At 45.0% G+C, this 57,825-nt stretch overlaps 1 protein-coding gene and 1 long non-coding RNA gene across 3 annotated transcripts; one reads left to right on the top strand and one right to left on the bottom strand.

Moving 5' to 3' along the window:
- Nucleotides 1–12,150: 12,150 nt before the first annotated feature.
- Nucleotides 12,151–33,581, bottom strand: SkpA (S-phase kinase associated protein 1 SKP1-related A). Of its 2 annotated transcripts, XM_075690193.1 has the most exons (6): nucleotides 33,453–33,581; nucleotides 32,531–32,627; nucleotides 28,690–28,904; nucleotides 20,964–21,104; nucleotides 14,439–14,493; nucleotides 12,151–12,669 (listed from the first exon to the last, which is right to left on the bottom strand). In XM_075690193.1, the coding sequence occupies exons 2-6, from the start codon at nucleotides 32,625–32,627 to the stop codon at nucleotides 12,644–12,646; spliced, it is 534 nt and encodes a 177-aa protein (XP_075546308.1). In that variant the 5' UTR covers nucleotides 33,453–33,581; the 3' UTR covers nucleotides 12,151–12,643. The 2 variants fall into 2 exon arrangements, with proteins under 2 accessions (XP_075546308.1, XP_075546309.1); XM_075690194.1 differs by lacking the exon at nucleotides 14,439–14,493.
- A 593-nt stretch (nucleotides 33,582–34,174) lies between these two features.
- On the top strand, nucleotides 34,175–53,442 carry LOC142577923 (uncharacterized). The gene is made up of 3 exons (XR_012827104.1): nucleotides 34,175–34,498; nucleotides 46,085–46,329; nucleotides 53,367–53,442. It is a non-coding gene; the product is annotated as an uncharacterized LOC142577923 (long non-coding RNA).
- The last annotated feature ends 4,383 nt before the right edge of the window (nucleotides 53,443–57,825 follow it).

Below are 57,825 nucleotides of genomic sequence, written 5' to 3'. Positions count from 1 at the left end.
GAGATGCATACATAAGTAAATATTTTTTGAATATGAGCTATTTCTATCAACTGATAGCAAGCTCATCGGTATGAGGCCTGAACTTTGTCACAACTAAGATTCTCTCTCAGCAGCTGGGAAGTCAATCTCAACTGTCCTGACAATGACATACTCTCAGCCCGTACAAAACATCTCAGTGTAGGGTTTCACTGCTTGAAATAGCTTATTTTGGTTTGAATGAGGGACACTTGCATCTCGTCATCAGCCAACGCTTTGTTTTTTGAGCTCAAGCTCCTTCAAAGAGGTGGCGGCACACTTCATTTCCCGTTAATTCCTCAGGACGTCGGTCCTTCCTGTTCTCATCCTCCTTCTGCCACACGTTCATCCCATGGATCGCTTGACGCATCCTCTTGGTCAGTTGTACAGTCAACGTCCGATTTTTCGGATTCCCTAGGGGACGCAAAAACATCCGAAAAATCGGGCAGTCCGAAAAAAATGAATGCATGTCTCTAACTGCCTATAAGGGCAAAAATTGGCACAGGCACGTCCGCAAAAGTTCTTAAGGCCTGCCAGTACACTTAAGAGGCATATCAGTGCTCGTACTGTGACAGGAGATGGGGGTGCACGCGCCTATATTTAAGGAATACATACTGTGTCCCGTGACAATTGCCCCTTCCCACGCTTGTTAAGCTTCACCGCCTAACACTGCTGTAATGAGGTGAAGGTAACTTTCTAACTTTCGGAGATTGGCATTACGAAACACGCCGTGTGTGCTCTGCGAGCTTCGAAGCCAATGGCGAAGATTACAAACGTGGTGTTGGTGCCATTACTGACAGCGGCGAATTCTTTCTATGAAAAACACGGCACCGCACGGCAAGAAGCTTAACAGCGAGCGTAGAAGCAGCTAGGCCTAACGTTGCCGTGGTGGTGGCTACGGCTGCCGGCGGATCTGCGTGCGATAGTGCCAGTTCGAGGCGGCGAGATAATCAAAATGGCGGCGGTGGCGGCTTTGATTAATGCCATTTCAGACCTGCAGTCAGGGCAATATACATTTACTATATGGAGTACGTGGTGGTGCCGCAAATCCGTACAAATTATCGGGCATGTCCGTAAAAGCGTGTGGAAAATCGGTCGTTAACTACTCTGGCTACATCTTGCCGATGACACGGCGTCAATGACGATTCATTGCGATTCCTCTGTTACTGGAGCCAGCATTAACACGACTTACGTTCCCTTTCAATAAAGTTACAGCCAGTTTTCCCTGGCAGAAGCACAAATTCCCTGAGTTTTCCCTGAGTTTTTCCAGACTGTTCAAATTCCCTGAGAATTCCCGGTTTTCCCGGTTTTCCCGGTTGGTAGACACCCTGTTAAGATATGTGTAAAGCGCAACAGACCTCTCAGTAATAAATATAGCACTTGATATCGAGCCGCTTTTTTATTTAAATATAAATGTGGACATCCGCGTATTATGACATTTTCCCCATTTGGGCAGCTAAGCATGTGCTACGGATGCTTCAGCTTGTATGAAACGAATTTTTTTACCAACAACATAATGCCAGTGAGTGAATATAAGCCATATGGCCGTGAGCTCCGCTTTCTAAGCCATACGGCTGAGAAGAGCACTTTCTGATCCAGATGGTCGACAACACCACTTTCTGGTTTAGATGCCTTAGAGTACCACTTTCTAGAACTTCACTTTCAAAGCCATAAGGATGAGAACAGCACATTCTAATCCAGATATCGGGGAACGTCACTTTCTGGTCCAGATGGCGTAGAACATTACCTTCTAAGCCATATGGCCGAGAACTCCGCGTTCTAAGCCATATCGCTGAGAACAGCACTTTTAATTCAGATGGCCGAGAATTCCACATTCTGGTTCAGATATTCTAGAACACCACTTTCTAAGCCATATGGCTGAGAACAACACTTTCAAATCCAGATGGCGAAGAACGTCACTTTCTGGTTCAGATGGCCAAGAATACCATTTTCTCAGCCATATGGCCGAGAACTCAGCTTTCTAAGCCATATGGCTGAGAACAGCACTTTCTAATTCAGGCGGCAGAGAATCCCACATTCTGGTTCAGATGGTCTAGAACACCACTTTCTAATTCAGATGGCCTAGAGCACCATATTCTAAGCCATACGGCCGAGAACTCCGCGTTCTAAGCCATATGGCTGAGTACAGCACTTTCTAAATCAGACGGCCGATAATACCACATTCTGGTTCAGATGGCCTAGAACCCCACTTTCTGAGCCATACGGCTGAGAACAGCACCTTCTAATCCAGATGGCGAAGAACGTCGCTTTCTGGTTCAGATAGCCTAGAACACCACTTTTTCAGCCATATGGCCGAGAACTTCGCTTTCTAAACCATATGGCTGAGAACAGCACTTTCTAATTCAGACGGCCGAGAATACCACATTCTGGTTCAGATTGTCTAGAACACCACTTTCTAATTCAGATGGCCTAGAGCACCATATTCTAAGCCATACGGCCGAGAACTCCGCGTTCTAAGCCATATGGCTGAGAACAGCACTTTTAATTATGACGGCCGACAATACCACATTCTGGTTCAGATGGCCTAGAACCCAACTTTCTGAGCCATACGGCTGAGAACAGCACCTTCTAATCTAGATGGCAGAGAACGTCACTTTCTGCAAGTTAGAAGCTGGGCGTTGAAACGATGGCCGGGGCAAAATGTTAACGACGACCTATCATACCGTGTGTCGAAGCTAGTATTACTCAAGCTGTTTAACGAAAAAAAAAAAAGGTTAAGATATCTGTAAAGCGCACAGACCTCTCAGTAGTAAAATATAGCGCTTGATATTGAGCCGCTGCTTAGTTTAAAAGAAAATGTGGACGTCCGCGTATTATGATGTTTTCCTCATTTGGGCAGCTGAGTATATACGCCGGATGCTTCAGCTTGTATGAAACGAATTTTTTGACCAAAAGAAATAATGCCAGTGAGCGCACCTCTATATTTCGTTATCTAGTAATAAACACCTATTCATAAGACCTGTAATTCTAAGGTCGACTTATAGTTATCTCTAAATCGTAGACATGTTAATGGGATAGCGCATGATCTTCAAAAGTTCCTTTGAATTTCTTATATATATATATATATATATATATATATATATATATATACTGTATACACTGCTTGTGAAATTCTTGGGCAACTGCACTGAGTATGCGCCACAGGAAATATGCCGCTGGAATTATCCATTCTTGGCTAACCATCCAGAATGGGTATGTGTCACGGTGACAAAATGGAATGATCATCATCATCAGCAGCAGCAGCAGCAGCAGCCTGGTTACGCCCACTGCAGGGCAAAGGCCTCTCCCATACTTCTCCACCCCAGTCATGTAGTAATTGTGGCCATGTTGTCCCTGCAAACTTCTTAATCTCATCCGCCCACCTAACTTTCTGCCGCCCCCTGCTACGCTTCCCTTCCCTTGGAATCCAGTCCGTAACCCTTAATGGAACACAATGGAATATAGAAGCCTATAGAAATTACGTAATCGTTGTGTGCGCATACACGTCTAATTAGCACTCTTTTGTCGACGACTACCATACATCGCCTTCGTCCTCGTCACATCGTTGAGTCGACGTCCCACAGTGCGCACACACGAGCTGCTGTTGGCATTTCGGCTTATAGGCTTGTGAACGGCGGAGGGCCATAAGCATGAACACTTCATGATAATAAACTTGTGACCCGAGTGGTTTGTAAACCTAAACATTGCGTGAATTACGCGACGCGTTAGGCGGAAATAAAGACAATTAGATGAATCACATTCAATCTTAAAGAATTTACTTAACTATGCGTAACGTATTGAACTCATGAATACAATAAGAAAAGGGAAAGGACGACGTTTCGGGGACCATGCGGGTTCCTTGCTCACAATGATAGCAAGCGCAATGGCTCTTGTTTATAAGTATGTGTGTGAGAGAGAGAGAAACAACTTTATTTGCCACTGCAGGGTAGGAAGGTAGGGCAGGTAGGCCTAGTGTGGCTCCCAGGTGGGGGCGACGTCTTGGGCCCACGAGACGAGTGAGAGTTGCGCTTTCTTGTCTACTCTTGTCAGCAGCTGGTTCCAACCCTCCTCGGAGGGAGCTGGTAGCAATGATTGTGGGGGACGGTTACCCTCTCATCCCCAGAGAATGTGTGCTCGAGTGGCGAACATTCCATGGTCGCACTTAGTACAGATGGGATCGTAATCCCCTCCAGTGATTAAATAAAGCCTAGAATGACTGAGAATTGAATCGGCCTGCAGTCTGCGAAGCATGGTGGCTTGCGCTCGTTCGAGGTCGGGGTGGGGAGGCGGGTACACGCGTCTCGTCTCCTTGTAGAAGTTGGTAATGTCAGCATAGGATTTGGGGGCCTCTGCGAGCGCAGAGATGTGAGATGTCGCATGTGTGAGATGTCGCAGTGCGCGTGCGTATAAGATTTACCACATGTCCTGTTTATTGATTGGCGCGTCGCCCAAATATGCAATGATTCTGATAGTAATCGCAAATGTAATAGCTTCTGCGTGGTGATGACGGATGCCGACTCCTAGTTAATGGAATGGCCTGTCTTCTCATGGTGCTCAGATAATGCGTTGGAAACAGAGTTGCGTTTGGCGACGTCGTAGTGACGGTGCCTTCGCCGCCTTTTGTAGTTCCCAGATTCGCCAATATAGGCAGCATCACATTCCTTGCACGGGGCTTTATACAGGACACCAGAATAGCCCGATCTTTCCAAGGGATCATGTACGCGCACCATTTGTCCACGTAACTTGCTGGAAGGAACATGTGCCACCGAAACGTCATAATCATTGGACACTCAGGCCTCACTCACGCCACTTGCTAAGGAATGGCAGTGCGATTGCTTTTTCTATGGCACCACAATAGGGTGGTCGGGCGCTGAGGCACGAGCGTTTTGCTCCTTTAGCAGTTGGGGTCGGTAGCCAATACTGGTCAGGTCCTTCTGTACCGAGATCAACTCTGCTTCGTGCATCGTAGGGCTCGAGCAAAGACGGAAAGCGCGGTCTAACACTGATGAGGCAACCGTGCATTTGTGGCCCTTGGTGTGCACGGAAAGAAAATGGAGGTATTTTCTCCATGCGTGTGGGCTTGCGATAAACCATTGTGGCAAAGCCTGTGGCGGTTCGTTCGACGAGAGCATTACTGACTGCGATGTGGACCGCTCTCTTCGTGTTCCACTGCCAACAGGATGATCGGCTTGAATGAATTCAGATGGCCTAAGAAGCTTGTATTGTCACTGCGGCGAATTATACAGAAACATTTGTCAACATATCGCACAAACAATGTGGGGACAGGGTTGAACGACCACGACGCTGAAACTTCGATAGCTTACAAGGCGAGGCTGGCGCACACGACGGAGACGGAAGCCCCCACGGCGGTTCCAAAGACTATAGCTTGTAGAAATGCTTGTTGTAGACGAAGTACGTGTTTCTTGGGCAAAGCTCTAAGAGAAGACACATGTCATCTATGTCAATAGGCGTACGAAAGGGTAGAGTGTAGTTCTGTTCCAGGGCTTCCTTGAAACATGCAACTGCAAAGTCGAAAGCAACGCACGTAAACGTATGTTTCACGTTGAAGGAGGCCATGCAAGCATGGCGTCGTCCTTGTCGGCGGCGCACTGCTTTAGTCTCTCGACTAAATGCCTCGAGTCCCTCACAAATGTAGAGGTTCTTCCAACTAGCGCAGCACGTTGTGTAGGTAACCGGAGAGCCGGTGAAGAGGTGAGCGGGTGAAATCTACGGTCGGTCTGAAAGGTACGTCTGGTTCATGCACCTTCGGTAAACCGTGTACATATATATTGCTGGAGTAGAGCCACTATCGCATTAAAAGCCGTTTATAAATGTACACTGGCCAGTAGCTTCTGCAGTTCGCATTCGACTTTGCAGGTCGGGTCCCCATCTATTCTGGTGTACGTACTCATCCAGAAGCAGACCCTGAATTTTTGAGGCGCACTCCGTATACGGTGGAGGATTACGTCTGCGTTGCCTTCATTGGCTGAGAGAATAACAATTCTTTCGTTGTCTTTCAACCGTTCTGTGGCCTGTTTTTTCCGGCAACGTCAGCGGGCTTGCCTTGGCAAGCCGACAGATCGGATAGGACTCCAATAGACCGAACACTTTCTTCGTCTCGTTTGTTGAGGTCGACCAAGCGCTCGGCTTGTTCGACGACACAGGTGATCTTTGCTGCGTTGAGCAACGCGACCGTGTTGAAGGTGAGACCTCTCTTCAGTAGGCGTTGTTCAGCAGGATCCAGCTTCTACGTGGAAAGGTTGTAGACACCTGTGGTTGCACGCACACATCTTGTAGGTACATCGGCTGGCCTTGCTAGAAGTAAGGCGAACTTCTTTTCTCCAGACTCATGTCTTTTCTTTTGTGTTCCCGCGGCGACGCTATTAGCTTGCAATAAAATTTTGAAGTAGCCCGTTGGCAGTGTATTCTGAAGATCACGCCCCGAGGAGAATACCCCATTTTTCAGTCGCTTGATTGTGGTTTTGTATTCCGTGACGCGAGCCTGAATTAGACGCCGTTCGGCTTGGACAATGACTTGTCTTCTAAACGGAGTGTGCACCAAGATTGGCTGCCGCAGTGATTTTGGTATCACACCATGGGCTTGGCAGCAGAAGTTGAAGTGAAGTCTGGAAGGAGGTGAGTCTAGTCTTTTGGTTGACGAAATTTCGAATTTCTGTGATGATGGAAGAGCCGTGCTTCTTGCTGAGATTTACATAATCAATAGTTCGACGGAAACCCGTCTGGCGAGGAAGTAACATACTGAATTTAAAACAAACGTTAGCCAAGAGTATAATACGAGGGGTGTTACGATCGGCCAGCAGGTGTAGTGACCTTATAGCCTCTCCTGCCCCACTGCGACGAATCGTTTCGTGAAGCTAACAGTGCGTCCCCCTCGGACATACCTGCAGCGCCAGCAAGGCGAGACACGTTTGGCGGATTGAGTATTGTTTGTTGGTTCACTGTCGCCGTCATGGAATAATGGGAGGAAGAAACTCCTGTAAAAGGGTGTTCTACGGCGTTCCCTCAAGGACTCCGGTAACCGTCACCGTTGCTTGACAGACGCTTCCGCTAACTGCTGGGTCAGTCATCCCAGGAACGAAGATGTGCCAGCTTGAGTCAAGCGTCACAATTCCCTTCTACGAAGCTCCCCTCCTTGCCGTGTGTTCTGTGAACAAAGGTGCGGGAGTGATTGTGTGAACCCTCGCCCTCAACGCGGGTCCTTCGACGACTTTGGACGCACTGACTGGACGAAGGTGGGGTAGCAGTTTTTCCTGGCCTAGGGATCTAGGGAGGACAGAGCGAACTTTCTCGGCTCCTCAGGTGCTTAAATTCAGTCGTGCTAGACTGATGAGACGTAACATTCTTCACTCTTCATGTAGATATGGTAAATAAACCCAGTACTCCTTGTTCTCGATGAGAACATGTTCCTCCCTTCAACAACGTCCTTAGCATGGATGAGTCGGACGATGGCATGGGCCAGCTACCCCTTTTGACATGCCCGACCGCAACTCTTAAAGGGGGTAACCAAAAGTAACCGGAATTATATAAAAAAAAAACTACGTATTTATTTATGTTTTACAAAACGACCTTATCCCCTCGAAGGCACTCGCCAATACACTTAATACATATGTCCAAACTGCGATTCCATTCTTCGAAACATTTTTCAAACTCGTCTGTTTTGATGGCTTAGTAGCTCCTCTCTCGTTTTTTTCTCTCCCCTTTTGTACGTCGTGAAATCGCAGTCGTTTAATGTCATTCTTGATCGGAGGAAAAAAACAAAAGACGCACGGAGCGAAGTCCGGTGAGTAAGGGGCACGGGCACCTCACCTCGCTCCGTGTGAGCGTGCGTGTGTGTGTGTGCGTGTGTGTGTGTGTGTGCGTGCGCGCGCGCGTGCGTGCGTGCGAGCGTGCGTGCGTGCGTGCGTGCGTGCAACACTGCGCGACTGCACGACGCTGGAAGCCGGCGGCGGCTGTGTTTTGCCGACTAGGGTAACTGGACGTGCGCCCGAACGTCACGCTGCGATTTCGCCGGCGCGGTGTGACGTGACCCAGGAGTGGTCTATACTAGAGTTACGGAGTGGGCGCCAAGGGCAGTGAATCGCAGTCGAAGTCGGCAGAAAACTAGATGGGCTGATGAAATTAGGAAATTTGCCGGCGCAATTTGCAATCAGCTAGTACAAGACAGGGGTAATTGGAGATCGCAGGAAGGGGCCTTGGTCCTGCAGTGGAAATAAAGATAGGCTGATGATGATGATTAATATTTAATACGTTAATTTTTTATTGGCTTCATTACTGCATGGCGCTAGAGCACATTTGTACAAGTCTGGTCTGCAAAACCGCTGTCATGTACGCGGATCCTCGGGCACTTTCAAGTGGTTTGCAACCGCTTTTCGCTTGAGGGACCCCGCAACTGCCGTGGGAAATGAATTCATCGAAATTCGCAGCCTGAGCTTACCGTCAGTGTTTCACTCGAAGCCATGCGAGGCTCGACGTGAAGCTCGCTTCAGTCCTGCCCGGTGTTACCCAAATGCAACAAAGCTAAGAAGCTCACAAAATATGTATTTTTCGTTCCTGGTGAACGAAAAACGACCAATATATAAACGTTTCCTTCGGGTATTCTCCTGTCTGGATATAAACGTTTCCTTCGGGTATTCTCATGTCTGGCTCCTTTAGGACAGTTAACAAGCAATCAGCATATTGCTCCGAAAATGCAGTTCATTTCTCATCACAAGTGGTCAGAAAACTGTAGGTGCATTCAACGATCAGCCAGGCGCGCTTCGTGCGCAATCAGTCGAAGAATGGGCAGAGGTGGTCTTACGTCTGGTTTATTTTTCAAGAGGGTGCGCTTTCGTTTTTTTTCTTTGGTCAGTTAAACCATCTGCGCCATACAGTTTCCTACAATTATTAGAAAAAGTCTGGCGCTGCCATCGTTCATCCACAATGGGAATGATGGGTAGTTCATGGATTACTCTGACCTTGCTTGTGGCTTCAGACGATCTTGGGGCTTCGTTTATTGCGCTTTACTATGGCCTAAATTTCACAGCAATATATACTTTCTTTAATGCAGAGGGTAACAAGACTCTGCAAGCGCGCATAACCGTTGCTAATTGCAGCGGTTCCACTTGTCCTCGAGCCCGTGGCGTGATGGTTTCAATATCGCGCTTTTGCGCTTGAGGTCTTGTGTTCGATTCCTCCCATCGGACAACTTTAAGGATGTTTATTGAATTACTTGTAACGCAGTACTTTCTTAAGAATGATCCCTTTGCAAACTAATGATGTCATTTAGAGCCAGAAGGACGAAGTTTAGGCAAATCGATGTACTACTCATCGTTCTCGTGCTGGCTGAACTGCTCCCCTTGCAGCTCCCGTAGACACTAGCGCCACAGTTCCTCCCAGCGATTGTATGAAAGTGACCTGCGCACCATTGCAAACTTTTTTGACGAGTCTTTCTTCGCACGAAAGGAAGGACGAAAGACAGACATGACTGCATTATTTGCTGTAGACAACATGGCGGAATTTAACAATGCCCAAATAGTACCCCTCTATTGGCATGCCCGCCTAAGTAGATGAGGAGTAGAAGGTCGCCCGCGACGAGACTTAGTAACCCAGAAAAAAGCGCACAAGCGAAATACAGGGGCCGAATCTTATAACGGTTCGGAAGACGCACCGTCCGCTTCGCCGCTTACGTCATTAGATGTGCCACTCACAAGCCGGCGGTGAAAGAAGGGGAGTACGCGACCAATAGATGAGAGGGTGCCACCTCTGAAGTGTACGTCGATATACGACGAGCTAATCGAGGAATCGCAGAATGTTTCTGCTTGCTAAATGAATGTAAATTATAAATTAAATATTATACGCCAAGTTTTGAAGTATCAACTTGTGGTGTCGGGCGTTTACGCAATGCAGAAGTAATTTATTAATGTCATTCTTTTTCATTCTCAGCCCACAGGCGGTATCGTAAGCGTAAATGAGTTGGCCACGGAGTTGGCAGAGCGCAGGGCTATGTCGTCTGCTAGCAGGAGCTCGCACGATGCATGCAACAGGAACGCACTACCAGCACTTCTCAAGTAGCTAGCACGACAAAACCGTGAACTGGTTCTTAGGGACACCTTTACTAGCCGACTATATCAATTTTCCTTCTTTTTTCGCCCTTCGTCATCGGCTCGGACATGACTCGCTCGCCGCCGCGCTGCCGCTATCCCTGCGATCTGCCCCACGGCGCGTCGCGTGATAGAAGCAGTGGAACTTAAATCGAACATTACGGTATACGGGCCCTGCATTGCCTGCGCGAAGTCAAATCGAAGAGTGTGGTGCTGACTGTGCGCGCTGTGCCGTGAAATTGAGAAACAAAGTATGGCACTCCCGAACTAGAGAAAAAAGGCACTCCTGACTATAGTTTTATCAGCCGAACTAAGGAAGCGCTGAACCAGCCTAGGTTGAACCCTTCTGACTGCTGAACGGCGATCTGCGAGCTATTCGCACTGGCGATGGCACTGGGAATTCGATCTCACCATGCAAATATCTCCTTGGCATTGACTTTGAAGCTGAAGTCACGGCAAAGCTGACCCAGCCCTTCAACCGGCCAACATAGTAATGCGAGAGCAACTTTGTGGACAATGCCGGCAGCAGAGATCTAGGCAATTCCGATTAATGCTTCGCGTCCGACTGAGCTCTGGGAGCTGCAGGCCGGTGCCGATGAACCGCAGCGCGCAATATCCCTTCCTCTGCGTGGAATGGCCACTCGTACGCTTGCACCCGAGTCTCCTCCATTTGATAGCGTAGCCTGCAAAAGGTATACTTAGAAAGCCAGAAATGGCGGTGCAACTCATTATCCGTCACTTCTTCGAAAGCGTATCGCATTTCCAGCCGTGGTCGACACCGAAAGAGCAACGCCAAGCAGACGACGAAGGCAAGCAATAGCCTCCGAAGCAACCAACGCACGCGCGCGCGGCCAGGGTCACAAGCCAACAGCCAAGCCACAGCAACGGAACCCAAAGCGGACTACCCCTTCTCCGGTTCCTACGACCGGTTCGCTTTGAAGATGATCGACAGATGCGTGACGTATTCGAAAATTGCGATACCGCCCCGCTGCCTCTGACGACCTATGACGTAATCAAAATTTTGGCCAATCAGGCGAGGCCAAAGGAACGGTTCCCCAAACGAACCGTTATAAGATTCGGCCCCAGGTCACTCTGACATGGGCTTTCATGGCATTTTCTAGGGCCTACTTATTAGTGGTACGGATTACTATTTTGTGTTCTAAAGGAACAAAATAATAAACATTGCAAGTTTCTGGAACCTTTACCGACCCAAAACGCCCAAATGCGAAAGCATACTTTGGTATCCCCCGACGCAACACAGACGTCTAAGTTTGGCGCGGAATTACAATACTGGTGCGTTCACCATTTGCTCAACTAATCATAAACATACTTTTAAGTGACCGCCTGCCGGGTTCTCAAACAATGCTTCTTTCAGTCTAAACAGATTCATTGTTTTGTCTTAAGTGCCCCTTTGAAATGTAGTCTACACCTACGCAATGCAAAGGGTTGTGCGGACCGTTACAGCACAAGACACGACTCTCCTGCTGCGCGTCATTTTAACACTGCAACGGGAAACCAAAATATATGTAGCTGGTGGGCGCCACCTGCCAGAAAACTAAATTTGCACATTCTGCATGTGGGAACAGTGGCGTGCTTGGGTTATTGCTGTAATATTAAAGCTGTGCAAGTACACTTCCAACGGCCTAACGCCACCACTGATGTGCCGTGAGCATCGCCCATGTGTTCCACAACAAGTGTACAATAGCTACGACGGCAACGTTGGAAGAGGAAAGTGTGCTGGAACTTTCACGTGACAAGTGGGCGAGTACTGCACATGGATTCTAGAGAACTGAAAACTATAAGCGCAGCTTCGCCATGCAGTGGATGTTGGTGCCAGGAACACATTAATCAGTAAAGCAGTGCAGCTGTAGAGGGTCACTCAATTTTCTTAACCGTGAACTCTCATCAGGAAATCACACGAAACGGGATCGCATAAACAAGAGTCTACTGTACACTTTAGCATGTTTTGGCACAGCAATACAGCTCAGTGCTTTTATCATTGCACAAGTCGATGGATAAACACAGCAGAATGACATACGGAGCGAATATATTTTATTCCAGCGTTCACAGAACACTCAAAAACGCGAGCATACAAGCAAGGTAAACCCCATAGAACACTGTCACATCACAGAACAAAGCGGGCTGCATACGCTGCTACGCTGGCATTTAGCAGCTAGGGAGGTAGCATCGTAGTATGGTAGTTGAGGGCTACTAGCTGCGAGGTGACGGCCAAAAACGGAACTAGCAGTCATCTATGGAGTAATGCTTGGTTGACATCTGAACTTTAATGAATAAAAACCACACAAAACAACCTCCAGAAAAGAGCTGTACACAGGTTGCCTTGAAACCCAAAATTTAACATTTTTTTTTCTCAAGACTTGTTCAGTAATTGCACAGTCTGTCTCAAAAGAAAAAATGTGGCAAAAACACTGAACTTGAAGGCATGGGTGGACAAGGGGAAGCTACAGTGCCAGATTTGTAAACAAAGCCTGCTCGGCTACCACTAACACAGAAGGTCTCACTTCTCTTCACACCACTCGTTCTCCTTGCGAACCTGAAACAGAACAGGGCAGACCTTAGACAACCAGCATGACTAACAACATTAAGGCGTGGTGCTGCCACTCATTTAACATCTAGCAGAAAGATCTAAATATACATTTACCAAAGAACAACATGGCATTCAAAGCTATGGATATTGCAGAAACCTAAATTATGCCCAAACATGACTTTGGAGGACCTTAAGACACTATCCACTCTGCAAGAAGTAGTGAGTAGGAAAGCAGTATCGAAGAATAATGAAAAATGGTGGCACCAATCAGTGAAATTCAAAATGCAAGAGAAACGTTATTCAAATCGCAGTGTCTTGGGGACAAACTAAGGTTGACCTTGCTCGATCCCTAAAACACTTTAGAGATTGAATGTTCATATACTGCAGCGTGGGATTAGTAAATAAAGGTCCGTGTAGTGCTCTATAAGCTGCAATGCCCTCTCCATAAAAAAAAAAAAAAAGAAATCAGTAGAGTTGCCCCTTCATCAAGTGACCTAACTTTGCCTTTACCTGAATTTGACAAGCGAAATGAAATTTTAAGACTAGAAAAACCTAGTTTTAGAGAGTAGCTGTGGAGCTGTCTCTAAAAACATTAGATGTGAAACACAAGTGCAGGCATTTAAAAAGCACCTCCGAAACAGATGCATGTGATATGAAAACGATGGGCAGAAGCCACGCATTACCCAGAACATTGAGCTAGAACACCTTATCGGCACGATTTCAAAGATTTGGTGAAGACCATGGCATGCCGAAAAAAAAAAGCCGAGACATGCTGGGACCTGTACCTAGCGTTAGCGGGCATGATGCAAAAGTAATCTGCTGACATGCTATTCACAGGCAGGGAATGATAAAACTGCAATTCCAAAGCTTGCCAAGATTGCAGTAAGGTGCAAGGCCACAGTCAGAGTCAGATTTCCTCGAGTAAAGTTACTTCTGGTTTGCAATGTTTCTCATACATCAATATTTGCACTTGTATGTCTAATGTTTACTAGTATTGTACTTAATTGTGCAACTGTTTTTTTTTACTCTGGAAACTGCCTCAAGGGGGTATTTTTCGTTTCCTTAAAAAATATTTGTCCACATGTTATGCCACTTTTATTATGAATATTTTGAAATGAAATTTTGTGCACTCTCAAAATGAACTAGGATAAAAAATTCGTGGGAAATTCTTCATATTACAGCTCCTTGTTATAAAATGGTTGGAATGGGGCATTTCTTCGTTTCTTTAGGTTTTTAGCGATAACTTGCTTAATATGCACGGCATTGCATAGATCACAAACAGCTACATAAATTTCATATAGAAGCTTTCCTCAATTCAGTATTTGAAGAGCAAAGGATCACTGTTGGTACAACATTGCAATATTACTTGTTTTACAAGTCTCCCAAATAAAGCGAATTATGTTTAGTACTTTAGATAATGAGACAAGTTAAATGAAACGTGCTTCAGAGAAAAGTACAACCACGGCCGCCGATTAAAAAAGAATTGTGGCCTTGTACTACTCCGAACTTACCGAAAGTGAAATTTCATTGCTGCTAGCCTTTAAGTATCATAGTCACTGCAAATGACAAGCCACTAAGAAGCGAAGATGCAGAGTGCGAAACCACACAGCACTCTGCTGTACTCTGCCACGCTTTTGCATTTTGCAAGATACAGCAACAATCCTAAACCTGCACTTGTGCTCTATCCGCTTTACGAGCTAATGCTGCACGAGAACACCATGTGCCAACATTTACAGAGAACACTAAAGGAAGGCACAAACAAAGAGCACACACACCGAGTAGTGTTGTGTGTGTATGCTCCTCTTCTGTCCCGTCATTTAGTGTCGTCCCCTGTAATAAAGAACAAACTGTGGGCAGACTGCATACACTGAAGGACAATACAAAATATGCCAGGCAACTGAGCTAGAGCAACTTCCACAGACCCAACCTGTGGTTACCCTACGAGGCTACCTGCTAAAATACCAGACCTTCATGATGCAGGCTTTCCCAACCTGGAAGAGGATGTTTGATTATTGTGAAGCCCAAAGATGGGACAAAGTAAAGCGAGGCAGACTGGACAAGCGCTATTAACAACTGAACATGACTATTTTGCTGCAGCAGGCAATGCGTGCACGTGCCCAAGACACTGAAAAAAAAAAAAGAAACAGTAGGCACAAAAGGAAAACATCTATCATGGCAAAAATTGCATGCAACATGTGCACAAACTCCTCACGAAATGCAATAAATGGGAAGCATGTGGAAACTAGACATGTGTACATCCATAATTCTAGAAGATCATGGCCAACTTCCAGTGGCACTGTTCTTGTTGCAATGTCTTACCAGTGTTTTGTGCAGCTGACTTAGGTGTTGCAAGTTACAGCCTCGCCATGAACGAGTCTTGGCAGCACTGTTTTGGTTTCATCACCCTCAACGGGGCACCCTCTCAGCCAGTGCTGAAAAGCTGGTGCTCGGCCCTGCTCTTATAGACTGGTACTGTTAATTATTTATTACTGCCCTCAACATTGCACTGTTACTTTAATACGACCGAATTTGACGGTACACCACTGGACTTGCGGCAATTTTTCCCAGTCTTCTGGTTGGAATTCCATAGATGCTCGAAGGATCAGGCTCACAAGCAGAAGTTTTACATAGATAAGCAGTTCTGGTGAGAGTCCTAGCTCTGGCTGGAGCCTCCACCAAGCACAGAGGCAGAGGCAATGCTTTGTACACAAGAGACCAACAGGTGAAGGGCTGTCCCTTAGTTGCCATGCGAAACCCAAAATTCAGCGAAGTGGCAACAGCAAGATTCAGTTGCTGTGCCCCAAAACAAGATGAAATCCACGCACTTCTGGAGAAAATGTCATAAGGATAAGTACAAACTACTGCAGCATGCCATAGCAGCTGCAGTAGTGCCTAAACCCATGCAGAGAGCTGCGATGTATTCATGTCGCTTCGACCAAATAAGTGAAGTTCAAAAGAGAATATTGCCAATGGCTCGCGATGGTAATTTAAATAAAGCATAGAACTGCAACCACCCACACTGCAAGTTTACGTGGCAGCAAAGACGTTGCTTGTTCACGCGAGATTGAGCCACGCAAATGTGGACAAAACACTTGAGCAGCTGCTGGATCATATTAGTCCTCAAACAATGCACGAATCCTTTGACGCTTTCACATTGAAGCTCATGCCGAATGCAATAGTACACAACTTAGTGCATGTGGTGCCACATAGAGCAGTTCTAAAACAAGTACCACTGTCGCAGCCTCAGAGATCAAACCAGGGCAGCGGTGCACAGCACTGCTTTGCACTGAAGCACGCTGGAGACTTGCCTTGAAAAGCACAGTTACCCTATCATGGTTGAAAGGGCTACTTTCCTCCTGGGTTCTGCAATTCACATGCAGCCCTCATTCAACTTGGCAGTCAAATCTTCAGTGCGGAGCAGGGGGGCGCACTGCTCTGCTCGTGTGCTCAGGCTTCCATTCTTCACAATTTCGCATGCGCTTTCCTTTCATGGTGACCGGGTTTGAAGTGTTGGTTATAGAAAAACTACTTTGTTGTAATGCACATCGATTTTGAAAATTTTTTTATATCTATACGCCATTCAGATAGGCTGGGTTGGAAAATCTTGAACGACATGAAATGTAGTCAAAAATCTATATCCGAGAGTGCTATAAGGGGGTTATAGACTGTACTACCCGAAACTACTGCGGTGCCAGAGTTCCCTTTACTAAATGCAGGAAACTAAACAGAATAACCCGTCTATCATTCTGCAGCTGGTGGCTTTGACGCCAGCGTGCGTCATCATCTGCGCATTGCACACAGTTCAAACAAAACTTGCTTACTGCAACCACCACAGTGATTGATTAAATCATTGAAGGAGACTACAATTTTGGAGGCACCTAGCCAACGTGCACCAAGACGAAGCAAAACTACTGTTTGCCGCATCCACTGTGGACAAAACCGTGGTCGCAAATGGCACGATTGCAGATGACAATTACGCAGTTCTGAAAGGCACGCGGCCAAAGCACGCACTGAAACCGATGCTGCAAGATGGAACCATGGTCGCTGTCAATACGATCATCGACAATGAAGACTTGTTTCCAGAGGCATGTGCCCAATGCACTGCCATGTGTAGCGATAAACATAGGAATAAGTACTATAAAAAATAGATGAAGCGCTCCAGCATAACCGTCTTTTTCACGCTGATGAATGGCGATGCAGACTCCGACAGTACAGTTGGATGCTAGCGCTGCTCCAAGGTTTGTCCAAATTAGTGTGCGGCCAAACATGTCTAAACGAACAAGAGTTTGATACCACTAGATACTGCATATGCCAGCTGGGAAGAGAACACGATTCTGAAGTGCCAGATTTTAGGTTTTACTGTAACGTACAAGGACAAAATGGCATACTATAGAGTAATTAGAACACCACCTGCACGACCACATGCAAATTCCTGCCACCGAAGCGCCTGGAGAGATACATTTGTGTCTTATGCTGGCACCTCCTCAAAACAAAAGCAGTGAAGCCTAGGCAATTCAGTAGCTACTAACCATGCCTGAACTACGGGACAAACCAAGCACTCCAGCCAAGTCGTAAATGGAGCTGCAACGGTTGTTTGGTGTGCCAAGGGTGGCCTCTTTTCCAGTGCGTCCCGTTGCGAGTTAATGCTGTTCGTACTTATCAAAACACATTTTGAGCTCTATGCAATGATCGGGCCTTGATATCTTAACACCAAGAACAGATGGAAAGAAAGTTGTTTTGCTATACGGAGCCTAATGTATGCAGCACAGCAAGCAATTTTTTTTCTCACTTTGGCCTTGAACAGAAGCGACTAGTTAATTATTGGAACTAATTGAGCTACTATAACTAATTGCATATTTGTAGTCATTTTTGTGCCACTTTCGAAGTTATTAATATTGATTTAAAAAATGAACACTTCAATAGCCATGTCTCCCTTAAAAAAAGAAAAATGACACTTCATACACTAATGAAAGCACCCGCACTTTTGTACTACAAGAAATTGTGCGAGTGCAGATAATGTACGTCTCAATTTAAATATCGAATCTTTTTTGTGGCAGAATGCCATCTGTTGAATGCAAAAGGAACCTTGTTGCTTAAGAGCGATGCAAGTGCAGTGATGTGCTAATAAAACGAACAACAAATTCTCCAGCATTTGATTGTTGCTTCAGTTTGAGTTCGCAGAGAACCAACTTCCTTGGGCACATGCTGCGATAAGCTGCGTGAAGATATGATCGGCCAGTATGCTAGCTGTACGGGCAGTTTGATTGTCGAGTACGTGTTGGAGCATAACTGCAGCTGGATGGCACTTCAGCAGCGATGCAGCGTGTGCACTACTGGCAAAAACCAGAGGACGAGCTTCACGTTACAAAAGAGGAAAGGTTTGCCACACATTTCCGAGGGCCAAAACAAGGCAAGTTGCTTGTGGAGAACGAAGTTCTGGAATATGTTAAGAGGTTCCGGAGTAAAGCCTCCACAGTGTCCCACGAGCAGATTCAGAACGACACGTGGGGCCACAAGCAGAAATGACGGCATTCCTGCTTGAAATTTTAAGGCCAGCAGCGGTTGAACAGGAATCGTATGCCGAAAGGGGCTGTAGCTTAGAAGGCATACAACGTTATGCCAACAATTGCCGGCAGGACTGCGAAATCAAGAGTTCCATGGGTTTGCCATTTGGATCCGGCAGGAAGAAGTTTTCCGATTGAAAACACCGAGACTGCTTTGAACGGCAAAGTGCCACGAAGCAGCATGGTGGAACTGAAAGGAGTGAAAAGTGTGCACGTGAAGACAACAAGCACTGAAAAACAACGGTGCACGGGGATGTGCAGACAGCTGACGGCAGCAAGCTGCTGCTGTGTCATTGTTTGAAGTGGAATAGACTTCCCAGGAACTCATCCCGCTGGCATCCAAGTCTGTGCTTGGGAGGGGGCCCGGATGTCAGTGGAGCTGATGGTTAACTAGCTGCAGACAGTTTGAGACTGCGTCCGGGGGCCCTTGTGCCACTGCTGCTTGTAGTGAAGAGTTTCTGCAGCCATCTGGAGGAGGACATCCAGTGTGAAATGAAAAAAATGCACACAGACATTGCCTTGGTCCCGTGTGGCCCGAGGACGGTGATGCAGCCCCTTGATGCGTCCGTCAGTAAACCTTTTAAGGACGTGTGGTGGCTGTACACCGAGTGGATGGCCGAGGGAAACCACAACCTTGCTCCAGCAGGCAAATATAGGAGGCCATTCACTGACATGCTCTGCGGATGGATTCGGGAGACATGTAGTTCAATTCCCAGCGATACGATCATCCACAGCTTCAAAAAGCTAAATTTCAAACAGCCTGGATGGCACAGGAGATTGACTGTAGGTCGCCAGCAACGATGAAGCAGCAAGCGACTAAAAAGGCAAACTTAGTAGCAAGTTTCCTATGCACATCTCATATCGAAATTCAACTTGTATATAAATCTGCCATAGCTTTTCCTCTCGCGTAAAGCAGCCTGCCTCCAAACTGAGGTGAACATTTCTGGAAAAAAAAAAAAAAGAAAGCTTCATTACAAGAGTAAAGACAGTGCTAAGAGTGGAAATTCTGAAAGGACAATACATCAGAGAAATTTACCTCTAACATGTATAGAGAAGACTTGCACAAGGCCAGTAGGTATGAAGAGGATATGAGCACAAAAGACCACAATCCTACTTTGTGCTAAACTTAATTTAGGAGACAAGCTGCAGGAAGGCTTGTAGCACAAGTCGTGGGCTTCACACAAGAAGGTATGTTAACCCTTTCAGAGTCTATCTTTTGCGCCATATGCGACCACCCAGGTTAGATTTATTGCAGATTTAAATTCAGGGGGACCTATTTAGATTAAAAAAAATTGCCACAATTGTTCTACGGTGACCGTAAACCAAGAATAATATTTTGCATTGGTACATATATGTACTGCTTATTCATGAATAACAGTAAAAACAAATGAAAAATTTGATGCATTGTTGCACACAATGTTGAAGGCTTAGAAAATGTGCACACGAGACTATCTAGCAAGTGTCAAATGTTACTACTCTTATGCCAATATTTACATTCACAGCGTAATGGAACTGCATAGGTGAGCGCACTGAACTGTATGGTTCTGTGCCTTTCAAAAAAGCAATGGGCGACGAACTTCTGCTAATCTTCATCTTATTGCCAACTAGAGGCGATAAAGAAAAGGAAACATGCATGGCGGCATCCTTTGCATGTGCACCCCTGTGAGCAAAACAAGCAAGTAACAGGCTGTTGCCCTTTGAGCAATAAGTAACGATAGCCATCACTTTTGCAAGCGCAAGAAGCCGAAACTGTCTGCAGAACAAAACCCAAACTGCTGCCCGCCCATGCATGAGGTGTAGTATAGATGCGCCGGAGCAAACCATGCAACGAAAACCGAGAGAGGGAGGCGCGAGAAAAAAAAATTCAGTGTATTCCCATACAATAGCACATGCTAGGAAAGAATGTTAGGAAATTGGGATGCTTTTTTAGACATACGGACTGCACCGTAAGTATAGGGCATGAACCACATAGGACTCGTTTGCGGTGCCGTATACATGTCATTGACTCTGAAAGGGTTAAGTCCTTAGTAGCAGTGCCAAAGAAACTGAATTGTGACTGGCTGTTGATGCAAACGAAATGAGCACTACAAGAGCTAGGTACCACCAGTACAGATGAGATTACAATTGAGAAATGCTGTACCAAGATTCAGAGGAAAGTTACGAACCTGAAGAACAAAGTGGGCAAATGTACATAGACGGGACCCGCGAGAGTCTGCATTAAAAACTTGCACGCATTGTGTCAATCTACTGGACAGCCTTGGTTTCTGGCGGCAATTTTAGCAATTAACCTTTTCATAAATCTGTGACACTGAAAATTGGCAAGAGGTTTCTGTAACATGGAACAGGGTAATGAGGTTTTTGCTGTCTGCTCCCTAATTGAAATTTCACATACCAGGCAAGATAGGCTACGCTGCACCACTGCACTGCATAGGTAAACACCTGGGCCCAATACAACATCTGTCGATCCAGAAACAATTGAGACAGAACCGAACGAAGTGGGGAAGTGCAGTAAACTATCAAGCAAGTTTTGCAATGCACAAATAGGTCTGAAGCACAGAAGCAGAACTTTAAGCCTGTGTTACATTCAGTATGCATCACAACTGTGGCATAACAAGGTTTAACTAACATACTGAAAATGCATGCAAGCTCGCCTAGACAACATGAACACACTTGATGCATGCAACCCTGAACAGCTTAGCCACGTCCATCGGGCAGAGCACACTTTAGGGATGTTACCTGTTCTTCCTCGCTGGGAGTGAAGTCGTTCTTGATGTTGAACTGTTTGCGAATCTCCTCAGGTGTCTTGCCCTTGATCATGTTGGCAACAGTCTTGCAGGTGACATCAAGCAAGCCCTTAATGTCCAAGTAGTTCGCAGCCTGAGAAGAAAGAAGCGAGAGATGCAAAACAAACACAAGGTGAACGGAAGTAAAACTTTGTTTCTACTTCAAAAAACAGCACTGGTCATGAAACTGCTCGGTGGTTGAAGAATGTTGTAGTGGAGCATTCTGGATTAATTACGGTCACCTGGGGCTCTTGGCCATGGCTCCAAATCGCGGCAGAGCAAGACTTTTGCACCTTGCCTACATCGAAATACTGCTGTGGAGGCCAATAAATAAAGGCACAATTTCCAGCTCTGCTTGAAAAGTAGAGCTCTTTGAAACTAGCCACGAAAAAGTCCCAAATTATTCAACATTAGCGAGCTCACGAAGAACCAAAGCAACAATATTATTTAACAAGTGGTCAGAAAAGCTGAATGCAATGCTGTGTGTAGAAGTGTACATGTGAAAGCCATTGTATTTCAGCTATTGTCATGCCATTGCAAAAGAAAGTACCTACTGTATTTACTCTATTCTACCACACTCATTTGCCGTGACTGAAGCCCTTTACAGTACCACAAACACACATTCTTTCATGCAAAAATAAAACTTGGGTCCATGAAAATCATGTACCCCGAATCCAGCAACCAAATGACCTACCTAACTTAAAGACTGGACTATAGGTCGATCACCCAACTAATGAATTCTAAAAATGAAAAAAAATTTTCAATGGCAAAAGTACCGAAAGACACCCTTACCTTGAAACAAATGCGACTCATGCACAATAGTGACAGTATTTAAACGCTGCTCGCATGTGGACCTGGCCAAGTTTTTAACAGTATCACGCAACCATCGACCCGCGTGCTTGTCAGCACCTTATTAATGGCGCCGAGTGGTGAAACAAACGAGATACGCGCATGTGTACACCTGTGCTTACTTTCGCTATTTCGCCGCTCCATGATGGTAAGGTGCGAACAAACACGTGGGTCAATCGTCGCGCAATACTGTTAAAAATTGGCCGGGTGTACAGTACACAGAAGGGCATGAAGTGTGCAAGCGCTACTCCAAATCAGAGCAATGCCTTTGATCAGAGTCGTCCGAACTAGAGTCTGACGACGAGTGCTTCTCGCCGCCCAGTCCAGAGGCGCGTGCAATCTCCACCGCTTTCAAACGGATGCATTCGGCAGTCACAGGCAGCAATCTTACATGCAGCTCCCGGATGAACTCCGCAACCTTTTCTTCCAGTGCTGCGGTCTGCCCACGAAATGACGTTTTCTGTTGGTTTGTTGCTTCTCCCTCCGCCAGTACCGAATGCGCTTTTCGGATACTCCAAATTCGTGCTGTGCCGCGAGGTTGTCGGGGACGTCAGCGCACTCAATCACCCTTTTCTTGAAGGCAACAATGAATTGCCGTTGGCTTCCGCTCATTTTGAAACAAAATGAAAAACCAGCCTTTAACCAATATAACTTTGTGACAATGTAAAAGCAAATTGGCGGTGCCACAATGTTGCCACGCCGCGCTGATGGTGGCTCTACTTCACCTGCCCATTGTTGGAAGACTTCCGTAGTTTTTCCGCCAATGTCCAGTATACAGGACGAGGGTAGACTTTTCGCAATGGTCTTTTGAAAAACAGTTCAGACTTTTATTCCGGTTTTTACGGTAAGTCTCTTCATCTAAGGCTAACACAGGAGTCCAATCAAGAAAAACTTCGTAGTTTTGCCTGAAGGGTGAAGCGATGAATGAGCTAGCAACATGCTACAATATTGCACGAATTGCAAGACTTGTAGCTGTAGTGGCGGCATGAACACAAGCTGACCAAGTAAAAACGAGCTGTTGTGCTAGAGGTCTCCTGTTTAAATCCTGCCGCCAGACAATTTAGGTTTATAGAAGTCAACGTCTCAACCATTACTTTCTTGCATACTGAATGTTTCAAACTTTTCTGGCCAATCTCAGAGGTAGCATGCAGTCACACGAATAAAATTACATCATTTTCAGGCTTGCATTCAAATATTACACGCGTGATAAAAGGCACGCACTGCATTTTGTTTCCCCGACATTTGCTTGTGGGCTGCCATGCTCAACATTCCCGAGGAATTCTTAATGCAAGACCTGGTATGAGCAACTTCAGCGACAGAATGGTATGGCAATATAACCCACACAGTCAAACCTACTTATATTGAAGCGCCACGAAAATTATATTGTTATAATCAATAAGTGGCATAACTGGGTTGCATGAAAAAAAAATACCAAGTAAGGGGAAGGCAGAGCTGTACAAGAAAACTATAATGGTTGGGAGACCAGCACCCCTCCCCACCACCTTCCTACATATGGCTTCAACTGCTTCCTGGGCGTTCCGATTGCATTTAACAGGCCGCAGCTGTCAGCATTACAATTGCAGTGCTATAACAAGTGCAAAGAATCGTGGGTGGCAAGTGATATGCGAGCTCCACAGAGGCGTTGCTTTGGTGGCCCCAAAGGGGCGTTTAAGAAATGCTAGAAGGTTGCCACAGCAGTCCGTCAGCTTCGCGAAAGCCAGATGAAACAACGGGGCGAGATCACCCGAAGCATCTCTCCACATTCTGCTCCCTGGCTTGCACAAGAAAACACTATGTGCGTCAGCCTTTCGTGCATTACGTGAAGCTTGCCGACACCCTTCTCCTAGGCGTCCAGGTGCTCTATGTAGTGCAGCAGAAGGTTCCTTGGGAAGATGAAGCCCTGGAGGGACTGAATCTGCCTGGCCTCCTGCGAGGCAGCTTGCCCTACTGCATCACTTGTCGCCATCGTTATCCAATGCAAGCACATTCGTGATGATTGCCTCATCTGTTAGAAGCACTTAGTTCCCAAACCTATAGCAGTGCTATGTATTTTCACTGGCAATGTCGTGCACTGCCGATGATCAGTGGGAGGTCAGCTATCTTCCCGTTTTGGCGTAGTCAAACGAGGCTGAGAAACCACATGGCCAGGAACAATTTTGACGTAACCAACAAAGAAACTAGCGATTAAGCTGCACAACTGCACTGAATGAGGAGACAGCGAGCAATCTGGGAGCAGTGCAGTTGGCACGGTCCATATGTGTTTCGGAGGGGCGGAAGGGCAACGGGAGAGAGGTGCATGGAGAAGGCTGGAAAATGAGCACATGGTGTGCAGCGGCTCCAATTTCTCGTTTTCTTTTCAAGGATGTCTCACTTTACTACCTTTTGGCACGGACAGCCAGCTTCATTATAATGAATAATGCGGCATTGGGGCATGGCAAGTACGTTATTTCACTATGAAAAATGCAAACGTTTCCGGTACAGCAGCTTCTTGTAACCAATATTGTGAAAACCACCATCGTTACGAGTGTACTGTATGAACTTATGAACTGTATGCATATCATATAGCATACATGCACTTGTATACGAAACCGCACAGCAATGCCAATGGCGAAAATTGGCTTGGGGTGTCCAAGCACGATGAAAAGAAATGCTCTATACCAACTTGGAGCAAAGGAATGTGAAAAGATCTGGGCCAATTTGTGGCTCCAAAGAGAAGGGTCCCTTCTGAGAACAGGTGCATGCAGGTGCCTTGTCAACAAGCGTGTACTTCGTGCAGCACACACTGTACAGTGTGTGCTGCTCTAGCTTGTCAGGAAAGCCCAGACATGTCGATAGTATATAGATATACATACACATACATATGCCAGCGACAAAGAAAGCAAGTGAGTGGGAGACATTACGGAGCTGCGACGCAAGCCCACACAGTGGTTCATTATACAGTGGTAGCAACTACAGACACGACAAATGCATTTGTTTCACCCCACAGAGCGACGCCACTGCGTGGGCCCCATTTCGCCTCGCATATGAGGCGGGGAGCGACTTCGAAGGCTAAGGATTCTGGAAAAAACTTCCACGATATATTGGAATGCATCCGACTGGATCTCCGATAAACTAAACCTGCACTCAGGAGTACTACAAGCAGCGGTGCTTAGCCCACTGTTTTTGGTTTATGCTAACAATATCAATTTATCAGTGCAACCACTTGAAGATTACACTTTTTTGCAGACAATTGTGTCGTTTATACCAGCATAAATCAACACTGATCAAGTCCGACTTATTCATTACATTCAAGCAGTGCATGGTGCGACAAATGGGGCTTGAAGATCAATAGTTCAGAAAGGGGCAAGCTTAACATTTAGGGAAAAAAAAAAAAAAAGTAGGAGATCCCAAGCCGACCTTGGCGTCTCTTAGTGGCACTTGCAACTCAACATTTGCGTTCTGTAGGTTAAGCAAGCGAATGTCTTCCTTTGCATGATATGCGGGCAAGGAGCAAAGGAGGGCAAGGAGGACGCACAGAGCCCGCCACCTGGCCTACCATATGCACCCTCTCCGGTGCCAAGGTCAGCATGTAACGAGCATGCACCCAGCTGTGGCTAGCGATCAAGCAGTTGAGCGCTGAGAAGCGAGAGAGGGAGCAATGTCACATCCACTCTGCTAGGCAACCGTTTGATTATTATCTGGTGAAATAGCCAGACACCTTGTGTGCAACATTTTTACTTCTGGTTTCTACTTCCAGGAATTTTGCCATAGTCTTGCTCATAGGGAGAGTGCTTTAGTGTGCGATAACCAGTGATTTCGACTTCCAGGTATTCCAGAAACATCAGCAACTGGAACTAACTTATACTCGGACATATCTATAATGAAACCCATAAATGTTTTGTATTACTTTTTCTATTTCTTTCCCGATACTGAATTTAGTCCCTGGTCATCTTGGGAGGTGAATTGGAAGTGCTGTGGAGAAACAAGAGACTTGATGCTTGTGTCGCTAAACGAGAGCCTTTAGAAGTTGCTTACACCATTAAAAATGCTTATGTAAAATTTGGGTGATGCACATGAGCTAGTTGGAAACCCCATATAGATAATGTTTGTAGTAAAGCACCAAAAAAAGCTTGCATTTTTAAAACGAACTACAGCATGCACCACCCACTAAACTTAACAGCATACAAAGCCCTCATCAGGCAAAAATATGAATATGCAGACCTAGTCCGGAGTCCTTAACAATATTTAATTACAAAAATAGAAAGGGCGCCTAACTTAGCTTTGAGGTTTATCTTCCACCTATTTGCGTTTCTCGAGCCCATCTGTCTTTTGCAATAGGGCAAAGATGAAAACTATTGTAGAATGGTGTCCAGATTAAAACTCATCTGACATCATTACCATAGCCCCGTTTACATGAATGCGACAGTGGCGCATCGCATTTCCAAGCGCATAGGGGAAAGGCGATGCGACGCTGTCTACATGTAGTGCCTTAACTCTCGCGAGAACATAGCGCCACATGGTGTTGTATAAGGGAAGTGCAACCGACTTCCGGTGTAACTGGTTTCCGGTAGTAGGCCGAGTGCACGTTGGTGGTTGAGTGCCGAGAAATAGACAGTTTTAGTTTAGCGTACGCAACTTATAGCGTACACTACACACTATAGTGTAGCGGACGCAAAGCCGCGCACGTGTTTTGCAGCTTTAGTTGGCCAGAGAGATTTTCGGATCTCGGAGGCCATATGCCGTCGTTGCGGCTATTTTTCGACTTTAGCGATAGGTAGCGCCGACATCGAATGTTTCCATCATTAGGCTTCGACTCGTTCGAAACGAGAAGCTATCTCTAAAACACCACGAGGGTATCCATAATATTCTGTCGTCGAAGCGGCCCGAGACTAAGCGAAAGCCGTTTACACAATTATTTGCTGCGAACGAAGTGCATTTTACAAAAGCAACGCCAAATTCAATTCGAAGCAGGCAGCCGGGACCGCCGCCATGTTGATGGAGAATTCCTTCCCATCATTCCTAATGCGACGATCCTGTGTTTACACGCTCCGCGAGAGTCGACTCACGCCCGTAAATCCAGCCTCGCCTGGCGCATTGATGCGATGTGCCTTCCTAGCGCACTACTGCTGTCTACATGAATGCGATGCGCTAGAAATGCAATGCGACGCTGTCGCATTCTTGTAAACGCGGCTCATGGTCACTTTGAAATACCATGAGGATGTCCCATAACCAAGCCGTCCTTGCACTTTGACTGCACACACACGATGAAAAGTTAGGCAACTATTTAGTTACCTTAACATGCCAATATCCCCCGGTTTCTTCATGCTATTCCATTATAGAATTACTACAAGTTGTAGTTGACACTAATACAATACAATCGTTCGTTCATAGGCCGTATTCTGTAGCGGTCCGCTTTGGAACCGGTTCGGTCTGGCTGTTACATCTGGATTACATCACTCGGAGAAAGAGTGGAACGGGGCGGCGTGAGGGGAACCAATCAACTAGCGATGGTCTGCCGGAAGATCATGTCATCATCTTGGTTTGTACTTGGACGGTATAGCACTTGAAGGATGTTGCTGGTTTTATAAAGAAACATTGGTTTCTATAGAACACCTGCAAATATAATTTTCAGTAATAAATGTGAGCTTGCGGCACAGACAGCTACTGGGAGTTGTAATTTTATTTGGGTTGTTTTATTTAGTCGCTAGGTGGTGTGCCATACGTTATGCAAACAACTTTCCTCGCTTTGTTTACGTTTGGACTTGTTCGCGCGCCAAAACCGAAACGATGTCGTCGCACAAGGACATGCGGCTGGGTCATCATGTTTCAGCGAGGCAGCGCGAAATACTCGTTTCATTTGTCGAGGAGCACCCCTACCTAGCAAAGGCGTTGTGCGTGTTGGGCCAGCAGCTGACTGCGGCTTTCTGTTGCGCCGTGGATGGGAATCTAACCCATCCTTTTTCTTTGCCCACAACCGTAATGGCCTTGGCGACGGCTGTAATGATCTGGCTGACCGAAGGCTGCGACAGTGCAATCGCTTCTTCATTCCCGGCGCACTGTTGCCTCCCGTTGCGTCGATGTCTTTCGGCGCTCGCCAGCAGCACAACCAAAGGAGCCGCCATTGCCGTCTCTGTCTCGTCTAGGTGCCGGCTAGTCAGCTGGCGCGAGTCTAGCCGGCAGCCACAGTTGCCCTAGCAACCCTCAACATCATGCTCGCCACCATGCGCGACCCTTGAGCGAACCACTTCTCCGTAGTTCCTCTCGTAGCAGGGAACCAGTTCCTTTCCAGATGATTGACAACTTGTGTGACGTCAACAAAATTTGACGTCCCACCCACCAGGGATGGGGACAGCGAAGCACCGACCAATGACAGCAGCCAGACTGAACCAGTTCCAAAGCGAACCGGTACAGAATACGGCCCCATATTGTGAATAATTCCTCTTCATTGTACTATACTACACAATGAAGGAAAGGAATGAATTCTTGCGGGTGCATTTGACGAATATTAGGTGAAATGGTGAATGCACTGAACTTTTGTGTGCATGGTATATCACTGCTTTGTACAAGTTGTGCAATAACCATTCTTGGAACTCCATATTTATTGATAATTCTAGATTGCAAATGTAGATGTCCCTGTATCCATTTTCTTTGTTTTTCTAGTTTTATTTCTACCTTGTCTATTACCAACGATGTAACCACTTGTGCGTGCACCCAAATACGGCCTGCAGTAAATCATGAACTACTGTAATGTAGGACCCATCACAAAACTAGCGGATAAACCATGAGGTAGCCTGTCAAGAAGCCGCAATAAATAAGACTCCAGAACTGCAGATATCAGAGGCTGTACTGACCAAGATAAGTTCGAACAGGGTGCCCTGGTCCACCTTGAGGAAGTCTGCATCCCAGGACGAAATGTCATCCGTGCGCTTTTCCTTGTTCTCGTCATCCTCGGGTGGGGGTGGGTCATCCTTGTGGTATGTGGCCCAGTGGATGACTTTCTTCAGTATGGCAGAGTTGACATTTGGTAAGGGGACCACCTCGTCTTCGTCGTCGTCCATGCCCAGGTCTGCATGCAGAAGTTGAAAGTGAAAGAGTTTTTGGTAGCACAAGGCACAATTTCCTGTTAGCCAATTGATTATGCCTCTTGAGACAAGAATTCTGGCTACCTGCCCAACTATAGTCGAATCTCAATACAGAGAACTCTGAAAAGGATTGCGAAATAGTGCACTGTATCAATTGCATGTAAAGATTGCATACAAAAATTAAGTGAATTTAGAGTTGTTATACACAATTCATTATATCCAGGTTCAGATTTAGTCATTGGTATGGTAGAGCACTGAAGTGCATGCATTTCCTGTGCGTCTACTCATGAATGCAACCCTGCCATCATGCATCAGGTTTAAAAGAAATGCTGAGATAGGCATGTTTCATAGCATGCCATCATTTTGGGGGAACCTCACAAGATGGTGCAGGCTATTTAGTTGTGGAAACAGCCGCTGCACCTCCTGCGGTTCCTTAAGCATTTACACGATGTGGTCAAGAAGAACTAGGAGGGTCTAAAACTGAAGCATTGTTCAAGTCTTAAATTTCAGTCATAATTAAACAGGAAAAACTGGATGTCAGTGAAGATGCAGCAAGGAGAGAAATACTATGTCAGCAGAAATGCAATGCACACTAGACAACGAAGCCAGCAAACTGCACAAGACACTGCAGAACATTGCATAGAGCAGTGGCCAACCAATAGGGCACAGCAATGGTTCATTAAAGTAATCCAGCGAGTGCATAAATACTGCAGGTGGTAAAGATGCGAGTGCGAAAATGGAGCTCAGGGAGATTTGGCAGGAGGGGCCAGTAGAGTAAGGCTTCCATCCGAAATTCTATTTGAGTCTTGCGATCAATGCTCTTGAAAGGCTGGTCCTTGCGACAACCAGTGGCACAGCTAGGTTGTCTGGCATCCGGGGCCCACAGGTCTTCCGTCACCCCCTCCCCGGGTGTAGCCAGTGGAAAGAGGGGTGTCTTCAGATGTATATGACACCCCCCCCCCCCCTCACTCACTGGCCCCTTGCACCCGGGGCACACGGCCCCCCCCTGTTGCTACGCCACTGGCGACAACATAGGAGAGTGCTGTTCAAATCACTGATGAAGCACAAGAAGAAAGGAGAATGAATGCTTGAAGTATGCGTACGAACTGCCCACAATGACATGAGGCAGCATTTGATAGGGGCTAAGGAAATGCTCAATATGAGAATGAAGAGTAAAATTGTACGTTAGCCAACACAACCTACCCATGTTGGCAAAATTGGCCTCCACAAGAAGGGGCTTGTACTAGTTGTAAGCTTGTCATGTTTAAGAAAGTAGCGTGTAATAAGCATGAGCTCTAGCACAGTAGCCCGATATTAAAACCATTGCACCATGCACACATGCATAGATAACAGACAAAATGCCCTTGTGAATTGTGTGCAAGCCAGTGCCTTGAGACTGGCTCAATTTGATTTGGCTACCTTGACAAGCTGAATCATTGCAATTACCAGCGACTATGCATATATGCTTTGTCTGCTGCACTTTGAAAGATTGCTCCAAAATTTATGACAATGAGGTGTAGTAAACAAAGCCACAAGAATGTCAAGAGTCCACAAGCAGCAAGATCAGACAGATCTGTGTACTTCCGACCATTCCCAAGGTGGATGAACTGCAGCGCCAGAATTCCCGAGCGATTATTGAGGGAAACTATGGAGCCAAAATCTCTTGCACATTAAAACGGGAAAGTGCCAACTAAGAAATACAATAAAATATCAGCACACTGGTGAAAGTGTTAAAGTATCTGCTGTAAAAAATAAATCATTATGTTACATGAACAAAATTGCAGCACTACTCCCGGCCCTTGGTCCTCTAGCTTCTGCTTCCTATTCAAGAAAAGTTGTCGGCGAGTATGTCTCACGCCTATAGACAACATGCTGCGAAGCGTGGCATGGCTTGATTTTGTGGAGGAGGAAGTACAGAATGCCGTGGTGGCCCTGCAAGTGCAGTACTAGTAGAGTGCACATTACGAGGCAAAATGCATTCGGTGGAATCGTCTGCTATGTGAAGCAGAAGCTTTATAACAGTGACACTGCAGCTTTTTTTTTTATGACGCCCAAATGCTTTCCACGAACACTGCAGTGAAGGGTACAATGGATAGATACATTAAATTGCATGACGTATCAATACTTTCCCCCGGTGTCCACAAATATAAAGACAGCAAAGCCATTTGGACATGCTTGGGACAAGAAATAGGGTTACAAGTTCGGCTTCTTAAAGCTGCCAGCATTCTCTGGGAACTTGACCTAGTTTGCAGCATGTACGCATGTATGTGCCGAACCTCCTTCCCGCAAACCTTGTCAAATTGGCATAGCACCAGGCTGCTGTGCTGGGGGAATGTGTACAAAACCAAACACGAGAGAAACTTGGGTCACTGGTTATAGAACTACGGGTGTGAGGCACACTTGAACGACGCTTTTTTCCAGGCAACATGGATCGCTGGTTATGTGCTGCCTTTGATGACAAATATGCAACATGTCATTGCCAATGAATAAGAGATCGCTATAGCAGTAAAGTTGCCAGGCACCTCTAAAGGATGGATGCATTATAAATTTTGCTAACCCAGTTATAGATAATAATGCAATTCAGATCACGTAACACATTTTGAGCTTGTGCAGGTGTGTAAATGCAGTATCAATCTTGCGGCGCTCTACTCTCATATCTATGGCCTCGCAGGCATAACAGTGAAATTAACAATCTACAAATTGGCAAAAATGTACACAGCCACAGGTAGGACAAGGCCAGTATGAACGATCGTGCTATTTTCACTCATCCCTGTATTCAGAAATGTGCCACAACTTGAAGCTCGCACTTCGACCAGACCTAAATAACATGCCAGGAACATGCACAAGACACTGCATTTCCTTCAGCATGTGAGGCATTATTCTGACCAAGTCAAGCAAACACTTCCAAGGTGCACTTCTGAATACAGAGGTTAGTATTCTGCAGTGACGAGCTACAAGCAATTTGCAAATAAAATTGCTGCCCGTGTGCGAGAAAGATTTCCTAGCCAACGAATCTTGACCATAAACTAGAAACTCTGCCTTGAGCACTTTGAACAGAGAAATATATAATAGAAATAATAAGAGTGCCGGGTAATGTTACGAAACGAATCAAATGATGCTTTCTTTTGGATGCCGTAGATGTGCCTTTTGTTATGCAAGGGAGGGAGGGGCTTTGCACTTAATTGCCTAGGAGCGGAAGTGTGATGTACTGGTACCCCCCTCCCCCTCCACCCCACCCCCTGCAATGCCTTGGCGCTGTGGGTTCCTTAAATGAATGAAGCGGGACTATTGTTTGCGTTAAGTGTTCCTGAGCGTGCCAATACCTGCGACCACCACGCCACTCATAAGGCCTTGATACGTAGGTGCTGTGAAAGTCTTACAGCAAAGGAATGGCCTGCGTCGAAGCAAGAGCGACGTCGCGAACAAATAAAAAATGAATAAAAACGCCCCCAACGGTTTGCACCATGGTAGTCCGCTACGGGAGATTGCGAACGCGGGGTCCGCAGGTTCGGCAGCTTATCGTCAACAGCACCGACGACTATCACACCAGAAATAACAAACGCTGTGGACAAGCAATGCAATGCAAGAATAGAGCTACAAATACGCTTACCTTCCAGCATAGTCTTGATTGTGACTGACGCCTTTGCTATTTCGACGTCGATTTCGAAGACTTCCCCATCGGAGCTCTGCAGCTTGATGACCGGCATCTGCAAACAAAGCATCAAACAAAGATGTCGCTGAAAAACTCCCGTTACAAGTAGCTACCGGCTAGTAAATGGCCCAGCCGGTAAAGCGCAGTTTTTCTTTCTCTCTTTCCCTGTGCTAACTGCAATGTTATCGTTGACACGTGAGAATAGAAGCAACGCTAACCACGTGGAGCAGTTTACTTGTCAACGCCGCCATGAGGGGCAACACTAGCGCAGACAATGGCACACACTACCCGTGTCACTGGCGCTAGAAAAGAATTCAAACGCAGCTTAATTTACACGGAGTGTTGCACATACCGAAGCGAATAACGCGCCGCAGAGCTGCGGCCATCACAGCAGGTTGAAGCACCATCAACTTTCAAGCATAAATGCAAAAAAAGTCGGGAAGACATGCCAAAGGAAAAAAAAAAAATGGAAATAAAACCTAAGTAGGCGGAGCGCCGATAAATGGACAGGAAAAAAAAATAAAATGTTACGCAACCTATTTACAAGGAACAATTAGTAGCGCATTCATGACAAAGCTGAGAACAAATGTCTAGCGGCAGCGCTTAACATATATAATCGCCAAAACTGCTCACGAACAGTGCCGACTGGAAGCCCGGGTAGAACTATGGCAATAATACCAGGTCACATATTAAAAGCATAACACGCACGACCCAACACAACGAAAATACTATGGAACCAATGGTGGTCCAAATCAGCAAGTTAGGCTTAAAAGAATAAAAAACGAACAAACACAGCCACAGTGTGCTTTCTGAGCGACTTCGGAAAACATACTACCTAAGGTCAACAAATTATGTTACACGGGCTAAATTCAATACTTACGTTGAGTGAAACTCCGACTACGCAAGTCGCCCGATCAAATCTACAGAGCACAACCTCAGCACTGCAAACGCACGGTGATTTCGAGAGGCTTATGAAGCAATATCCACAGCGCAGCCGCCCTCTGCTGGTTCGAAAACCACACTTCCTCTTCACGAACCCTCTATCTTCACAATGCCTGCCCAATGACGCCAAAGCCAGAGGTGTTCTGTGTTCAAGGTAGGAGCGAATATTGAGAGGGCGCCACTTTCCCAGTTTTTGGAAAATTTAATAATCTTTGTTTAGATAACGTCCAATTTATTTCAGCGCATGTCATACAGTGAAGCACTGTGAAAAGTATCAGTGCACAATGAAAGTTATTTATGTTCTAACAACACCAACCAAATCATTTATTCTGTAAATGTGGCGCCGTCGTGGTGAATTACTCCCGAGCATTCAGGCATTAGATTAGGAGCGACTGGGTAGGCAGTGCAAGTGTATAAGGCCCTCATGCCGCAGATGTTTTGCACGTCGCGCTCGAGCATCGTTCGAGTAACCTTCGGCATTGTCGTCGTTGGTTAACAATTTTAAGATAATCAACTGCTATTTCAAAAACACATTTGCGAAATTTGAAAGCAAATTATATAAAATAACGCTTTCAGTACAAGCCGAAATGGCGCTGTTGTTTATCATACAAATTATAGTGAACTACAAAAAATATATATATAATAATAAGTACACCCGTACACCCTTCGGGGCTTGTCTTGTCCCACAACGAAGATAGTCTTCATCGGTCTTGACCTCATTTTCGTTCTTTGAAGCTGCGAATATGCTGCGAGCCCGGTACTTCACGAGACGGTTTTTTGAGGGATCGCCTGACGTTTTGCGCAGGCGCGCGTAAGAGCGGGCGCGAGAAAGAAAAGATTATGCAGACGTGGTGCAGATCCCAGGCACTGTGAGAATCAATGTAAGCGAAGCTTTCCGTACTGGATGCTTTGATTGACGATAATTAGCGGTGACGTTGACGGCTAAAGCTTAGGTTCTTCAACGTTTGGGCTAATACGAGAGTGGTGAGTTGATGTTAAACGTTACCTTGCGTGCGTCACTGCTGTTTGTCTGCGTTAGTATACAAAACGAGGCGTTGACAGAACACACAGGAAGAGGTCTTTGCTGGAGGGGTTGTTGTGCGCCAGCGTTGTCATTTCTTCACATCGCATTCACGCCGTAGTGGCGGACTCTGGATTAATTTTGACACCGTGATGTTCGTTAACGTGTCCCAAAATCTAAGTGCACGTGCGTTTTCTATTTAGCCCCCGTCTAAATGCGGCTGCCGCAATTGGGATCAAATCCATGACCTCTGGCAATGCCATAGCCGCAAAGCTAACGCAGCGGGCACAGAAGTGTCGGTTTGGCGGTCGACCGCTTCCGTAGTGTCTCCTGGACCCTGCGGTGCGCTTTAATTAATGCGGCTCTGCTTCTGCACGCACTGCGTAAGTTGCCCGCTTGACATACTTGCATGGCGTTTATTTTTCAGAAATAGCAGCAACGTACTGTACCGTACCCTTAACTTAAGCTAGTGGCGTTTTCTTGCCTTCTCGCGTCACCTCCCCCCTCCCCCCCTTCTCTTATATGGGAACTGCCTCTTCTATTCCCGTTCCTTCTTCTCCTCTCTACAGTTCTATCTGCGTCCCCTCTGGTCTCGCACGTTAGTAGAAAGGGAAGCGCTGCAGTTTCCGCAATGCTTTTGAGAGGAGTCACGGATAATTACGAGCGGGTAATGTGGCAACGGCCAGGGAGCTCCAGAGGGTGTTGTGCACATTCGACGCGGTATTACGACGCTCATAACATCCATCCATCCAGCGGTGGAGTGAAAACGAGTTTCTCCCGTCGCCTTTCCTCTGTTACTCGCGCCTGTCATGTATATACACGCTTTGAACCACCCCACGATGCGGTGTGCGCTACAGCAGCCCACAGCAGCAGCATTGGGAAAGTCGAAAGAAGAGGCAAAGAAAGCTTTGCTTTAAAATCTGGGGGCTTTCTCTCCTTGAATATATGACTCTGCCTAGGCACTAGAGAGGAGGTTTCTTAGCGCTTTTTGTATGCATTTGTCCCTAGGCATGCCGGCATTGCGGAGTGGGGTTGAGTTTGTTTGCGCTGGGATGCTGGCTGCTGGCATGGCGAAATAGGTACTGACGCCCCATGGTTTTTTATTCTATTGCCCCATTTCTGTCCAACACAGCGACCGCTGTGTTGGACAGACTGTGTCGCCCCGGCGGCGCTCGTGCTAAGTCAGTCATGCCGGATCATAGCTTTGTCGCGCCTTACAGTGATGTACCTTGAAAATAAAATCACAGATGTTTCCGCAGGAGCAGTAGGGACTGGAGTAGAGGCCGGGCCGCATATAGTGAAAATAAAGAAGTCGGAGCGCCTTAGCAACCACGTTTGAACGCAAGTGACTGAAAGGCCGCTGATGATGCTCGAAGCCCCTGTAACCACTATGAGAATACGTCGCGCTACCCTGATGCCTCTCACGCTAACCTAACCTAATGTGGCCGAGACGCAAAGACAAAAATCTGCATGGCGTAACCGCTGTGAGTATACGCCATGCCACCCTAACGCCTTTTGCGCTAACCTAAGGTAACCTAAACCTCAGCTAACCTAATTTAGCGTGGGCGAGACACAAAGCCAATAATCCTCACTGCGGCTTTGTATTGATGTGATGCACTGGCTACTGGAAACATTTGAGTACACCATGGCATTGACCATAGTGATGCAGCAGTCGTTTAATGGAATCATCACATTGCGCTCTGTGAAATGCATATTTGTTTGGAATCTCTGTGTTTAGAATGCTCCTTCAACAGCTTCAACTGTTCAGAACTTGCGCCATCCATGTGGCTTGTAACACTTGAACTGTCTTCAACATTGTTTTAAATTAAACATTGTCGCGAATTCAACTCTGTGCACTGAATAGGAATAGATTTCTTTGTACTGGCTCTTCTTGCTCCAGACCATATGCAGGTGTGATGTCTTGGGTTTTGTTCTTGGTGTGTTTAAACTGACCTGAAACTTGGCCAACTGTCAGGTGACAATGAGTGAGTGAGTACAACTTTATTAGGGTCTAGTACAGATGCGGAAGTCACATGACAATTAGCCTCACCTACTCGGGATGACGTGAACGAAGCCACAGCGTGACATTTGCGGACAGTAGCGTTGCACATGGGGCACTTTCTATAGCAATCGAGCGCAAACTGCCGATATTCAGTAATGCGTTTAACGCGAGCACGCACTGAAATAATGCATGCAGTTACTTTAGCAAGGTAGCTCTAGCACCACCTGTGGTGGTTGACTGTTACATACAGCTTATTTCCCGTACACAATTAAATTCATGCCTAGTTGGGGGTGCTAGAAAAAAAGGTAGATAAAGACGAGTATCTGTAATCAGAGATAACACTAGTTGTGCTACTGTGCAAGGGTGGAAGGAAATGATATATTAGGAGAAAAGCCGAATCTAAAGTGCACACAGCAACACTATCAATACTATACTGGCTGCCTTTCAACAGGGTATAAGGAATGATATAGGCTCATATTGAGAAAAAGGAAGAATGAAAAGTGGTAATTAGTGCATAATGTAAACGCCCACTATTACATCCTATCATGCAGGCCCATGGAAGCATTAGGGAAGCATTATGTTCTCATGGGAGAGCTCAAATTATGGGTAAGAGCAGCTTACTTTCTTCATATCTCCGTGGTGCTGTGTTTCCACTATTCTAACTATGGTACATACAGTGGCGTAGCAACAGGGGGGGCCGAGGGGCCGGGGGGCCGTGGGCCCCGGGTGCAAGGGGCCAGTGAGCGGGGGGGGGGGGTGTCATATATGTCTGAAGACACCCCTCCTTCCGCCGGCTACACCCGGGGAGGGGGTGATAGAAGACCTATGGGCCCCGGGTGCTAGACGACCTAGCTACGCCACTGGGTACATACCTGTCAATTCTCCCGAATTTCACATAACATTTGTAAATTTGGGCCTGCTCTATGATTTTATAGACAATAAATTCTTGCGAAAAATCTTCGCTTGTCGGCGCTTGACCATATCTTTTGAAGTCGTTGAAAGGTCATTACAGGGGTTACTGCCTTGCAAGTTTATTCATGTGTGTTCCGGATTCAGGTAAAATCAGCAACAATAGAATCGCTGAGAAATTCATTGTGATATAAAAACTATTTGTATTGTTATTCAGTGTCTGCTGCTCCAAGTTCGGTGCTGCTTGTGCACTAGAGTTCAAGGTAAATCATTGCTAATAACATGCATATGTATCTCACAGAACACATGGTCTCAGGGTAAACTTCAAAAAAGAAAATACATGCTATTTCTCCCCTCCCCTTTTGTCATCGTGTCCGTCAACGTTTATGAATTGTAAAGTTGGCAGGTATGATTCTATATACTTTTACATAGTGACAATCTAGAAGAAAATGGTGGTATGCTAATACTGTGAGCTAAAAATCAAACTTTTTATTGAGTGTACTTGTGCCCAGAAAAGCAAGAAACACCCAAATCATAACGATACTGGCAAGCACCGTCATCGAATCTCAACTCGTGGGTCAAATCCGTCTGCTACTTTCATGTGTATCGCTGTACATTGCAGTGCAATCGCTGATGCTCGTGTACATAAAAAAAATCTGCGGCACTATTCACATCACACTCACGATCCGGTTAGACAAGTCTGTTTCAGCGTAGAATCGGCAACATTAAAGAAATTTTGAATATGGTATATGTGCGCCTTATGCTGAATTATAAATTGTTAATGGTTATAACCTGGTAAAAAATGGTTGGTGCCAAAAAGCAAAACAATGTGCTGTGTATGTGATAATACCAGAGGAAAGCTAGGCATGACTGTGCCATGTTGCAGATTGTGATAACTAGACTGGTGGGATGCCAGAGCAGTGATTGGCTGCAACAATGTGATACAGTGATGAGAATGACTCCACCAGTCACAACATGGCAAACTTGCAGTGGCTGCGTGCAAAATCATCCATAAAAAATTATGTTCATTGTTAATTGGACTATGTGCTAGATAACTCGGCAATGCATTGGATCAAGCCATCCAATCGATCCCATGGAACAGCCGAAGTGGCAAACGCTGCTCCCGTATGTTTATATGCCAGTGATGGGGAAACATTTTCCCAAGCAAAACTAGCTCTGCAGGTTTATGTTGAAGAATTGTGAGAACAGTGCCGTCACAAACAATGGCACCTCACCATGGCAATTGTCCAGAGATGGTGGTTGGCACTGCCTGGACAACTGCTGTGGATGCTCTTGGCTGAGATGAAAAGATCAAAGATGTTATCAGCTGAGATTAGAATGCTGTGACTGACACTTCAAAGAATGACTAAAGTACAGTGAGCTCCACCTCAACAAAGATCAGCAAGGACATGTGGGTGCTGTGTTGAGACCGGAGCAGTCCTTGAACCTGACTATTCCAACAAAATGTGAGCAGGGGCGTGTGAACTACACTGAAAAATTATATGTCCCGTAACAAATAACGCCTCCCAAACCTGCATCAGGCACCAGGCTAAATACATATTTATTTATTTTATTTATATAGTTTGTTTATTTATTTAATAGTACCTCAAAGGCTCGGGGGTATGGGGTATTGCATAAGGGATGCATGGTTACTTGACTGAAGTGTGATTCTATGGCAGCCTTGAAATGATGTAGATCAGAGGGGTGCACGGCATCAGTGAAAAGGCCATTCCAGTCCCAGACAGTCCTCATAAGAAAAGAAGAAAGAAGATTTGGGTTGTCTCAGAAGGCGGAGGGTACACATCTTTTTCGTGGTTTAAACAATAAGGTGGACAGTGCATTGGAAGAATAGCTGAAATACTAGGAGAAGAATGATAAAATTGGTGTTAAAGACACAGTCTACATAATTATGCAGAAGCCATGCACTGTGGGAATCGATGTAGGCAATCCTTTCTGTGCTGTTTGCTTTGATTGACGATAATCAGTGGTGAGGTTGACGGTGAATGTTTAATTTGTTCAGCGTTAGTCCGAGATGAGAGTGGTGAGTTGATGTTAAACATTACCTTGCGTGCACAACTTCTGTTTGTATGCATAGTACACAGAACACATAGGGATAGGTGTTTGCTGGAGGCTTTGTTGTGTGCCGTATTTTATAACCTCTGAGAGGGTTGCTCATTGTCATTGTCTCAATTGGCACATTGCATCCTGGCATAAATATTAACCTTTAATTGACTTATGGGGCTGTTTGTGCCGGAAGCACAACTGGATTATGATGCATGCCGTAGTGGCGGACTCCAGATTAGTTTTGACACCGTGGCATGCTTTAACGTGTCCCTAAATCTAAGTTCACAAGCGTTTCCTTATTTGGCTGCCATCGAAATGTGGCTGCCGCGGTGGTGATCAATCCTGCAACCTCAAGCAATGCCATTGCTGAAACACTACTGCGGTGGACACAGAAGTGTTGATTTAATGTGCGACCACTTCCGTAGTGTCGCCTAGACCATGCAGCGCACTTTAATTAATGCAGCTCTGCTTCTGTACTCCCTGCATACATATTTGCATGGCGTTCATTTTTCAGAAAAAGCAGAAACATACCATAATGTACCTTGGAACTTAAATTTATCCAGTTTATCCACAACCACTGTCATCTCTATAGTAGTAGCGTTTCCTTGCCTTCTCGCGTCACCTTTTCCCTATGCCCCCACCTCCCCTTTTTGAAGCTGCGACAGTGGCAAGGCTGTTATTCACTCATTTTGCGACTGCATCGGTTCTACCCTATTTCTGCCCCCTCCACCATTCTGTCTAGCTTTCCTCTGGACTTGCACGTTAGTAGAAAGGTAATCGCAGCAGTTTCTGCAATGCTGTTGCGGGGGGTCACGGATAATTAGAGCTCATCATCATCAGCAGCAGCAGCCTGGTTACGCCCACTGCAGGGCAAAGGCCTCTCCAAGACTCTCCAATATCAAGACACTAATGTGGCGATGCCGAGAGAGCTCCATAGGGCATTGTCCGCATGTGGCGTGGTTCAAAGGTCCAAACGTGTTTCTCGTGTTTACTTTCCTCTCTTCTACGCTCTGAACCACCCCCGATGTGGCATGCAAGACAGCCGCAGCAGCAGCAGCATTGGGCAATTGGGGGAAGAGGCAGATAAAGCTTTGCTTTAAAAGCTTCGCTTTAAAACATGACACCTTACAGGTTAGAAATGACAGGTTAGATGACCTGTTAGAAATGCCTGCTTTCAATTTTAGTTGAGAGTTGCTAATTCCTTCTGGGCCATGTTGTTGCATGTTCAGCAGAGGGGGGAAATTTTCTGTGGCCAAGGCTGCACTATTGAGGCACTTGAGGCCAGACAAAGCAAACAAGAAGTAGCCTTTGCTAGCTCTACATCCACCTTTGAGCAAGGCGCAACTACTTCAGGTGCCAGGCAGCGTTCAGAAACCCCCCATGTACTTCAGCATAGTGGGAATGCATAATGACATAACAATCTGGCAATGGAACTGTAGAAGCTTTGGAAAAAAAATGAAGTAACCTGCAGTTTCACGTACAAAACCTTAATGAAAAAGCCCCTAACCTCGTTGCCTTGAAGGAAACACATGGCAGTGTTAAACTGCAGAACTATGAAACCTACGAAAACAAAATTTCAGGGAAATACCAAATCGCCACATTAGTCCAGAGAAACCTAACGGCCATAGAACATGACCTAGAAATGTCCGACTTGGACTGTCTCCTAGTAGAATTCCAAAAACGGTAAGCATACCCACCATATTCATGTGGAAAGTATGCCTACCATTTAGTTATATGCCTACATTTATTATATAATATCTGCCTACCATTTATTATATGCCTACGTTTGTATACCATATGCTGTATCTATACAGCAACCCAAAGGGAGGACACCTTACCATTATTGAAGCAATAAATGGGACACTCAAACTTCTTAACATAATCCACTAGTTATAGTGGGGGAGTTTAATGTATAAAACATGACCTAGGGATACAGAGCCAATAAGAAAGGCACGGACCTCTGGAATTAAATCCAGGATGCGTGCCTTACCATACATGAAGACCCAACCACCCCTACTAGAATTGGTAGGAGCACACATGTTAACACATCTCTGGACCTGACGCTCACAAAGTATGTAAGGCAAGTGACATGGCAGAACACCATGACTAACCTAGGTAATGACCACTACATAGTGGCAACTACTATGACTGCCAAAAACCTCAGAGGTAGAGGCAGAAAACCTGTTCACATTACAGACTGGGGCAAATTCAGCCAACTCGGGGATCAAAACGCAGGGCATCAGATAAACAACCTAGAGCAATGGGTCAAAGATCTTATCAGTGATGTTAAAACAGTAACCAATTCAATCCCATACTCACAGGCACCACAATCTGTGGACACTCGGCTGCTGCATATGTGGGAAGCATACAACTGTCTGCAGAAAAGGTGGCAAACGCAGAAACTCAATTGGCCACTGCGCATTAATATTGCAAAGCTATCCAAAGAGAAGGTTATGCACAACAGCTTGCCAGGCAAAAATGGGGCCAAGTTTGCAACCAAATGAGTGGCAAACTTGGACTCAAGGATGCTTGGCACCTCCCCAGACACCTGCTGGGTCCGGAGAACAGCAAAACAGCACACAGTAAAAATATCATTTGATTAGTGCATACCCAAGCATTCACAGATAAAGAACTCGTTGAGGAACTCGGATAGAGGCACGTAGAGACGTCAAAGTCTCTCTGCCGAGCTAATTGGGAACCCTGAACCACAAACTGGACGAGGAGATCCATGAGTCTGAAGTGCGAGCTGCGCTTCAAAGACTTCAGGCCTCCTTGGCTCCAGGCATGGATGGGATTACAAACAAATCACTAAGAAATTTAGATGATGCCTTGATTGAAGCAATTACTAAATACTTTAATGAATGTTCGGAAAGGGGGGAACTTCCCTCATCATGAAAGCATGCAAAGATCTTCTTCATCTCGAAATCGGGAAAGAAGCTTGACTTCAGGCCCATATCTGACACCTCCTGCTTAGGCAAAGTACTAGAGCATGTAATTCTAAGCAGGCTTCAGAGCCAAGTAGATTACAGGAATTACTTCCCGCACACCATGGTAGGCTTTAGAGCAAATCTATCAACCCAAGACATCATGCTAAATCTCTCAGAATAGGTTGTACATCCTATTCACCGGAAGAGAACTAGAGCTGTCCTAGTCCTAGATCTAACAGAAGCCTTTGATAATGTTAAGCATGAAGCAATCATGCTTGCATTGGATAAAGACAATGTCGGGCACAAAACTTGCAACTATATCAACGCCTTCCTCTCTGTCAGGACTGCCAAATTCTGACTAGGCTCCGTCGCATCTTCCACATTGCAACTTGGCAGCAAAAAACTCTGGGCTAATACCAGAAGCGATAGTGACATAGGGGAAACACTACAAGCAGGAGTAGATCGAATGTCATATCATGCGAATCAAATAGGTCTCTCGTGCTCCCCCCAAAAGTCAGAACTTCTGATTATAAGGGCTCAACCACAAGCAGAAACAGCTCACCCAGATATCAGGCTGATGGTAGATGGCACATACGTGCAAGAAGTGCAGACGCTTAGAATTCTGGGGATACACATACAAACAACGGAAAGAATGCAGTTGCCCTAAGCAAAACCATAGGGTGCATTAGCCAAACAGGCAGGCTAATTAAGTGAGTAGCAAACAAACGTAAAGGCATCAAGGAAGTTGATCTCGGGCAGCTTGTCCAAGCCTTCATCCTGAGCTGGATGTTATGTTCCCTCCCCTCGTCACCTGCACCCCTACCCGGCTGAAAAGAATAAAATTGTTTGTCTAATTAGACAATTGTAAAAATAATCCCTTCACCCCCCTAGATACACGGCTAATGGGAAGCTCCTAGAATTAGGAATCCACAAAGCCCTAGAGGAGCTGGCCGAGGCTTACAAACTAGCTCAACTGGAGAGGTGATCCAATATGGATCCACACACACCTCAATATGTAAACTCCCACTAATATACCACAGAAATTTAAGGATTGACCCAATACCAAAAAAACATGCATCCTGAGCATCATAAGGACTGAAGGAGAGCAAGAGCTAAAGCTCTACATAAGCACTACTCGGGCCTGCAGGATATAGTCCACGTCGACGTTGCGGAATACCCAAGCCAAGATGCCTTCTCTATAGGCGTAGTCAACATTCAAGGCCAGACTCACTCCGCAGCAACACTAAGTTACATGCATGCATAGGAAGCAGAAGAGGCAGCTATAGCTCTGGCTACAAATGGCACCACTGCGAAAATGATTTTTAGCGATTCTGAAACTGCAGTTAGAAATTTTGCCAGTGGCAAAATCCACAAACCAGCCCTGCAAATTTAAAACAAATTTCTGCCATCTGGTTGCCAGATTCTAATCGTCTGGGTCCCGGCACATTCCTCGCACCCAGGAAATGAGGCTGCCCACAATTACGCCCGAGGTTTCTTCAGCCGGGCATTGGGAGGCCTTGACCTGCATTCAGCGAGGGATTGCATGGTGACATTCCATGAAATTACTATGCACGACCACGAAGGTAGACAAAAATACTTCCCTCCATATAAATCACTGGATAAACTGCAACAGGATACCTGGAGACATTTGCAGACTGGCTCATTTGCCAACCCTTACAAGTATTCACTAATAATTATCTGAGCTGCTCCTCAGCTAAATGCAAAAACTGCAATGCCCATAAGGGGGACCTGACACACGTGTTGAGCAACTGCCCCGGGCTAAAGCCTAGGGTGGAACTCTAACTTAATAACCCTTTGGACCGGGAGGTAGTGGTATTCAGCTTGTATCCTGCAGTCCAGCTGTGGACAGTCAACTGGCCTTTGAATATCGCCGAAAGTCAAGGACTTACAGCTACCTCATGCTGCCTGGCAGAAGAAGGCACCCAGTAATTCAAAAAACTCTAACATCTGACGAAAGTAAAGTTTTTCTTCCTCCTCCTTTGTGGCCAAGGTAAATTAATGACAGATAACACTAAAGACAGTGGTATGAGCCCCACAAATGGCTTTTGTCTGTGTGGCCCGCAGTTTACATCTTACAGTTTCAGTTTATTATCCATTCCACAAACAATGATTATGTACAGAGAGTATGTAGACAACGGTCCCAAAGTCAACGATTGCAACAGGACCCCTCTGAGGCCCCTAATGTATCCTGATGAAAATGTCTTCAGATTAAAACATGCTTCTCTATGCACCACCAAAAGTAGCAAGATAGTATATTCAAACACTGGCCAACTACGAGTGCTGCAATTTCTGAAGCATCGCGGCACTGTGTCGTGTGTTAAGCACTGCAAAGCCTCAGTTGTAGCACATGAAAACTACGCTGTTGAAAAGCGGCAAGCTCCAGGTAATGTGGGTGAAAGGGTGAAAGATGGGTGCATGTAAAGAGACAGCCAGCGGGCACCGTTTCCCTGTCTACAGCATTTCATAAACGAGCAGTTTAAAGATGGGTCTCTTTATGGAAAAATACAAACTCCAAGATGTAAGTTTCAGATTTGGCTAGGTTCATTCAATTTATCTTTACAGATAACTTTGGTGCTACATGAAAGACGACATCATATGAACAGAAATGCGACTTTGCACAAAAATAAATATGGAAAAGGGGGTTAAATGCAATCTCCACAGTTGTTTAGCACTCTGTCCAATGTTCTATGTTCGTTAAAAAGCACTGCATGGATCCAAAATTCAGTGACATATGTACTGGGAGCTCTATGGACAGAAGAGAAATAGAGTTCTGCAAATTTTTTCATGAAAAACAAAATGTTTTGTCATATTCATTGATCCTGCACCTCAAGTTATTGGTTAATTTGGCCTTGCGCTGCCATCTCCTAGCCTCCTTGTTAGCTCAGATGGTAGAACGAATGTCTGCCATAGTGCATCCGTATTTTGACGCATGGCCAAAGAGGCAATGTCATACGGCCATGCTTGCGGCACGTCAAAAATACAGCATGTCCACATCAATGACAGCCAGGCTGTGTCCTGGAAATGCTTCTGCTTGTCAGCATCATAAATGTTCTTGTCGCAAGAGCATTCCTCAAAGCTGATAATGCAGTGTAATTGATCTAACATGGTGGCAGACCTGCCAACCTGAATGTTTGAAAATATTAGTCAATGCCCAAAAAGAAAACATTTTTGTTTAATAAATACACTAAAAGTTGTTTTAATATTGAAGATGTTTATTGTCTATCAATATAGTTCACAGGCTTTGTTCTGCAGGGATAGTGGCAACAGGCCCTTCTTTATAGTCGCAGCTGGAATGATACAAACGAAAATATTCACGAGGTATTTATTCGTGAAATATTTTTGTAATTGCAGCTGAAAAGTTTGTTTCCGTTACATACTGGTTCAGTTGAGTAGGTGGCATTGCTTCGGGTGTGCATGAATAATCGGGCAAGTCCAAAATGTCGAGCCAGCTCTGAAAATTTGTTGGCAACCATATTTACATGTTTGAAATAAGTTTTGCCATAAACTGCATGTGATTAAAGAGTGTGGGCACTTCATTTGCATGAGGGCAAAGTGCATGCGGGCAAAGTGGCACACTGGAAGCCATGCCAACTAAAAGTCTGTTCCTTCTTCTGTTCCTTGAACAGGTGGTGCTGATCAGTGCAGTCTTTCAAGCAGTGGCATAGAATACGTCTCCTGTTACACTGGCTTCTGACGGTGCTGGTTTCGAGCGGAATGCCGCCATCACAGCCGCAGTACGAGAACTTAGACGTCATGGATGGATCATATGATATTCACCTTGCCGTATAAAGCCGGAGCCCTTGCATGCAACTTCCAGTGGGCCATGCTGGAAGCCATGTCAACTAAAAATTGACTTCTGTTCCTTGACCAGGTCAGCTATTACTCCTTCTGTAGTTAGAAGAGCGACAATTGCTCTATTATAGTGTTGCCTTGCCCAAAGGTGGTGTATTGTGTGTTTGCAAGTTGACGTCTTTTGCTTTCTGGAGACGTTGAGCAGAACCCGTGTATTTACACAGGCTCTTCTGAAATAATTACGTGAGGGCCAAAAGATTACTCAAAATGGTTAAACAGTTTGAAAACAGCCTACAAATCCTCAAAGAGCACTAAAAGTTAAGCTATCTGACAGCTGACGAAAACAGTAAAAAAAATAGATGCAGCTATTCAAAGGCAACAGGAAAGGCTTATTAGCTTCGATGATAGGAGCAGACAGAACAAGTTAATGGTATTTGGAATGCCGCAGGAGGAGAGTGAGTCACCAGATGGCCTGCGCAGTAAAGTGCTAAAATATGTGATGGAAAAGAAGCTTCGTGTCACTCTAAGCACTGTCAAGCGCGCACATGCACATAACTGTAAAAAAGCAGACCGCGAGGCCTCACCCTGTTGTCTCAAGGTTAAACAATTGCAGAGAAAAGGCAGAAATCTACAAAAATTGTAAGAATCTGAAAGGAAGTGGCATATTAGTTTCAGATAACTTCTGAAAAGAAACCTTAGCTAAACGTAAATTGCTTTGGAACTCCACTGGGAAGGAAAGGGAGGAGAGACAGCATGTGCGTATTGACTACGAAAAACTATATTCAGGGTGTCTACCAACCGGGAAAACTGGGAAAACCGGGAATTCTCAGGGATTTTGAATAGTCTGGAAAAACTCAGGGAAAACTCAGGGAATTTGTGCTTCCATCAGGGAAAATTAGGTGTAATTTTATTGAAAGGGTCGAAAGTCGAGGTAATGCTGGCTCGAGTAACAGACAGGAATAGAAATGAATCGTCTTTGACGTCCTGTCGTCTGCTGGAGGAGTTGCCAGTGTACAGTCAATGACCGACTTTCAGTATTCCCGATAATTTGGACGGCTTCGCGGCACCACTACGTGCCCCATAGCGTCAATGCATCAGAACGTCTGAAATTCCGGACGTAAGAACTCTTCGCCTTCCAATTTTCCGGAGGTTTTTCCGTGACCGCAGGTCTGAAGCGGCATTAATCAAAGCCACCACCGCTGGCATTTTGGTTACCTTGCCGCCTCGAACCGGCGCTTTCGCACGTAGATCCGCTGGCAGCCGTAGCCGCCACGGCGGCAACGCTAGGCCTAGATGCTTCGACGTTCACTATGAAGCTTGTTGCCGTTGGATGCCGTGTTTTTTATTGAAAGAATTCGCTGCTGTCAGCAATGGCATGGACTCCGCATTTGTGGTCGTCGCGATTGGCTTAGAAGCTTGGAAAGCACAGTGCGTTGCATAATGCCGGTTCCCGAAAGTCAGCTTTGCCTCTGTGCACAAATGTTACTTGGTGAAGCATACGCGAAAGTATTGCGGTGAAACATAACAAGCCTGAGAAGGGGCTATTGCCATGGGACACAGTATGTATTCCTTAATTACACACGCGTGAACCCGGTATTTCCTGTCACAGTACGAGCACCGATATGCCTAATACGTGTACCGGCAGGCCTTCAGAGCGTTTTCAAATGTGCCTGTGGCGGTTTGAGTCCTGAAGGGCAGTAAATGACATGCGTTTATTTTTTCCAAATGGAAAATTTTTCTGACGTTTTCGCGGCCCTTAGGGAGTTCGAAAAATCGGATGTGGACGGTGCAACTGACCAAGAAGATGCTTCAAGTGGTCTGTGGGGCGAACTAGTGGCGGAAGGAGGACAAGAACAGAAAGGACCTACGCACTGAAGAATGAACGGGAAAGGAAGCGTGCTGCCGCCGTTTTGAAGGAGCTTGAGCTCAAAAAGAAAAAAAACAAAGTGTTGGCTGATGCCGAGATGCAGGTGTTTCTCATCTAAACCAAATAAATTCTTTAAAGCAGTGAAACATGACACTGAGGCATCGTGCGTGGGCTGAGAGTATGTCAGGACAGTTCAGGTTGACTTACGAGCTGTTGAGAGAGAATCTCAATTGTGACAAAGTTCAGGCCTCATACCACTGAGCTTGCTATCTGTTGGTAGAAATGGCTCATATTTGAGAATAGTTGCTTCTGTATGCATCTCCCTTTTATTTGTATTTGAGAATGTCCAACTCGATTTGCAATTTCTTTCGAAGACATTTTATTTGCTGTGCATTTAACTAACCCCTCCCTTCTATTCTCTATTTGAATAACATAAACAGTACTCCTTAGTATTCAAATTGAACTAAGTTGTTTTTTTATAAATTTTTTCGTATGCTTACTAGAGAGTGACAGCATCGGGAGATATGGTTTCAGCCCGTCTTCACATAAAACATAGTTCTGCATCACTCAGGGAATTTTGCAAAGGCACTCATTGAAAACCTGGAAAACTCAGGGAATTTGGAAATGTCAACTTGGTAGACACCCTGTATATATCAATATAGAGGCGTTTTATTGGGACCACTCAAGAAACCGTCGAGTCAAGGTTAAGCGCAGTCCACACCCACCAGTGCAAAGTAGCCAGGACTGAATATGTGTGCACAACAAAAAATACAAGTTTCGTCTTGTCAATTTAAGCACTGGAAGTCTGGTAAATAAAAGTGGCGACCTAGAATACATTCTAGCCAGCTATGACCCACACATTGTGACAGCTACTGAGACATGGCTACATCATGACACATGAGACAATGAGTTACTACTGCCCGGTTGTAAGATAATGCGGAATTACTGTGAATCCCGAGGAGGTGGTGTTGCCATGTTTTTTAAAGAAGATGTTGAATCCATACGTTTGCAAGTTATCCAAAACCACGAGAATGTGTGGTGCAACATTAGCATTGACAATGCCTTAGTCCTTCTCGGGGAAATTTACAGAGCGCCTAATAAGTTGGCTTTGTACCTACAGGATATCAAGAGTTATTTAGATGAACAAAAGCCACAATATGGTTGTATCATTCTTTTGGGGGACTTTACCAGGTATCGATTAGGCATCTGTCGTTGTAGGTTCACGAGAATGTTCAAAGTGTCACTCATTGATATAGCTTTTTCCCACGACTTATTGCAAATAGTTCAGGAAAGTACACGCACGGCAGTTGCAGCAGAATCTAACAGATTTAGTATTTCTTGACAGGTGCTTTGATAATTACAACAGTTGACAAGGGAATATTGAATCATAAATTAGCATTCATTCAAACAAAGCACAATACTGTGCACCAAATTTCTCGAAAGCCGATGACACTAGTACGATTTATTATCTCTCATACTCCTTAGCTCATTTCAGCACCGAGTCTGATGTCAAGGTAATGCGGGCTAAAGTGAAAGCTATTATCTCCCATTTCATTGACAGCTTCATACCTGTTACAAAGAAAAGGACAAACAAACAGAACCCATGGATTACCCGCGAGATCATCCACCTTAAATGAAGGATCAGTCGCCAAAGACAGAAAACGAAAAGGCATTGTCGGAAAAGATCCAGCATGTCAGTGCTACTACAAAACATGCTGACAAAAGCCAAAGATAAATAACATGCAAACACCCTCACAAGCATCATTAAATCGTCCTCACAATGTTTTTTTGGCGCTATCTATGGCATAGGGATAGCAAATCTTACAGCGTAGTCGTAAATGATGCACGTGTGACTGACCCCACAGTGATATTGCCATGCTTTGATTCATATTTTCAGCGAGTTTTTATACCTTCAGATCAAGTTGGTTCATTGCCTTTTCCTTGATATCAGTACTATTGCGCACCAATGTCTGACATAACAGTAACGTACGAAGGAATTCTGTCTCTTATTTTGGATGGATGAAAAAGAAAGCTGTTGGCCCGGACAAAATACCGAACACATTTTCACGAAGTTATATGAAATGGGTAGGCCACTACTTGGAGATACAGTTAAATCTCGATATAACGGTGTTCAATATAACGAAGTATTAAACTTTTCATAACCTCTTGCCCATAGAGCACCATGCATTTAGAATCTCATTATGATGAAGTGTGTTTGTATGCGATTTGAATACAAAGAAATTTTGATGTCACTGCAAAGGAATGCCGAGACAATAAATGGAAACTTCTGCTGACGCAGAGGGTCGAATGATTGAATTAAAAGCAGTGCTTGCAAATGCACCTCTCGAATCGGTCCCTGCATGACAAGAGCCACCCGCCAAAGTGGAGCCGAATCATGTTCCACGTAAAGTCCAAGTGCAATAGGAACCTATCTCGCCCCACACGCTGTGTGTTTTAGGTGCGAGTGAAAGTGTGCGTGGATGAGACAAGAAAGATGGTGGCTTCACGAATGACGCCTTCCGGCACGAGCAAAAGCAGAAAAAGAGGGGGAAGCGAGTACGTGGTAACATGATCAAGTGCATGCAAGAGGGTGGGTGGGAAGGGGAAGCCGACTGGGGGCTAAGTTGGTGTCTCGATTTCTGCCGTGTCTCGGTTGGGGCTGCGCATAGCTGTAAGCATGGCTGAGCGCATACGCAGCCATGCACCCTGCTACAGAATGTGCAAAGAGTGCACATGCTGAGGCGGCGTGGCACCAGGTAGGCTGTGTTCACACACGTTTAGTATTGGAAGTTGTATAATCTGGAGCTTCGGTGACCCGTTGGAGCGAGAGGCAGACGAAGCATTCGCTCCCCGCTGCCGGCGCTTTTCCTGATAGCGTCGTCCCAGTGCGGGCGACGCCGTCAGCCGGATTTGCATGCGAAAGCGTGGCTGGCTTCGCTTAATTCATACCGCCGATGTGAACATATTGGCGACGTATGTGGCATGAAACCGTATCATTCATTGCCGACTTTCAAATATATCAAAATTAATTGTTTTCTCATTCAAATTTGCTTTCTTCGATTGCCCGATAGTTTGGAAAACTCTGCGGGCCTTTTCCGTGCAAGAAAAATCTATAGGCGACTGTACTTATTTGAGTGAAAAGTCGAATTTCAATAGAACGAAATTTCGATATAATGAACCAAATTGCCAATTTTACCGGCTTCGTTATATCGAGCTTTAACTGTAATATTTACTGTGTCAATCACTCAAAAACAACTTCCAGACGATTGGCTAGTGGCAAAAGTAATCCCAATACGTAAAACAGGTGACAAGCAGCAACTAAGAATTGTCTAATTATTGTCCCATATCTTTGAGCTGTGTTTACTGCAAGCTACTCTAACATATTATATCGAACTGCATATACACTTATTTTGTATATAACAAAGCCTTTTTTTTTCCTAATCAACATGGGTTTAGGCAATGCCTTTCTACTACCACGCAGCTAATGGAAGCAACTTTTCTAGTGCTTTGAACAACAAAAAACAACTTGACACAATTTGGTTAGACTTCGCTAAATCCCTTGACAGAGTCGTTCACTCTCTTTTAATGAGCAGATTGGCACAAGTGGGAATTAATCACAATTTCGTATAGTAGATCCATGCATATCTGTCTGGTAGAACACAGTATGTGCAAATGAATGTCATAAAATTGTCCACCCTAACTGTGAGCTAAAGCTTACTGCAGGGGTCTATTTTAGGTTGTGTTTTATTTTTGCCATACCTTAATGATATCAGTTCTGGTATTAGTGAAGACATCACCGTACGTTAGTATGCAGATGATTGTCTACTTTACCTGGAAATTAATGACACCAATGATCAAAAATTGCTGAGTGACGCCCTTGACCCATTGAAATGGGGTGTGAAAACTGGAAAATGAAGATAAACAAACAAAGAACAGATCTTTAGGGTATTGAATAAGATAAAGGATGCCTTGGATCACACATACTTTGTGAACTCCCGAATACTCGCTACAGTTGATGCACTCAAATAGCTAGGGATAACTGTCACCAAGAACCTAAGCTGGAAAACGCATGTCACGAATATCACAGGCACTGCTGAAAAAAAAAAATCTTGTTTCTGCATGGAACGTTGAAGCTTGCGCCTCAATCTGGCAAACTAACTGCGTTTCTAACCTACATAAAGCCAAAGTTAGAGTACGCAAGCATTATATGGGATCCGTTCCAAGTAGGTCAAATAAATGAACTCGAAAGGGTACAGAGAAGGGCTGCACGGTTTATTTTGTCCAAGCATTCCTCCGCCAGCTTGGTAACAGAGATGTTAAAGATGCTTCAACTACCACCTCTATCGCAGCGGTGCCTAGTGGCAAGACTGAAATTCCTATTTTTGCTTTGTAAGCGCCATTTTAACGTCGACATTGCAGCTTACTCAGCTCCTACAAAAAAGTGAACTCACAGGAAAAGGCATGACCCAATGTTCGTTGTGTCAGAGATACATATCGACACATTTTTTTCTCAACTAGTACCATATACCACATATCATCTGTTTTATGAATTCGAGTGTTTTTCATGAATTAGAAGTTAGAAAATTGATTGCGAAAGTATTGTACTACTTTTAAAATGATTACCTGTTTTCGATGACTGTCACCTTGTTGATGTAACTTAAAAGTTAATTGCCAAAGTGTTCTACTACTGTACAAATTATTAGCCTACCTGTTTTCTATGACTGACACTTCGTTGATGTAGTTTACTCTTGTAACATCCAGTTTGTATTTTGATAACTACTGTTCAAATTATGGCTTTTACCCATTTTGTACGACTGACACATCGTGGATGTAACTTACTGTTGTAACATGTAGTTTGTATTTTTGAAAACCTATTATTGTTGTAACACCCAGTTTTGTATTTGCGATGCTTTAAAACCCACTCTGTAATGGCCTTATGGCCAACAGTATTGTAAATAAAGAATGAATAGTAAAATCGTTGGTGTCTATATGACAGTCGTAAACAAGCTGTAAAAATTAGGCATTTTTCGATTAAATCATAAAAGTTGGTAGCTATGTGGTAGGCATTAGAGAAAAGTTTGTTGCATAGATGGCAGGATTTTGCTGGGCATAATCTGTGATTATGCTTCGACATGCCCCCTCAGCTTCTTAACTTCAGAAGTGTAGCTGTGGATGGGAATTAAGATACAAATGAGGAGCTCATAATCGTGGCAATGGAGTTTACCTAAAATTTTCTAACCACTGTGCAGATTGTGAGTGCAAGCTCACCATGGTGTAACCGCAATAGCTGGTTCTGTCAAGTATGGGACATCTACCTGTGCTTAGAGGTAAAGTCCTGTGATTTACTAACTAGGCTACAAGCAGGTCAGCACCAACAAGTGTTCTAATGAAATGCGCTGCATACATCAGGATGAAGTCCTGGCAATGAGTAGTAGTTGTTAGGCAACCAATTATATCAGTTGTAAATGGAGACAAACAGGGTAATAATGACAGTACAAAGAACAAAAGTGGGAAGAAGAACCTCTTCAAAAGGCCTTTCTTCCTATCTTTCTTTTCCTAGTAATAAATAACATAAATAACCTCTTCATATGGCTGTTGCATGTTCATTATGGGGATGGGGCAGACATGACACCAGTGCTGTCAGGCCAGATGTTGGTAGCAGTGTTCAGTGGCTGTAAAAAATTTGTGAACAGTGCACGATGTACTTGCCAACTTAGGTGCTGAGGGGCCACCACTGCACGCACAGGTTGCTTGTGGTTCTTATGCTGCTTGATGCTTGCAGCCACCATTAACATGACCTGCTGATATATGGCATGTTGTAGAATGCGAACCTATTATCTGAACCTAAGCTAATGTCAACATTATTAAGGTGCATACGATTGACTGGCAAGGTACTTTGCCTTTGCTTCGTGTTGTCGACAAATTCGACTTCGCCCTGCCATCTGCTAGCCGCCTGGTTAGCTCAGATGGTACAGCGGCTGCCCCGGAAAGGCAGTGGTCCCGGGTTCGAGTCCCGGACCAGGACGAATTTTTCTTCAACTATGAGGCATTTCTTTCGAGGAACCCGTATGGGTTTCCTTTGTAGCAATTGCTACGAACGGGTGGATGTCTGATTTTCCCTTTATTCATTACTTCTCTCGACCTTGCGGGTTTCCGCAGAACTACTACGTCGGAAATACCAAAGGTGACGAGAAAACACAATCCGTGGATTACACGCGATATAATTCATTTAAAGCGTAGAATCAAGAGGCTAAGGAAAACTAAAAAGTTATGCATGTACTCTGATTACAGCTCGTGTTTACATTCTCTGACGACTTTATTAAAAGGCAGAATTCTTGGCGCTAAAGAGCATTTCAGTAGCACGACTTTAAAACATTTCATCCAGGACTCGCCCCATTAATTTTGGCGTTACATCCACGCTCAAAACAGCAACTGCGAAGCATCCCCAGTGGAAAATAAAGACAGAGCAAATGCCTTTAATAGCTACTTTCAATCGGTGTTTACGTGTGACGCAGATGACTCAACATACCCGTACCCATTTACCTTTGGTTCTCAACAGAGCAAACTAGCTGGCTCTCCAACTATATCCGAAAGGGGTATACTTTCTATGTTGCTAAATATCGACGTAAGGAAATGTAAAGGCCCTGATGGAATTCCGAATAAATTCTTAAAACGGTATGCAGAACCTGTCAGTAAGTACTTGCATCTGATATACTCAAAATCAATACGTGAAAGTAGCCTCCCAGCAGAGTGGAAAATTTCTAAAATTATTCCAGTGCATAAATCGGGAGCAGCTTCATCGCCAGCAAACTAACGGCCTATATCTTTGACTTGTACTTGTTGTAAAATGCTTGAGCATGTTATCTTGAAATTTATTACAGAATTTGTAGAAACTAATCAAATCCTTCATCCAAACCAGCACGGCTTCCATAGTAGGTTATCCACTGTTACGCAACTAATAGAAATATTCTATGACCTTGCACAAGCCCTTAACAACCAGTCTCAAATCGATATGCTCTTTCTGGACTTATCAAAAGCCTTTGATTGGGTCTCTTACACAAAACAAATTTTAAAACTTAAGAACATACACGGAGATGGGCCAGTGACTTGCTGGGTAAGTGATTTTTTGTCCAATAGGAAGCAGTTTGTGCATCTTGGAGACCATTCTTTTGCGCCCGTCCATGTCCTTACTCGTCCGTGTCTTTTTTAGCGCAATTCCCTTCTTTAAGTATGTACGACCGACTCGCCCAACAACGTGCTCACCATTCTTCTGATTCTGTTCCAGTCGTTTCCAGTGTACTTCAGGGCACTGTTCTGGCTCCCCTCCTATTCTTACTCTACATAAATGATATCGCGAAAGAAGTTAATGTTAAAATTCGGCTGTTTGCAGATGACTGCGTGCTTTACCAAGAAGTCCTGAACATTGGTGACCAAATTAAACTCAATAATGCATAAGGTAAAATTGGGCAATAGTGCAAGGATTGGCAGATGTTCATCAATTTAGAAAAAACGGTTTCAATGGCGGTCACAAAGAAAAAATGAAAATTAGATTATCCTTATTCCATTAATAATGCCATCATCCCAATTGTTTCTGAGCATCGGTACTTAGGACTCATCATTTCTTCTGACTTGACATGGACTGCACATATCCAACAGGTAACCAGGAAAGCAATGCAGAAACTGTTCTTTCTCAAGAGAGTCTTGTGTCACTCTTCATTTGAAACTAAATACCTTGCCTATGTCACACTTATTCGGCTGATCTTAGAATATGCGAATATAGTCTGGATTCCGCACACGAAAAATAACATTCACACACTCGAAATGATTCAAAGGAAAGCCATCTGTGTTCTTTATAACTGCTATAAGCGTATTGACTCACCAACTGAGCTATCACAATGCACTGGCCTTCACACTCTGGAAAGCCGAGCGAAACTACAGTGTTTGAAGTTTTTGTATGTGTTACTCCACAACTCATTTAATCTAGACTACTCGGACTTTATAAACCTTAAATCCACTCGCCAGACTCGACAGATGCACCCACATAGACTAGAAGAGTTCTCTTGCAATAATAATGCATTTTTGTTTTCCTACTTCCCACAAGCTGTGCGAGAATGGAATGAACTGAACCCGTGTGTTACTGCGCAAACAACGTTGTCCAAATTTGTTGAGCTTGCCGTGAAGGCAGTCCTCTTTTACTTATTTTTATTACTTGCGTCTCTGTATGTATTCCCATCTATCCTGTATTTTCTTAAGCCAGGATTGCAAATGTACATATGTGTCAAAATTGTTTACCCACTCCTGTAATAACCCCCATGGCGTTGACAGTATGTTGAAATAAATAAATAAATAAATCCTTTCTAGCATGTTGTGGAGGAAGCAGTGAAGTGTACTGAAGATAAAATGACATGAGAACATCTGTGCATCCTGCTGTGTTCACGCTGGTGCTTACAGTATTTGACGTGTGTCACACATCTTTGCACTGAACAATATGTGTTGACATGTTTGGGCCCACTGTATCTAGAAATGGGATAGAGGCCTAATCTCATCATTTGCATTTTATTCTATAGAATATTTTCTTAGTACTTGGCATTACTGGCAACATTTTGTAATGTCTGAAAATACAGTACTCTGTCAAGTGCTTTTTCGCTGAGCAGTGGAACAATCTTAGGCTGTTCATTTTAGATATATGAAAAAGATGCAGCGTTCTGAACATATTGGGAGATGTGAGTGAGGCGCAAGGTTCAGCGTGTGTATCCAAACAAGTGACATTGTGTTTATAACTGCTCTTTCCAGGAGGGAAGCAAATGCAGGACGCAAAGATCCAACAGCTGAGGCCACTGGTGGTGCTACCCCGACATCCATGCTGTAAGATATTGTTAGGAACAGGGCGCAAATCCGGGCAAGGTCCATCTATTTGAAGTTTTTGAAGGGTGAGAAATGGGAAGAAAGAAAATTTAGTTGTGCCTTTTAGCATTCTGAAACTTTACAGTGGGTTATGAAAGACGCCATAGTGGAGGGTTCCGGAATAATTTTGACCACCTGGTGTTCTTTAACATGTACCTAAAACTAAGCACACAAGCACTTTTCCATTTTCCAGAAGAGGGAATACGGGCTGAAAAAGACCAGCAGCGGCTAGTGGCGTCTGACAAGAAGCACGCCAGAGCAGAAAAGTTCATGCGTGCCATAAAGAAGAGGCGCATGAAAGAGAGCGATGGTGGTTATGTGCCTGGTGGCTTCTAGTGCAAGGTGACTTGAATTTCTTGCTGTAATTGCTAAGAATAAATCTAGACCATCTCCTGGAACTTCGTTTTGCGTTTTCTTAAAAGCTGCATTTCTCCTATGACACATACTGTTGCTCGCACTATCTTCTGATGTAACAGTCCGATTTCAATTATTCTTGTTGCGTTCAAAAGCTTAAGAGTTTCTACACACAATAAAACTAATGAAATATGATATCCCTTATGCTAGAATATTTTATGTGGCAATACAACAGATAAAAGACGGGGAATGCGGGAGATGGCAATTCAAGACGATAAGCAAAACGTGAACAAGGTGAATGCAGGAGCCAACGTTTCGACAAGTGGACTTGTCTTCTACAACAGATAAGAATGTTGAGCTTCATAACCACCACATTAGATATGGCAATAACTTTTGTAGCAATGGAGATAAAGTTACAGTGATGGTCTAATGTGATCTGTGATTTTTCTA

The sequence above is a fragment of the Dermacentor variabilis genome, chromosome 4 (genome assembly GCF_050947875.1).
Source record: "Dermacentor variabilis isolate Ectoservices chromosome 4, ASM5094787v1, whole genome shotgun sequence".
Taxonomy (NCBI): domain Eukaryota; kingdom Metazoa; phylum Arthropoda; class Arachnida; order Ixodida; family Ixodidae; genus Dermacentor; species Dermacentor variabilis.
The sequence above is the reverse complement of the archived record's forward strand: the minus strand, read 5'-3'. Positions and strand labels throughout refer to the sequence as shown.

Coding starts and splice junctions, on each gene's coding strand:
- SkpA (XM_075690193.1), bottom strand. CDS start 32,627: ATGCCGGTCATCAAGCTGCAGAGCTCCGATGGGGAAGTCTTCGAAATC. Junction 21,105..28,689: donor CCCTGTTCGAACTTATCTTG/GTCAGTACAGCC, acceptor CTTTCTTCTCAG/GCTGCGAACTACTTGGACAT. Junction 14,494..20,963: donor CTCCCAGCGAGGAAGAACAG/GTAACATCCCTA, acceptor TCTTTATTACAG/GGGACGACACTAAATGACGG.